Source organism: Juglans microcarpa x Juglans regia, chromosome 7S (assembly GCF_004785595.1).
Source record: "Juglans microcarpa x Juglans regia isolate MS1-56 chromosome 7S, Jm3101_v1.0, whole genome shotgun sequence".
NCBI classification, from domain to species: domain Eukaryota; kingdom Viridiplantae; phylum Streptophyta; class Magnoliopsida; order Fagales; family Juglandaceae; genus Juglans; species Juglans microcarpa x Juglans regia.
Genome location: NC_054607.1, coordinates 2,331,701 through 2,403,789, shown reverse-complemented (window position 1 = coordinate 2,403,789; position 72,089 = coordinate 2,331,701). Strand labels below are relative to the sequence as shown.

The following is a 72,089-nucleotide window of genomic DNA, read 5'->3' as shown; positions in this document are numbered from 1 at the left end:
CAAACAATAAAATTAGGCTTTGAACCTTCTAATTCCAAATCTATGACCCAATCCAATACCAAATCCAAGAATCCGTCCAATTACACGTGGTAAAATGGGTGGGTACAAATTTGAGAAATTTATATCTAAATAATAAAATTATACGCTAGATTTTTCTTCACCAAAAATAACTGAAAAACCCATGTTGAAATATGGATTTCTAAGATCATTAGTCGGCTAATATGTTAAAGCACAGAAATAAGACTTCGGCCTTTTACGGCCCATCATCGGACTGTGATCGACAATTAAATTGAAAAAATTCTATACGTCACACTACCATCTCACTTTCATTCTACTAGGTAAGATGTGACATATTTATCACAATTAAATGATCATTTATTAGATGCATCTTTATCATTTAATAGTGATAAATGTGTCATATCTTACTTAATAGGATAAAAATGAGATAATAATGTGATGTATAGCATTACTCGATAATCTATCCTCAAATCGATAAACTCTTACTTTTCAAATAAATAAATAAATAAAATATAGTTATATTATTTACAAAGCTATGTATCACACCAGCGGCGGCCCAATAAGATAAAATTTAAAATTTAGCTTTTTATATTTATAATAAAATAAAATAGAATATGGCTTTACTTAAAGTTTTATATTCGATATAATAGTTTAAAATGAGCCATCATTGTAAATTTTTTCTTAATTTTCAATTTAGGACAATTATTTTTAAATATAAATATTCATTAATTTAGATATAAAATTTTATATCTGGCCTTGCACACATTAAAAATATTGAGAATTGTGCTTTATTTAAAATTTAGTTTAATATAATGGCTTTTATATTTTGTTTTCTCAAAAACATAAAATACAAATAAAAGCTCAGTTTTATTTAAGGGCTTTCCATATAAGGTGGGGCGTTAGACAATGATCTAAGTGGCTTTACCTTTAAACCGACTCTGTCACACTAATTAATATACAATCTAATTTAATTTGCTCTCTAACAAAAAATAAGGGTTCTAGATCTAATTTAGGAGGTCACAGCTTCCTCCTCCTCCCTCCTCTCATTCTCTTCCATTCACTCATATTGTCTATTAATGTTTCTTTTACTTAGTTTTATTTTATTTTTTTCAATGTCGAAAAAGACATATTTACAATTTTCCGATTACTCCCGAGAGACACGTGCTACACAAGTAGATTCACAAGTCGAAAACCGTTTAGAGGAAAGTGGTGGTTTTGCAAAAATTACCAAGCGTGGTCCTCACTGTCTCACAGCTCTTCTAGACATACGTACTAGATCATCGGACTCCCCGACATCAGACCTTTCAGATCTGACCTTTGTGGCTGAAAATAATCAAGTGTGTTGCCTTCACGAGCCGTCACAAATTTCGAAGTCTATTGGAGTCGGTCCAGACTGTAATCCGTCCTTTTTACATCTATCTTATTTTTTTTTTTTTTAGTTTCCTTATTGTTAATTAAAATAAAAATAAAAAAGTTCGTCTCTTAGACATTTGTCTCTAGAGGTTAGTCTTCTCTTTCTATTAAGGGTGAGGTTGGGTTTCTGTTTAGACAGATAATATTGTCTATTGGACGTTTGTTTGTAGAAAGTATCGGTAAAAGTGAAGATCAGACCAATCACAAAAGGAAATAGTGGACCAATGGAGCTCCAAATGCATTATTTTGGTTTATAATGTTATGTTTGATATGAGGACATTCTAGAATATATCCAATCATGAATGTAAGTTTATCTGATGAATGAATGATGACAGTTTTCCTTAAAAAATATATATAAAAAATCTATTATATTAATAAAAAAAATTAAATATCAATACTTTTATATAAAGATGGGTGTAATTAATTCGACTTTGTTTGCCTTTAGACATAATAGGGTGATACTCACATGGTGCGGGGCAGGATAGACCCTTCCCCGCACCATGCGATCCCGCCCCGTACCATGTGGGGGGGCAGAGTGGACTAGAGATGGTAATATGTGATACGACCCGTTAATCCAACACGAACACGACACGATAAAAGCGGGTTAGGCTTTAGCCTTAACGGATTCGGGTCAAAACGGGTTGACCCGTTAAGACACGTTTGCTTAACGGGTCAACCCGTTATGACCCGTTAAGAAAGTTAAAGTTACAATTATACCCTTATACCTAAAAATAAAATTTTTGAAATTTTAATTTTAATATTTAGATTGTAATTTTGGACTTGTAGTTAGTTTTATATATTTTTTTTATAGATATTGAGATTTTAAAATTTATATAAAATTATGTTAAACTTAACTAGATCAAATAAATTAATTTCGGGTCTGTTCAACCGATTTACATAAACGGATTAAACGGGTTGACACGACACAACCTGTTATGTTAATAGATCGTGTTAGGGTTTGAGATTTTAACACGATAAACTTAACGGATCGGATTAGGATTGACCTATATAATATAATATATATATTTTGACACGATACGAATACGATCTGTTAACACGATTTGACATTCCTAATGTGGACGGAAGCAAGGTAGTGGGGTGCAGCCTCCCGCTACCCACCACTAAGACATACTGTTGAATAAAACCCGATCTAAGTCAATTTTAAAAATCGAACCGACCGGTTCATTGTGGGGACAGTTTAAACATAAAAAGGAAAAAAGTATAAACACATGTCAATGTCTGGTGTCTATCGTTCTTATCTTTATAGTTGCATCAAAGGCCTCTTTCAGGCCCAATACCTAAAAAGCGTTGAATGACAATAGCTACTTGATAATTGCTATACTGGATCCGTACATATATTCTATCTTGAAAAATGCACTTATCATCTCTAATACTATACTAACATATGATTTATTATTTACTTTTTATTTAAATACATATATTGATATGTAAATATATATATTTAATTAGAACGATAAAAATAATAAATTATATATTAATATGTGATCATGTGGAAATAATAAGTAATATTTCTCTTCTTTGTTAATTTATCACGTATATTTAAAATAAAAATAAAAATAAAAATAAAAGACGCCACCTAGACGGGCAGGCATGTTCCTCCTTAATGGTATAGAGCTAGGTCGGGAAAAGAAAATACCAAATTGAGGAAAGGCAACCTTGAAAGATTCTTCGTATATCTTTCTAATTCCACTTTTTTCTGAGCGACTTACTACTCACTATTACTATAAAAGAGGACTGCTACGTTCATAAATGAAACAATCTCATAAATTGATATAATTTTATTTATTTTATTAGATTTATTTTATAATAAAAATAAATTTATTATTTGACGAACCACATCAAACCACATCAATTATGAGATTGTTTTTATATAATATTTTTGCGACTAAAGTATTTTCCAAGTTAAAATTAGCCGCTCTTTTAGTTAAATACATTTCCTGTTTAATTTTCTTTTAAGTAAAAATGGAAAGAGGAGAAACAAAGAAGTTAGTACTCTTTAAGGGTATGCTTGAGAATTAAATTATTGTCAGACTATTTTACTATTATTTATAAATAGTTTATTATTATTTATAAATTATTTACTATTATTTTCTTATTATTTAAGAATAATCTGATATATTATTGGTATCAAACACAACAACAAAAGAAAGGACAAGATTAATTTCTTGCGAAGAGAGGCAAAAAGCGTAGATTTTTTACATACAATAAGCATGTGGTGATCCTAAGAAGTAACGACAAGCAAGTGGGTACGTAGCCATCACGTCCTTAATTCACACTTCGCTACCAAGCCACGTTGATGGATGGATGGCTCGATCGTTACAGCTAGTTGTGTCCCATTAAAAATAAATAAATATAGGAAAATATAATTTAATTATTTTTTAAAAAAATCATTGAAATTTTATTTTAGATCCAACGTGCATGTCATTGAAGTGAATTCTATAATAAAAAAACTTTTTTATTATAAGTAATGCGTTGACACATTAAATTTGTATAAATCTTTTTTATTGCATTAATTGACAACTTAAGATCATGTTAGACTATTTGATATGAAAAACGCTATTCTCATTATATAAAGCACACTTAATAAAGTATTTAAATAATATAATTTGATTTGAAAGATAAATTTTAAATTTTAAATTTTACAAATTAAATTTTACTATTTAAGTAATGTGGATAATGTACTCAATATATCGCTCGAATTAATAATAGAATAACTTATTTGATATTCCTAAAATTATCTAATCCGCGTACTGCTGCAAAAGGACACTGAATTATCCATCACCCTCGTGTGTGGATGCTTCATGCTAAAACACAAAACTAGATGCTGATACCACACAGAAAAGATACCTTACAGGCTGGCAATAAAAGAAAAAGTTTAAAGAGAAATGGGTGAACCAAAGAAGCAGTCATCTAGATTGCAATCTAGATACAAGTTGTAGTATTGGGAAAACTTGCATACCATGGCTATAAAGAGGAGAACTTAATTATAATCCTCTCCTTAATTTGCAATTTCTTTATGATTTTCTGGTAAATTTGTTCTTGTATGTTTGTTATACACTCAGCAGTTCTTCTACTCGACTGTCTTACACCACAGTACACATGTTGAGAAAAAATAAAATAAAATTAAGTATAGTGTGTAAGATTACTGAGTGGAATTTTTCTACACTTAGATCTCAATATTAAACTACATTAAATATGAATTTTAAAAAAAATAAAGTCCGCCCACCCGACTACAACTGAGAGACCTCTATCCAAAGAAAATGAAGTAGAGTTCTCTAGAGCAAGCTCTCCACAACAATCTCATGCAATAGCATATGGCCTTCTTATTATGGTAGGCGATGATATGTGATTTGGAGCTCAATAATTAGGAACTTCTGCTTCCAATTTTCTCACCAATTTGTTATGAAATCATAGAGATCATAAATTTTTCATTTAACTATATATGAAATATGTTAGCCAAAATATTATAATGACGATGGACTTGTGAAAGGGAAAAGGGTCGAGGAGAAAAGGCTAAAATAATATTATTGGCTAGCTTTTGTCATGATTATTTGTACTGTACAAGGCTAAAAGTCATTCATTGAGCAGTAGTATGATGGCAATATGGTTGAAAAATCAGCATCCAATCATTTATAAGCAAACATTGCATGTTTGAAGTCTTCTTAATTAGTATGCACAATGCACATCACAAGTCTTTGGTACGGGCCAGATCAGACTTGATTATATATATATATATATATATATATAAAAGAAGTGTTATAGTTATACAGATTTTACAAAATTAAATAGATTGACTTGGTTTCATGTGATTTGTTAGATCTACTTTACAACAAAACTAATTTTATAATCCAACGTGGCATATCAAACTAAATCATTTTGTGAGTTTATTTGTACTTATTATTTATATATGTGTGTGTATTTCATTTCCCTGGTACTATTAATTATTCATGATCTCCAATACCTTTTATAATAGAGAAATATTGATATTTTCAATTTTAATGTGTACAACTCTCACGCACTCTTTTTGAAAAATGGATAAATCTAAAATCCATATGAAAAAATAATTTTTCTAATGGTAGACCCAACCTTTTTTTTAAAAAAAAAATGTATGAAACGTGTACATCCTAATACTAGTATATATCTAGTATTACTCTTTATATATAATAGTTCAAATTTTTTTTATAGAGAATGCAAATTAATTTGTTGAAAATCAAAAGAGAATATTGTACAGCAAATGCACCAAATATTCACAAATTACGAAAAACAAAAGCCACCAATTAATTAGAGCTAAAAAACACACAAATTAATACTCGATCGCATCGATCATATAAAAACATATATGACCACCTCGCATGAATATTGCTCTTGCAGCAGACCCAAAACCAGATGAACCACACATTTCGGGTTTTGCTTACTAGAAATTAAGCTTAATTAGCCCTTAGAACTAGAAGGTGGAGGTTGCTGCTGCTGATACATGGCAGCCAGCTTGCTGTAAGCCTCCATCGTAATTCCCTGCAATTAATTAATTTAATTATTAAATATGATTACCAGATAGTAAAATTTTTAAACAAATATTTAAAAATGTTGAAAGTTTCATTACTGTCAGAATTTACAAAAAAATTAATAAATTTTACCTGTGCATGATTATATAAATGTAAACCCTAACTTTTTCATGCATGCCAGAATACAAATGAATTGACCAATGCTGCATGTAATTATGAGCTGGTGGCAATATTGCGTATGCAAGTACTGACAGGGTCCTTGTAATCCAACAAAATAAATCAGGGTCCTTTCAATCATTTTCAATGAGTAATGATTGAGAAGAACCTATCTTGTTTTGTTCAAAAAAATGATTAAAAAGACACGCACTGGTTTGTTTGGTTGGACTACAACATGACAAGAAAAGCGAAAAACAAAAAACTGTCCATAATTACATGAAGCATTGCCACTAAAAACCAGGAAAATTTTATAACCTGTGATTGGCATGAAAGGAATGAGGATAAGGGGTCTGGAATTACAGCCGCATGAGAAGTGGCTTGAAACCGGTCGCTGGAGGCATCTGGCCGCCAGGAAGCAATAGGCATGAAAGCAGCATGAGTAGCTGGGTGAAGAACACTGGGAGAAATGCCTCCTGTACTGATGTTGGAACGATGGTTGATGGCGGTGTTGTTCATGTTCATGTCCATGCCATGCATGGTTCCCATTCCGAATCCGGCCATGCCCATGCCCATCCCCATTTGAGCCATCATGGGCATCGGAAGCTGTTGCATGGTCATTGGTAACATCATTGCTGCAGGTTGCATATTCATTCTGCTCATCATTTGGACTTGAGCTTGCAATTGCTTCAGATATTCAATCACTTCGTCAAGCATCGAAGCCTTGTCAGTCTGAGTAAATAATGCAACAAAGTACGTAAGCACGTACGTACGTATGTATATATATATATATATATATATATATATTATATACATGTTAATTTGTTTATGCATGATTAGTTGGGATGAATTTAAATCTGAAAATATGCAGTAGATCTGTTGCACTCTGAGAAGATTGAACAGTAGACCGCGCGTTAAGTTTATGAAGAGATTTTATTAAAAATAAGGGTCTGACTTAATGTAACACGTTGTAAATTTCTTTATATTATAAAATAAATTTAAAAGTGAGTCGGCGTCTCCATATATACCAATTAATAACTTTCTGTCAAATTATCCACCATATCAATTACATGTGTGGACTAGGATCATCGGACTTGCTAGTTCCAAAATACCCACACTATTTGTATCATGCAAATATATAGGTTAGGACCACATGCATCTATTGCACCTGGCCAATTGCTGCCATCTATCAATCTCTGTCGACTTTGAGGCTTTTTTTTTTTTTATTATTATCAACTCCACAACATTTGTTTGAGATATATATATATATATATATATATACACACACAATGACAAGGTATATATAATTAGAAAATATAATATTATTTTATTAGTTTCCCATAAGATGTCGGACATTTCCTAGCTGCATGCGATCGATGATATTATCACATTAATGTTTTCTTTTTCCTTTTTTTTGAGATTTCCCGTCAGTGGTTGATTTATTGATTTTTCCCGAAAGGAGGAAAAACGAGTTAAGACTGTGTGTTTGGAATTAATACAATTGTTTTCAAATTTCAAATTATTTCATTACTATTTATAAATTATTTACTATTATTTTATTATTATTTACAGATAATATGAGATACTTTTAACATCTAAACGTAGCCTAAGTATCTTCGACAAGCAATCGAAGATAATTATATATCTCTATTCATGTGAAGTTAGCCCTAGCTCATATATATATCAAATAATATTCATTATTTTTAAAAAGAATGGAGAGAGAGAGAGAGAGAATTCATCTATCCTATTGTTCAAATAGACAAAATCTATAGTCACCAGAATCAAAATTATTCATCATTATTAATCATTAGCTTATCATATTTATAAGGGTAATGTACGTTAGACACAGTCTTAAGGTGGATATATAACTTGTGCGTATTTCTATTAAAAAAGTGTGAAATCTACTATTAAAAAATAAAATGTGCAAGACTTACCCATAGTAGAACTATACAAATCATTTACCCTAAATTTTGGAGAAATTGCTGAAAACATTCCAATTGAGAAAAAAAAAAAAAAAAAAAAGAATTATAGAAGTGCTGGAAAAAGAAAATTACCATAAAGGTGACAGAGAAAAGACCAGAAAAGGAACAGCATATATACCTTACTTGAATTGGGGACCAGCTTCTGCAGTGTGCTAATCCTTTGGTTTATTTTATCTCTCCTTTTCTGAAACAGACACAATTAATATATCTCAAAATTGGAATACAATCTCCCCATGTTTTCTATACATATCAATTCATGATACATAGTTCTGATCTACCCATTTGGGACTGGTACGTACGTACGTACGTAGTTTGATCGAGGCTTTAATATATATCCATCAGTTAATCATTTTATTTACTTTTCTTATAATGAATCCCAGATTCCCAATCATATCACTGTCTCAAACTCAAAAGTATCTACCTTTTCTGTAAAAGTTTAAAGCATAATTAATACCTTATCCGTATGTGCGTTTGTGTGTGTGAGAGTGAGAGAGATCTAGAGAGAGCTTACACGTTCAGATTGGTTATGAATTGCAGCAGCTCTACTTCTTTTAGTTGAAACAGTACTGCTGAATTTCCCGGTTCCCTTCTTTTTGGTATGATCGCCTGCCTCCCTCTTCACAAATTTGTACTCCATTAACAGCAAAAGGCAAGTAAATAAATACGGAAATGAATAACCAAAAAAAAAAAAAAAAGCAACAACAACGACGAATTAGATATAAAAACTTTAGGGGAATCTTCCATCGACTGAAGACATGAATCAGAAGGAATTATTGATGTTAGCTAGTAAAAAGAAGACTGCTTTTGAATCTTTAAAGTACAAGAGTAAAAGAATTTATTAGCGCCCGCTAACCGGCGGTGAACTGTGGCAAACGGAATCATGGTCATCGGCGGCGGCGGCGGCGGTGGTCTTTGTGGAAGTTTTGCTGGGAGAGCAGGCTTGTTCCGGTGACCCAACTCGCAGGTCCTTCTCACACGTATTGAGATCAGTTGGGTGATGACTGTTCATCCCACAGGTGGCGCTGCCAGTGAAGCTTTCGTCTCTGCTGCTCCACTCGGCGGTGACACGCTCCTCCCCGGCCCCTTTTCCCCCAACGAAAACGTCCTTGTCCTTGTCGTTGTCCTTGTCCTGTACTGTGGTGGCTGCAGTACCGCTGCAGGACCCGACGCAAGTGCCGAGTCCGTCCACCACCTGCCCGCCCTGTGTCTGCGTGGCCTGGTCGACCTCGGAGGTCAGATTGGAGCATGGCACCAAAGCGTCCATGGTCATGGTGGCCGAGGGGGTGGCAGCAATAGCTTCGCGGTGGACCGAGTGTTCGCTGCAGCCATGTAAAGGGGAGGATTCTTTGGGCTCGGGTGGCGAGCCGGTGGCTTGGTTGACAATGGACTCCAAGGTACCACTAGCGCATGGCTTTTCCCAGGTGGGGTACTTGGAATTGGAAGTGGGGTTTACGTTAGTGTTGGCGATGGTAGGGGTTATGCGTTTGACAGGCACGCGTGCCTGACCTATGCCGTGCATGGCTAGCTGGCCATTCTCCCATGTCAGCTCTGCTACTTCAAACCTGCATATATATAAGCGATTGCCACTGAACACATTAATCAAACAACCTCGAAGACGAGAATATATACATCTTTAAGAGAGAGAGAGAGAGAGAGAGTACATGGGGCCATCAGGAGTACTAGAATTGGAGTGATAGCGAAGTGAGAGGCTTGCAGGGTTAGGATTATCATCGAAATCCCAGCTAGGAACACACCGGCTCATTTTCAGGGGAGAGAATGAGAGGAGGAGTAGTGGTTGCGGGCCGTAATAATGGATGTGTTGTGGTGCAGGAAGAGGAAAGAGAATTTCTTGCTTTTGCTTTTAAATTAACCGATCGAGTTTCATGCGTTTGAAACAGAGAGAGATTTTAGTCCACAGATACAGAATATATATCATGACAGAGTTTCATTATTTATGGGCAGAGAGAAAGGGAGAGAGAGAGAGCTGGTGAAGTTTGACCGTCCCCAATGAATATTGCTTTACCACTTTTTCTCTTCTAATTACGATTTTTTTTTTTTACATCTATTATTTTGTTCTAATAACAACAATATAAGAAAGAAAGAGGGTATATATATATATACACGCACTAGGTAACGGCTCCGGGTGTATTAGCTTCGGGATGTATTTGACATAATAATTTAAATAAAAAAAAAAAAAGTCAATAGCTTCTTAGTCTAGGAAAAGAAAATATAAGGTTAAAAAAAAATAAAAAAACCAAGATTAAAAAAAATCTAAACTTCAGTAAAATAATAAACAAATCAAATATTATACATACAACATATAAATATTGACAATATATACATGATATATAGTTCTTTTATTATTATTTTTTGCTTCATAATTCAAGCATTATTAATTAAGTATATAATATATATATATATATATAAGATCATCAGTCATAAACAAATCAAATAATGTACGTACAACGTATAAATATTGACAATATATACATGATATATAGTTCTTTTATTATTTTTTTTTCTTCATAATTTGATCATTATTAATTAAGTATATAGAGCTGTTGATGTTTATGCAGATCAGTATTAAAAATTGATTTTAAGGACTTGTTGGTCATATAATAATAATAATAATAGATTGTGAGTAATATTTACATGACTACGTACTGATCCCTAAAACCTCAATTAATGCACGAGGCCGGGTATCAAAACAAAACAAGCTTGTTGTCATCATTAATATAATATTATTGGCTGTAGGCATTTTTAGTAGGAAGAACAGCGTTAACTTTTAACGGAAAAAAAATATAAACTGTTAAAACAAGAGTTTCTGTTTGATAGCCGCTTTATATATATAAAGAGATATTTATATATATATATATATATATATATATATATATATATATAGATACACACACTAGTGCGGAATAACCTGCAAGGCATGTTTGCCTAGTTTAGTGAAATGATTATTTTAAAGAAATAATGTGATTCTTATAAGAAAAAAAATATAGATTTCAATCAATAATTTAATGCATAGAAAAAAATGTAATTCCTAACAAATATTTTTGTGTAATAATTGTTAAGAGTATTGGATAATAATTACATGTCTGCATAGATTATAAGATTAAAACATTAGTTAAAGCAGTAACACAGTCCCATAAATAGTTATGATATCAATAGTTTTAGCAAAGTTGTTTGTGATAAGTTTAATACAACTTCAACAAAAACATTAGTTTAAAATTTGATTTTCTTGATAATTCTATTGTGATCCATCATTAGTGTCATCTTGTACGGTATCAATAGAAATGACATTGAAATTCCTATACTTCTATTGCTTGATTCGATCAGGATCTACAAAAAGTTGAATCCTCTACTCTTTCTCTGAAGCTTTTTTTGTAAGATTTTCTATATATAATAAATGTTCCTACAAAATAAATTTTGATTAGCTTTGCATGATTAATAAAAACCTAAACAACTAAAATATTGAAAATTGAAGTATTGTAAATTAACACAAATCTTAAAATGAAATGTTTTTAATTAAATTATTATGGATGTTATAAATAAAACTAAAACTGCCACAACACACAAATATATAAAAATCAATTAAAATGATTTTTTATTATAATTGATTTTAATATTTTTTTAATATAAACGTCAATATACTTATAGACAATGTAATAAATATCTCAAAATTACAAAATAGTTTTTTTAATTCCAAACTCAATTTACTAACAATAAATAAATAAATAAAGATACCTCGCCAGTATGATTTATGGGCTCTTTAATTTCAATTTATTATTATTATTATTATGGTTTTTATTATTTTATTTTAATATTGCAAAAGTTGATGTGTATTTTTTTAAGGTGCTCTTTTTATTTTATTTTACCTTTTCGGATTGGGCACTTTGTGTTAGTGGGTTGTGTGTAGTGTTTGGGTGAGTTTTATTATTGTTGAGCCAAGAGTATGTGTGTGTATGTGAAGGGCCGAGCCCGTGTGCCACAGGGGAGCTCAATCACTCTCCTCGAAGCGCTGTCGTTTTGATATTAGGGTGGGTGGGGGTAAGAACCCTATTTCTTTCTTTTCCCCCCAAGCGCCGGACACCACTCCTTTCTCCCATTGCCTCACTCCCTCCATCTGTCGACACCCTATTTCTCCTTAATCTAAACCTAAACCACCCATTTCTTCTACACTCTCTCGATCTCTCCATCTCCTTCCCTCCCCGTGACCTGCGTCTTCACCCCATTTTTGTATTTTACCTCTCTAATGGTTGTCTCTCACAATCGGTCCCTCTCTCCACCTCTCTGTTTCCACCATTTCGATGAGCCGGCAACCATATTATACGATTACTTCTTCCACAAGCCGCTATTTGGCCCGCATACAAAGTCGCCTTCCAAAGGATATGGGAGGGCCGACTCAAAAAATTACGGTGCCTAAATAAATATGTACTCATTGTTTGATTTTGTCAAATCTATATGTGTTCTTTCACGTTTCTTATTTTTTGGTCAGTTTGTTGATTACCTGTTGCGGGATTTTTTGATTTCCTTAGATCGGTATATGTGTTTCCTTCGTACACTCATAATTTTGGGAATAGTTTGTTCAGATTTGTCATTACAAAGAGCTCGAAAATGTCACCTAATCAATGTTTGATTTTATAAGTTCTATTGTTTCTCGTGTATACCATGGAACGTTTCTCAGAACCAATCTAAGAAACGATAGTTACGAAATATACATTTATCTGTTGTTTTATCTGTTGCAAGTAAAAGTTAGATCTTTGTATTATCTATCTTTCCTTTGTATGATAATCATGTTATCTACATAAAAAATGATTTTTGTTATATTTTAAAAAACCCTATTTTCTTAGTTTCTCTAAGATCTTTCAATTTCTTGATATTCAATGTTTCATTATTTGAATTTTTGTTGAATTTTTTGTTTAATTTTACACTAACATATTTATCTGTCGTAAATAAAGATATTACATATCCTTTTTGTAGATAGGGTTTTCATATGTGTTTTCCTAATACACTTACAATTTATGTTAGGTTGTATATATTATACGTTTTTCTTGGTTTGTGACAAAAATTATTTCTGCCAAAATTCTCAAGAACACAGATTTAAAAACACAAATTCATTTTAGATATTTTCATATATTGTTGATTCTGTTCGAACACAATACTGTCCTTATACATAGCACCAATAAAGCCACAAACATCGTATCAAACAAAAAAATAATAACTCAAAAAGAGAAAATTCCACAAAACATTTGATTTTTAGATGTTTTTTCTTTGTCCCTACCTAACTACCGAATATCTTTTAGTTACTTACAAAACGTGTTTTCTTTTTAGGTTTTTTATTTTTTTATAATACACTCACGATTTATGTTAGGTTGTATATATTGTATGTTTTGCTTGGTTTGTAACAAAAATCATTTCTGCCAAACTTCTCCAAAACACAATTTATGACAAAAACTTCTCCAAAACACACGAACAATTCCATAAAATAGGGAAATATTTTATAGAACACAATATTGTCCTTATACACAGCACCAACGAAGCCACAGGCCCACAAACACAGTATCAAATAGAAAAATAATAACTCAAAAAAAAGAAAATTCCATAAAACATTTGATTTTTAGATGTCTTTTCTCTGTCTCTACCTAACTGCCGAATTTCTTTTAATTACTTACAAAACATGTTTTCTTTATAGGTATTTTTTTTAATAATACACTCACAATTTATGTTAGGTTGTATATATTGTATGTTTTGCTTGGTTTGTGACAAAAATCATTTCTGCCAAACTTCTCCAAAACACAGTTTGTGACAAAAACTTATCCAAAACACACACAATTCCATAAAATAGGGAAGGAATTATATAACAAATGACATTACAAAATAAATAATACTATACACTTATAAAGAATAAAACCAGAAATGTACAGACTCCTCAACCAAAAGACCTGAAGACAAACGACCCAAAAAAACTCACAGAAGTTAATAACCATTAACCAAAATAAAAAAAAAAAAAAAAAAAAAAAGAAAGAAAAGAAAGAGAGGAAGCCATAAAAGACTGCACCAAACAATTGAAATTTTTTACTTTTGAAATATGTTATAAAATGTGTTGTGTGAATATAATTGTTAGGATTACCTATGATTGAAATAAATAATAATAAATAAATAAATAATCCAGAAAATAATTTATATAGAAAATACATTTCAAAATCAATATCACCATACACTTGCAAAGATGAACCAGAAATGTCCAGTTCTGAAAGTCCTCAACCAACAAGATCTAAAAATAAACCATCAAAAATAACCCACATAAAATATTAAGCATTGCAATAATCGAAAAAAAAAAAAAAAAAAGGGGGAAGGCAGAAAATACTATACTTAAATCTATATACACGCAGGATGATCAAACGAATAAATGAGAAAGAAGAGATAACAAATATAATTGAGAAACAAAATTTTTTTTTCCCAAAAAATCACCTGTAACGAGGAACAATATGCATAAGTAAAAGAAGAATACAAGATCAAATCAATTTTGGAAAGAGGCTCGTAATAGACTAACCCACCAGAGCCTTTTAATGTGCAGCGTCCTCCGTTCTCCAAACGACGTCCCATCAATATAATTCTTGAGATTACCTATCGTCGGACTCACATAATGACGATTGATGGACCGATGCAGTATGAATTGATGTATTTACTTCTCATTATCTAGACAGATGTAGCGGCTCGATAGTCATTTATTATAATAGAGTATATATATATTTATCTGTTTGACCGTCCTCTATTAATATATTACGATATTTTTATTTTTATTTTCAATTACAAGGTCACTTATTTAATATTACTCACGAAAACGACAATATAGGGTATCTTTATATTTATTTCTTTTAATATGTTTTAACTTTTATTTTTAAATTTTTAATGTTTAACATATTTTTAAAATTTAAAGTGTCTTGAGTATTTGTCAATATTTTTTTATTTTTTGGCATATAATGTGTCATTTGAAATGTAACGTTTGTATACTTGAAGGAATGCCACACAATTCGAATGTGGCATAAAACTAGCATCTATAAGTCTTATATATTTTTTAAGTTTTGCTATAATCACAAAGAGATACACAAAAACAATAATATAAACTTACGTAGATTTATATGATTTATTATACCTATTTTACAATAAAAGTGATTATATTTTTTAAGTTTTGCTATAACCACAAAGAGATATACAAAAACAATAATATAAACTTACGTAGATTTATATGATTTATTATACCTATTTTATAATAAAAGTAATTTTATAATCTGACGAATTACATAAAGTCACTTCAATTTATAGAATTACTTTTGTGTAATCTATTTGTAATTAGAATATTTCTCATATTGTTTAGAAAAATGCATCACATGATTATTTAAAAATAAAAAATTTGTAAAAACAAATAAGCTGACCACCTTGAGGTGGCAACATGCTACCTGCATCAATGTGAATATGGCAATCCTTACGTGGCTTGAGGGTAGGTGTGGCAATTTGTGTTCGTATCGTTTTAAGTAATGGACACTCAGCTATATGGATCAATCCGAACACGATCCATTAAGTTAAATGGATTAGAAATTGAAACCCTAACACGATCAATTTAAATAACAGGTGACACAACACAACTCATTTCAACCTATTTTATGTATATGAATTAAACTGACCCGCATAACCTATTTTACATTATTAACATAATATAAAAAATTAATAAGACTACCTACTAATAAAAAATATCAATATTTTTCAGATTTTAACTTTTAATAAAATCAATATTACAAACCTAATAATAAAAAATATGAATATAGGTCCAAAATTACAATTCCAACAATAAAAATATAAGTATATTGAGAAATACAAATATTACAACTCAATAATAATAAAATTATAATTTTGAAATAAAATTTAAAGGGTTATTGCGGATTGATTTCAGGTTAAGCGGGTTGACTCATTATTGACTCATTTGTTAATTGTATTTTAACAGGTCAACCTGTTTTGACCCGAACCCGTTTATATCAAACCAAAACTCATTAATTTCGTGTTGTGTTCGTATTGGATTTACAAATTATGTTATATATTGCCACCCTTATCTAAAGGTGGTCGGTCACCCAAAAATAAGGTACCCAAAAACAGTTATGCTGGGTACAAGTGGGGCGTGCAAGTGACATGCAATTGGCATCCAACGTGGAATAAAAAAATAAAATAAAAAGCCAAAAAGAACTGTTGTTATAGACTACAAATCAATAATATTATATTGAACGGTGTCTAGCTCCGCCCACCTCTTCTTCTCTCTCTCTCTCTCTCTCTCTCTCTCTCTCTCTTTTTTTTTTTGCTTCTTTCTCCTCTGCCCATAACCCCTCATTTCTTCATTTTTTTCTCTTTTGCGTCCGCCGCCAAGCATTAGGTTTCCCTCTGCGTCCGTCGAGTTTCCCTCTCACCCAGCACCGACTTCACCCACCACACTGAAGCTCTGTCCACCACCACTAGGCAGCCCACCCTTCCAGCGACACAAGCATTGGCTTTACCGTCCCTCTCGCCCAGCACTGGACCCACCGCACGAGCACCGGCCCACGAAGCTCTGTCGTCCACCACCAGGTGGCCCATCCATCCAGTAGCACGAGCATCGATCATAGTCCAGACCAGCGTGCGTGCTCCCTGGACCACTGCTCATCGAGGGTCAAAGAGAGCATCAGTCATAGGGATCCACGGGGAGAAACTAAAGAGGGATTGTTTCCTTAATCTAGTCTTTTAGTTATTTTGTGCTCAAATGCAAACAAAGAAATACCGGAAAAGAAGAAAGAAAAATAGTAATTGAAGTTTGTTTAGAATGGTGGCTATCTGCTTATACGGAGAGGGAGAGAGAAAGGGAGAGATCGGTTGGAGCAGAAAAGAGATGGATCGGTCGGTCGATTGGAGGCGAGGAGAGGGAGGGATTACAACTGAAATTTTCTAAAGAGAGATAGAACAAAATCAAGAGAGAAGGAAAAATGAAAACACTGGCGTGGCTATGCCAATTGCAAGTCGTTTACACTATGCGCTTGCAAGTAGCATTTTTCATTTTGATAACAACACTGCACATAAACCCCTGGGTTTTCAGTATCCAAGTCAAAGAGATGCTCTGCAACATATTCACCCAGTTCAACACGCCATGAATAGAACAATCTTCAAGAAAAGAACCTCAAATGGTCCCATTTCCATATTGTTATGGCCTCTACTTCACCAAACATCCCAGTCTGGCCAAGAAGATCTAATTGTTCCAGTTTAATTTGGTGAAATATTAAAATGATGGATCATTAAACTAAGATATTGGCGTAGAAGTTCTAGCAACCGGGCTTGGGTACAAACAAATAATAAACCCACAAATGTGATATCAACTGTTGATTACTAACAAAAAAAATCTTAATCAGGAGGAAGAAACATTAACTTAGCTGATAATCTTTAGTAAAGCTGATAATATTGAAAGAATATTAGTAATTGTTCCCTACCATAGAATGAGACACTGGAAACATACCAATGGAGCTGAAATCTTCCAATTAATCTCCAAAGAAAATTAAGGAAGTAACAGATCCAATGGCAAAGGGAAATGCCTCATGGATAATACGGCTCAGGTGGAAAAAGTGGACTCAAATGGAAAATCCTAGAGAGAACCGTACGTGATGATTTCGCGCAACTATGACTCGACACGCTTCCATGATTGTTTCACTGAGGAAGGCGATCTTAAGGGCCGCGCTAATATATAGTTTAACCAAAAACAAAAATAAAACAAAAAAAAATTAAATTTAAATTATCAGTGCAAGAAACCCATCGATTACTAGAGTCCTTGATCACATTCTTCTAGGGTTAACGACGACCACAAAGGAGGGAGGGAGGCGCTTCGAGGGAGGCGTTTCAAGGGAGGGAAATGGAAATACAGAGAGAGGGAAGGTGGCGACTTCAGCTTCGAGAGAGGAAAGAAAACGCAGAAAGGAAGGGAAATGAAAATTGTTTAAAACGGTGCGTTTCTTTATTCTGCCACATCAATCGTGCTTACATGGCACTTACAACAGCCGACTGATCCTAGAGATTTTCTTTTAAATTTAAATGGGGGCTAATATCATGTGAGTATATTTTTATATGTTTTTACACAAAAATTGATGCGCTAGTTTTTTTCAATAATTTTATATATTATATATTTATTTTCCGTTCATTTCACTTTATAAATATAATAATTTTCAATCTTTTTTTATTTATTTTTAAGTAAATCAAAAGTAGTCAATGGGAGGATAATAACATAATATATAAAATTTTCGATTCTGACGACGTGATTTACACGGGAACAAGTTTTTTTTTTTTTTTTTTCACATTATTCATTTGTATCATATAAATCGTCCCGGAATAAACATTCGGAGCATCGTTAATTCCGAAGTACTCAAGAACAGAAGAAAGGTAAGTTTGGGGATCTTGAAAGGCATACCAGCTCAGAGACACCGGGTCGACTCAGGCGAGTTTTCCTGCCCCGTATCCCATGATTCCCATCCTTCTTCCTCCCTAGTAGTTAGGTTCTATTAGATTTCATGCGCCTGCAATTCGTCCGTCCCCGACTATATAACTATTCTGTCCCAACGGTTCTAGATCTAGTGCATGCATTCTTGAATTTTTAGGATTTTTTTTTTTTTTTTTGGTTTTGTTTGCGTTGCTTTTCTCCTCAGATCCGATCCTTCTGGTGCGATTTCGAGATTTAGGGTTTCGGATTTAGGAACGTATGAATATTTATGTTGAATATCTGCGATTTTTTTTAAAACGGATTATATTTTTTAGAAGTAAAAAAGGAAATTTTTTGTTGATGGATTCTGTTGCAATTTGCTTTGAATAATTGTTTTTTTCCTCTTTAACATTCATGACAAGATTGGCAAAGCCAACTTGATAAGAAATTAAGGTTGATTGTCATCCAATTGCAAGGCTGATTGTATGTTTGTGGGTGTTTTGAGTTTCATTTATGTCAGTCGGCTATTCCGTATGATGTATTTTGGTATTCCGCATTGTCCCTTCTTGTTGGTATTATGTTCTTAATTTCGCATCAAGCATGCTTTAATTTTTTTTTTTTGGAAGATTCGCTTTGATCGGTTACTGGGAAATAATGGAATTTTTTTTTATAAGTAAAATGAAAATAATGGAATTTAGAAAATGCTTTTGTTATGAAATCTGTTCTGCATGCTTGATTGGGGTAGAGCTTTTGACAGTTTATTCCAATATGTTCATTTGTTGCTGCCTGTTTGAAATTTGAAGCATTTTGGAGGTTGAATATGCATTAACTGGACAAATAATATGCTTGTACTTCTAGGAATTAATTGTAATCACAAAGAGGATGGCAAATAACTCTGAAAATGAATTGGTAGTACATAGTTTGAGTAGCTGAAGCTCTGCGTCTACTTTCAAGATTCTATCATGAAATACGGAAAGAAATACTAAACTTCTCTAAATTATGTACTTGCTTGACTGAGCAGTTCCGCGGTAAAATATGGGGTCTTTTGATCTAAGTACTTTGTGTGGCTCTGTTGGTGATATTGAAATTCTCTCTAAATATTACCGAATTCTGTTCAGAAATGGCTTTAGGCGGACCAACTCCACCAAGAGGAAGTGCAGCAGCTACTGCAAGCATGCGCCGGAGGAGGACAACTAGTAGTGGGGCCTCCGGAGGTGCAGCCGGGACTATGCTCCAGTTTTACACGGATGATGCCCCAGGACTCAAGATCTCTCCAAATGTTGTTCTTGTCATGAGCATTGGCTTCATAGCCTTTGTTGCAATCCTTCATGTCATGGGTAAGCTGTACTTTGTGCGTAAAGAGGCTTAGAAGGGCATGATGATAGGTTCCTAAACTCAATGTGGTGAATTATGGGTTTTCCATTGACTTAGTAATGTTTAAGGGACAAAATGTAGTTGTAGTTTGTCAACTTTAAGATTTTGCTTCTTCATCAGAATGAGAATATAGTCATTGAAAAGCATTGTTAGCTTGGTTATACTAGTATGATTAATATTATTTGTTTGAATGAGAGAGATTTGTAGTGGTTGTATGCAAACGTATTCACAGAGTTTAGGCCATGGTTATTCATACCCCTTATGATCCCAATGTTTGCCTCCCCTGACCATGGTCATGGATATCAATGAAGCATTTTACCAGGAACCTTTGATTGATTGCCCAAAATGGTAGCAATACCCACACTAGAGGATGGAGTGTAATGTTTTCCTGCTAATGCTAAAATGAGATGCAAAATACTAGTGCTATTGACTTTGGATTTGGAGAACTCTGCTTCCTTAACCGGAGTTCCTTTGCGAATGCCGGCACTATGTCGAATGCCCCAAATGGGGGGGCTGCAAGCAGTAACCTTGGCTGCGCAATTGTGCTGGAACTGTAAGAATGAAGCTATTTCATGCAGTTGTGCGCTCAATCAAAATATTTTCAATCGCATTCTCTGCCTTAATTGCTGTTTTTGTTTCTGTATTCCTGATTTATCCATTAGATCAACCGGGTTGGTTATTTGAGCCTCTTGATTAACGTTACTTTTGTTATTTGTAAATGTAATAATGGTTGCGAAGGTAATTAAACACTGATTTATATTAGGAAACATTGCGGAATGATATTTTTTCTAAACATGGTAATACTCTTCATTTCAAATTTTTGTCATTTCTAATCACTCTTCATCCGCAATCCCTTAAAATGTATTAAATTAATAGTGTGATTGATAATGATAAATCTAAAATTAAAAAAATAACATATATTTTCTCCAAAGCATAAATAAAGGCTGTCCAAGGAGATGACCCACAAAATAGCAAGGAATCTCCCATAGGAAAAAAAACCAATAAAAACAAAATATTAGAATTTATTCAGAAAATAACATACAAAACTAATAGCTTTTGCCTCGTTGAGTTAAAACAATTTTTATTTTGCATATTTGGGATTGTGGTGGATAATATAACTTTTAGCTTTAGGGCTTTTAGTTGTAGAGTTTAATCATATGTTTAAAATATTTTCAAACATGTTACATTTATCTGGAAATAATATAAAAAAGTGTTTTTTGAGGTAAAAATAACATAAAAAGTCATTTGATTTTTCAAAGATTATGATTATATCAATCAAATCTTATAATCAAATAACAATAAAAATAATCTAATAGGATTTTCATTAAGTATGCTAAAATAAATCCCTTCAACGATACATAAGTGAAATAACAATATAATTATGCTCAATACCATAAAGAATAACAGGTTGAAATGAAATTGGGAGAGAACAACTTGTATTTCTATGTTAAACTGTGCAAATGGAAGGCCTTATTTATAAATGAATGAGGCCTGAGAAAAGAAGATTACAATAAATCAAATATACTGATTGATTTACACAATAAACTAGATACGGTAGAGAATAAGTTATATTATCATACATATACTAGAATATTATGAATATATTCTATCATAAGTAGGATAATATTCTAACAATATGTAATTACCAAACAACTTAATTTTATCATTAAAAAGCTTTTGAGATTATTTAAAGACTTTTTACGACCCGAACCCCAAACAAACCCTTAGTTCCAAAGCTTCGGCAAAGTTCAACTGTCAACTGCTAAGAAAGAATCAAACAGTTGGCTCTCTCTCTCTCTCTCTCTCTCTCTCTCTCTCTCTCTCTCTGCACCGACTTAAATTAACAAAGATTGGATATCAGAGCAATCAAGATATATTCAGATCAAGCAAGAACTGAAAGTCTGAAACAACAGCAATGCGCTTTCAAGAACCCGGAGAAAATCCCAAGAAGATGGCACTGGAAAGAGCTACGACACCGAAAATGTCATCCCCCTGCAACAGCACCACCAACTCCATGGCCATCTCTGTGTACAAACGCAGTAAGTCGCATTCGTCCCGTTCTTCATTCAGAACCTTAACGCATTCGAAAGGAATAATTGCCCCGTGGTGCGATTCCTCTGGAGGCTGTCCGGTGTCGAACATGAGGTCACTTGCGGCCGTTTTGCCCAAATCTCCATCACCCATTTGCAGCGATTGCTCCAGCCCTCGAGACTCAACAACTTGCTCTACCCTATCGCAAACACCCAATTCTCAAGTTCCCACTTTGTGCCCCGCAAGAAACCTGGTATTTTCTAGAAAATGGTTGTTTGATCTTGATGGATTTGGACCTGATTTCTTTGTTTCTTGTTTTGAAAATGATCTAATATGCATGCCCTGCTTTGATGGATCGTTTCGAATCTCGCCAGCTTGATTTCTATCTGATTTTTGTTTTTCTTGAATTTTGATCGATGCTTTATGACTTTTTGCTTTTCAAGGAATTATAGATACTAAATGCGTGCCATTCTTTGATCTCTCTCTCTCTCTCCCTCCTTCCCTATTAGGAATTATGATGAGAATAAGTGTCGACGTATCTTAATCTGTTTTGATTCTCAGAGCTCCTGCATTGTGTCCTTTGATAGTCCCACTACTTCTTGTAAGGACATAGATGGATGGATGGAGAATGCCAAAAGTTGTTGCTGGGTTCGTCAGCCCTATATGCTGAACAACCATTTTAAAGGTAATCTTTCTGCTTGCTCTTATTACTTCTTCTAACTTCTTTTTCCTTGCATTGAAATTCCTTCTTTGCATCAAAGATGTAATTTGGCTTAAAATGGCAGTCCAAAGTAGTGCTTGAGCATAGTGTTAATGCATGTAATTGTGTTTACAGCTCTTGATCAGGAACTTTCCAGCCTGACTTTACCTTCAACTGAAGAGCTGAGCTATCAAGCATACGCTGATAGCATGCATGGAGCCTTCGGAGCCCCAAGCCAGAACGATGGACAGCATAAATTGCTGAGTCACCTGAAACCTCACCATGCATTATTGGATGTAGTCAAGAGGCGGGAGCTCGAAGCTGATATAGATGCATGGAAGAAAGCTAAATTTCTGGAACTCGTGGACGAGTGAGAAAACAACCACCTCTCTCTCTCTCTCTCTCTCTCTCTCTCTGTCTGTCTGTCTGTGACGTTATGGAGATTTAAATTAAAGATGTTTTGGCAGACTGGAAAGGAAAGAAGCTGCTATAAGTATTTGGGAGTTTGAGAAGGCCAAGAAGGCCATGGAGGAGATGGAGAAACTTGAGGTATAGAGATGTTTATTTTCAATGTTCTTATCGTCGTTCTTAGATCACTATGCTGATGAAAATAATCAGAAAATGCAAAACATAAGCTTATGTCGTGTGTGAGTCCCACTTTTTCCAATGACTTGCACGAAAACTTACAGGTTCGAATTAGCATTACTCAGAATCAAGCTTCAAAATCACCCGAATGTCTCCTTTTTCATTGTTTTTTTTTTTTTTTTTTTTTTTTTTTAAGTTTTTCTTGCTTTGATCCTTCCTTCCGGCAGAGCAAGCTGGAGAGAAAACGTTTGCGGGAAATTGAGAAGACACAGAAAAAAATAGGCAGAGTCAATAAAGAGGCAAACAAGAAGAAATCAAAGGCGAGACGATCTACAATTGAGGAGATATCAGCAGTTTCAGCATTTACAGAGAAGATCCGGGCCACCAAAAGTTCTCTACTGCTCACGCTTAGGAAATTCGTTAGTTCACATTCAAATACATAGCGACTCCCAACCGCAATCACATCAACTTACCAACACCCCCCTTCCAAGTGTTTGTTCCAGTGTCATTACTGTTTCTTTCCTATGTGAGAGAAGCGGGTTTCTAAAAAACAGACAACTTAAACATAGAGTTCATTTGGCTATATTTTTTGTCACCCAATTGTTGGGAGTTTTGGGAATGGTGCTTCTGCTTCAATAAAACCAAGCACTTACCTTGGGTTATATTATTATCAGTTTCAATGCAGCATAGTTCTTCTATGCAACACTAACACGTCCGAGTATTTCAGGCAAATAAGAAAGAAAAAGACAGATTAAAAAAAAGACAGAAAAAACTAAAATTAAATACAATCGTAAGAACTTTGAACTCTACAAATAATGGATGGATTTAGTAGAGTCTTCAACGGGTTAAAGTTAAATGCAGTCTTGTCTTGATAATCAAATCCTAAATGAGAGTTTAAAAGGTGAAGGGAATGCTGGAAAGAAATTATCAGTGGGCGTTTTCAGATACCCAACCAGAAACCATACTCTCATCCACTGATTTTGGTCCCCCACAGGATCTCGACACTGATTCGAATAGCTTTTCAATCTCGGGAGCACACCTTATGAAGGCTCGATTCCAAAAGTTGTATCTTGGATTCTGAAAATTTTGAAACCACAAACTCAGAAGAAAATTTTTGAATTCAAGTTAAAAGTGAAATCGAGAGAATTTGAAGTGAAAAACATGAAAACCAAAAGTAATCACCACCTTAATTAATTCGATGAAAGTAATCAGAAGGCCCCACGGATGAGGTCGATTAACAATCAACCGCTCTAACAGCACTCTTGTTATTTGCTCCTGTATTGTTTCCTGCCCACGACAAAAGGGTATTAGCAATTCGTCAAGCAGCTGAATATTCTTTACATGTCATCGTTACAACAATGACTTCAAATCATCATATGCAAACCCCTTAATGGACTATTTACAGCAGAAATCTTGGAACTGACTTCAGATAATTTTACTACTACTATCTATTTTTTAACCTTTTTAAGCTCAGGATCTAAGGATGGAATAGCCTACCAAAAAAAATCTAAATAATAATAAATAAAAACTGAAGATAAAATTTTGTAACAATATAGCACAAGCAAAATCAGAAAGAATTCATATTTGATCATGATATATATTCTCTTCTTTAGGCCCAAATAGAGTGTACGAGGTGTTGAAACTTAAAAGGTCCATTACCCCACCCATTTCGTAGGGAGTATAGACATGAAGTAGTTTTACATGTCACGGATCTGGTAATAGTTGAAGCAATGATACGACAGAAACAACTTGTTCATATTGCCTATGGAACAAGCAGTAAGAATGGCTCCGTTATGTCTATTGTTGGTGTCTTTGGAGGAGAGACGAACGTCATGAGCAGTCAATAAAAAATCTTAGAACTTTCTTTTTTAATACTTTACTCCAGTGATTTCAACAGCATAAACTTTCATAAATTTCTTGTATTACTAGATTATCATGCATAGGTGATGCTCTTGTATATGTCCCCCGTACTATTAGGCTCTTGTCTTTTCTTATTTTCAATAAAAATTTTGTTTATTGATAAAAATAAAAAATAAAAATGGACCACCATATTCAACATCAGTTCTGAAATTCAAAACAGTCCAAATAATATGAAATACAGTTGAAAATATAGCATTTCCTACCTGGTTTGATTCGGCAAACAAGTAAAGAAGGATGAAGGAGAAATAATGAGTATGGGTATTTGGATAGCGCAATTGATTAGCAACTGCATTGAGAAAGAGATAGCGTCCTTCGGTGTCTAGGTCCACTACTAGAGCCTGGAAGATGTCCAAGGCAGCACCAACCAAGAACACAGCCAATGGGACAGTGTTGGCAGTGGACTGAGCATGAGGAGTTTTCGGCTGCAACTGCTGGATGGCCTGTAGAAGAATAAGATGATAAGCATCAGAGATTTAGAACAGAGGGGAGTAACACACATAAATTCGTGACATCCGTTTGAAAGACTTTGCCAAGTTCATAGTTGTCAATTAGACAAGAAACTAGGGACAAAAAGAACCAATAATATTTCTTAATACATTGGTGGCATCAACATTAACAGGTTCGGAAGACGAAAGTAAGAACCCTGGGCAAAACATTAAAAACGTAAAGAAACTGGCCAAGTCGGTCTAGTAATAATCAATGGTGGTCCTTGAGAGGCTTGTAAAAATACATCAATAGGACAACAATCACAGTACCTGCATTCCAACATAAAGCACAAGGGAGTTGATCAAGGGAACATTGTGATGGGTACCAGCAGCGGCAGCATCACTTGGTGAGAGGAGGAGTTTCTGCTTCAGATCAGTCAGAAAGGACCCAGGTTGCCTAGTCTGTAGAATTTACCCCAAAAAAATTGAAAAAGAATTTAATATTTGAAAGAATTAACTACAAATTAATAATTAAAGATGGGAAGAGGTACTAGAATCTAAGGACGGAAATGTCCCAAAAATACCGCAAGGGATATACAGATGATATATTCAAGGAAAGAAACACAAAAGCACAAAAGAAAAAAGGAAAAAAGAAAAAAGAAAAATAAAAGCAAATGTCTGTATTGAGTGAAACTCCGTTTCTCCCTGTATTTTCTAGTATTGTAGGCTAAAGAAACCAAATACCTTGAGATACTCGTCTACATCAGCCTTCATCTGCTTTGCTTTAAGAGCTGCATCAACCTCAGAAAGAATGCGTGGGGACTGACTGATTTCCGCAAGTAAATCAATCTGCATATGAAAGAAAATCAGTGCCATCTAGAATTTCTCTTAACAAATAATTTACAAGTGATCATACATGATCGATCAGGTACCTTTAAATTGGGAGTAGATGGATCCGGCAGCCTCATATTACGGGGAAATGCACTAAGGATAATATTTCGCATTTGTATGCAGCTCGGAGGAATTACATCACAGAAGGTGAAATGGTAATCACACAGGAACTCAGGAAAATCATGAAGCAACACTAACAGTACCCTAAGTGTGCCTTTATACAGAAAATGAACCTGTTGATATTAAAGAAAGAATAAAGAATAGTTATCTTAATTAACTTTAAAGTGGCTGTGAACAGAGAAACTCGTAATAAAGAGACTAACCGGCACTCCAAGCTCAGCATTTCTCAAAAATGGCTCCATGAATTGGAACAAGTCTACCAGCATGCGCTGGATGTAAGGCCAACCCTTCTGACCATTTACAGTGAGCATTTTTGGCATGAAACTCCTGTGACTCACCAACTCAAGCCATGCAAAGCTGAAGAAGCATTCCAACCGAGTTAGAAGTGATATAAATATTCATTTACACATGAAACTTTCCATATTTAACACCTGAATGCCAAAACAATGATGTAAAGAACTATAACCCTGTTCCAAAAAAACCGTTTCAAAGTATCCCACCCACAACCATAATTAATGCGTACTTGATGATTAGCAAAAACATGCCAACGGCTTCTTCAACCACCCCTTGGAAACCTTCACAGCCAATTATCCACAGATCTAAAACTACTCGTAATGTATTCACTCCATTCTAAAATCTTCTAGGGGTGGTACAAACAGCTCCATCCAATTAGTTTCTCATCTATTGGCAGATCCCACGAAGAATCTGACTATAACATTTTGAACCTAATAGCCACTCGACAGAAATCTTAAGCAAAGACAAAATTGGCCATGGTCAAGTTGGCAAAAATTGATTGAATTAAATGAACCTACATTACAAAAGTTTCGGTCATTTTCCTAGTATCTAGATGGCAAGATTATTACTGTTCATCTTCCCTGCAAAATTCCAAATTTAACAGCATCAAAAAACTATATAAGGTGGTCTGATATGACAGCTAGAAGTTATTGTTTATGATAAATTTTACATGAGTCAAATATCTGGTAACATGGTAAATGAGTGGTCTGATATGTGAGTAACATGGCAATTTATTGCTCGAGTCCTGCACCCGATTTTGCTTGAAAATGAAATCAACTAATCACCAACCCAACTTTTCAAAGATTCTTAAATGCGGCCATATTTTTAATACTCTGACAGAGGCCCATGGGTATCTTCTGGGCTATGAACTCTTTGCTTCAGGAACAAAGAGTCAGAGACAAAAGCAGATTTGTGCCTTCAACTGATACTTCAATTTAATTAAAACCTTCAAATTTAGTTACAGATCATTTCCAATTTAATGCATCTCTTGAGCCATCCTAGTGAAAACTGATCTCCATTTGTCCAACAAGTGAGCTTAGTAAAGCAAAGAGATCATCTGACTAGCAGGTTTGCAAATTAATATCCTAAAGTGGATGCTTAATCCAACAAAAATCTTATGATTCAACAGTTCTTCCTCACAAATTAGCTGACATCTATAAAAATCAACCAGGAAGTCAGCACACCAACAAAAAGTGCTTGAAAACCCTTCAAATTGATATTTTATCTCAGAATCGAAGCCCACAAGTAAAATCCTACCATCTGACTGCTAATAAACAAATGCAATGAGCTAACCTGAATGCAGGAACTTTAAGGGGCTGCAAAGCATGAAATGCATTTGCAAACACTGCCAAAATCTGTAACATACAGCACCATATTAGAAAATCATTGAGACAACGGTAAAAGGCAAATGACAACTATCCACACCTGAAAGTTTGCACCATCAATAATAGGATCCAGGGAACTCAGATCCAGCAGCCAGTTAATGAACAATCTAAAATAGGGTCTTGGATTAAAAGATTCTTTCTTCTCGTCTGCATTTTTCTGGATGAATCTAACAGTCACTGCCAGAATCTGTCACATAACATTCATAGAGCACAAAACATTATCCAAGAATAAAGGGGAGGGGAAAAAATACATTTTTTTTTTTTACAAGTAAACAAATTTTATTGATAATGAATAGGCAAAGCCATGTACAGAATTCTAATAGAAAAAAACAAAGGCATGCCCTAAGCTAAGTAGGCGCATTAGAGACAAGAAAAGGAAAAAAATACATTTTTAGTTTGGACTTTGGACTAACCTTAGACAAAAGAAAGAATTTGCTTGATCCCTGCTCCAAAAACAATCAAATTAATATTTATATTTGAAAAGAAAAAGATACAAAAGAAGGAAGCTATATATGATGTATTTGCATTTAGATTGCATAAATATACCTTCAGGATTGAAAATACAAGTTTTGCATAGATATCAACTGCAAGGAAGGAAAGATTCTGCACTTGTTGGGGCGATTGCAACGTGGCTGAATTTATTACCTCAGAAGAAAGACAATGTGCAACAGAAATTTCCTGATATGAGAATTAGGGGTTAAATACGCATCTCAGAGCTGTTTTTTTCCTTTTAGAGTAATCGAACATTTAAAACCCATAAGAGGGGCTAGCCCAAGAACACAGGTAGAATGCAACAGGAACACTTGATACAAGAAACGATGGAAACTCAACAATTACAATCTATAGAAGCTACACAAAGGGTATCGTGCATCTCAGAAAATTAGTTCAACAATATAATAGCTGTAAAGAGAAACCTCACCGTCAGGAGGTGGAAAAAGCGATCTGTCACATCATCCCCCTTCAGTAGTCCATTCTGATGCAACTGTAAGATGAAATGGGTAGAGGCTGCATCATTTGCCCCAGGCAGCTCACATATCCGGTACCATTCCGCAAACAGAAAAGAAACCTACACCATATTAACACACCTCAACAAATGTTTCGATCACAAATATTTTACATGTACATTACTGTTACGTTTTTGTTTTTATTTTATTTAATCACACCTCTATTTAAACACTCCATAATGAGCATAAATGTCCAATCATAATAAACTTAAAACCCAAAGGCCACAGAATAGAATCACATCCCTGATTTTTTTTACTTGTTTGAGATGGGAATGGGGAAAGTGTTAACACTTCCTGTCCTAAGAAGCACTACTCCACAAACTACGCACAATTCTCCCAGACATGTAGTTCATCTTTATTTCAGGAAGGCAAATGATTTTGTCTTCCACACTCTAATCAATTTCCGAATCCACAGGCACTTGCCCTCTTGGTTCAACACCCTCATATTCCACGACAATAGTTTTAAGCTTCATAAAGAAACTTGATAGCTCTCTCCTTACCTCTTCATCAACTTGCGCTACCAATTTTTTAGCCATAATTTATGGAGCATGTCAGCTTTTCTAATTCTCTGATGCTTATTAGACTGGATATCAAGTCAACAAAACTTATATTAGCTTCAACAGTCACAAAAAGGGCCATGAGTTCCTCTCCAAGTCCTTCGCACAGAATTCTGACAAAATGATGAAAGTCTCAACTTTCTACAAGACCCAATCAGAGGTTTCAGATTTCAGACTCCAATGGCCGAAAGACAGATAAAGGCTCAAGACAGAGGAGTTCTGCTTGGTGACACAGATTTGGCTGAAAGACCAGTGATATGGGCCCTACTGAGTAGCATCCCCAACTAGTGCCAACTGCCTCCATTCCCCTCCATATGCCGAGAGAAGGGAATCAGAGTGGCGGATTCATTTTATTGATATATTGGAGTGGTATGTGCAAGAAAAGCAGGGAAACAACAAATCATCTTTTGTTGCACTACAAAGTAGAAAGAATAATGAGGACTAGTGATGCCCCTACGAGGTAGTAGAGTTATTTGGCTTCCTGAAGAAGTTAAGATGTAGGCCATTGTTGCTTGGAAGTTTAGATGATGGCTCCTTTTTGCATAATATGGTGTAGAAGGAACTTGATGCGCAAACTTTGAACATTGTGAGACAACAATGAATGAGCTTTGTTCCATGGTGCTAAAAATTCTATATGCTTGGAAGTCGACTTATAATTGCTCAACCCATTTTTCTTCAAATTTGGATTTTCTATCCTTCTGTTTTCCTTCACCTACCTAGTTAGGTGCTCCTCTTGTATACACCACATGTACTTGAATAGCACCCAAAAAAAAAAAAAAAAAAAAAAAAAAAAAAAGAAAAAAAGGAAACTCTAGTCATCCTCCTTAACATATATATATATATATATATATATTGTAAAGTAATACAGCTTCATTAAAAGGCACAATCCAAGTGCATATGAAAGTATACAAGAAATATACCTTCCACCTTAACATTTTCATTTCGCTATGTTCCTTTTGCTTCTTAACAGCCTAATAGTTTGTACTCGGAGTATAATTAGCCTTATGGCAGTTGTATTAAGTTTTGCCTTTAACTTAATAAAACTAAGCCGGGGACAACAAGCTGATGACTCCTAAAAGCTCCTAATGACAGAATCAATTCACCACCTCAATGTCGGCTCCTCACGTCCTAGGGTTGAAAAAGTTCCCAAGTGTTCAGTTGTTCACTGATTCCAACAGTAAGGTCTCCATAGTGTCTCTATCTTCATGAATTATAGATTTAAGATGCTGATCATCAATCCAAAGTGTCTCTTGCCATTAAGTTTTACCCACTTCCCATTCTACTTGTGTGTGTGTGTGTGTGTGTGTGTGTGTGTTTTTTTTTTTCTGAAGAGTAAACTTTTGTTAAACTTGAACTCCATGCACATGGTTTTAGTCCAACTAAACCTAATACCCCTAGGTTCCATAGTATACCTCGAAGCATCCAACTTGGATTTAACAGTCGCATTAGACTCTTCAATTTACATGATATCCAAATGAGACTGTCAAACTAAAACAATAAGTGACTAAAATGCAAAAATTTGCGGATCACTTTGTAACGCCCCAAACCACATGGCCTATACTCCAAAAGGACTAGTCAATGATACAATTGGAGCCCCATTGGAACCTTATAAAGAGCAAGAACTTCTCCTTCCCAAGCAATGTGGGATCTCATACACCACTACCCTTATCCTTATTATATGGGGTATCACACACTTTGACATGGAGTTACCATCTTTCAGGCTCAAATCCTTCCTTTAGTGAACCCAAATGAAAGGAATCAACACATTGATACAAAAAAAATGAAAATGAAAAAAAAATGCATATTTTAAAAATATAATGTATCAGGGTCGTCAAATCACTTACCAAAAATTAATTACTTATAAAAAAAATGTCAGATACACCAATATAACCTTTTTTCATTTATGTGCCCACTTCATTATGCTAAATCAGGCATTTTTAGTCAAGCCCGTTAGCTGTACATCCTTCAACCGCGTTTCTTGAGCCTAAAAATATATAGAATTTAACATCAAGTACCTGCTCACCAAAACCAGCAGGATCTGGTTCTACAGTTTCTGCATTATTATAGTCTTCCCTGCTGGCAGTAGAGTACCCAGAAGCCTGTCTCAGCAGAAAGAAAATATTTTAGAATCAGGAGAAATTATTATCAAACTTCATGTAGCAGTGTACCGAGAGATATCCAGTGACCTTTTTTTCCTTTAATTGCCTGGCTTTATCCTCCTTTCCCACGTTAACACCAGATATAGCAACCACACCAGCAGCAGGATTCTTCACAAGCTCAACCAGCTGTTGTAATGACTCAGGAGGCCCAGGCTTTGCAGCAACCTGCAAATTAGACTTGGTAAGAAAATGTATTTACACATCCCCATAGACCGAACTTACACAAATTAAACCAAGATAAACCTTTGCCAAAGCATCAACAAGATTGTGTAGTTCAGAAATAACTTTAGATTCTTCGATGACTAAAGTTTGCAGAAGGGAAATTGCAAAATCGGTTGCAGCCTCTGCAGATTCATACATTTAGTCAGTCACATCAATTTGTAGTACTCGGCATAAATTATGTAAAGTGAAGGTCCGTTTACATACTATTCCTGCCCCCATCAATTAGTTTTGCCATGTGAACATTGTACTCGGCAAGGTTTAGCAATTCACTGTGAATAAGGCCAACAGTTATATCTTTGTTGAACTTCCGTTCCTCATCTGAGTAAATAACCTGGATGAATAATATGTAAACTTGTGTTATGATGGAGAGATGGAACACATACACCATGACAAGAAACAGGAGTATCAACAGCAGGGACATTATAGTATATCTAGAACAGGTCTCCCTCTAACAACAACCTAATAAAACTTCAGTTTGCGGAAGCATAGAAGCAAAGATCATTAATACCCTATGAGATAGGAAAATAATAAGAAGATTCTCTGAGGTTCCCCAAACAACAAGGAAAGCTCAATTCATAAACCATGGGATAACATGTGACAGAGATCAGCAAAGACAAGTCCATTGGAAATAAATAAGGCTTGTCCAAAATTAATACATAACTTAAAGTAGAACATGTGTGGTAAAAAAATGAAGGAACCAGCCCTAAGCTGAGGAGAACATGACTTCTCAAAGTATATTATGCATCTTAAGAAATCGGAAAAAGGTGCAATATAACATACCCAGCTAGTGAGCTCCTTAAAAACAAGCTTGCAAACATCACGAATAGCAGTCAGAATTGCAAGATGAGCACCAACATGAATCTTATTTGACCCATTCTCGTATAAACCTCTGAAGACCTGTATAAAAATACATAATATAAACCAAATCATAGAAAAATATACATTAAAAGATCTCCAAAGGTAGATGGTCCCTTGCACAGCTATTTAAGGCAGTAGATTGAACACCAAAATAAGATTGTAAAGCAACCAAAACAGCTCAAGCTATACTGCATTTAAAAAATGCATAAACCAAGATGTTCTGTTATGAAAGGAAGAATACCTTTTGTGCAACAGCCAAGGCAGCTTCATCTCGACTTATGCATTGGATTATGATTTCAGGAACTTCAGCAATGACTCCCTGAACATCAGTATACCCCAAAAGATGCAATTTCAAATGTAAATAAACTTACCAAGAGAAAATACCTAAGACTTAGGAAAAACAAGTAGGAGAAATGGAACAAGGCACAATCGATACCCCAGTAATGTAACACTGATAATGAATGGTATGGCGGTAGTACATACCAAGAGGACAGAGAGAACCAATACCTGAATTTCAGTATCTTTTCCACCGTTATTTAGCAAAGCTTCCAACTGAAACCATAAAAACAGGGAGTGTTTCTTAAGTAGAAGTAACAAAACTGAAAGAAACCCTCAAGAAAAAATAATAAATGGAACCGCTAGCTCCATTTTGTTCAAAAGTGAAAGTGTTGCCGTACAAACAGGGAGCCAGCAGAATATTTTCAAGTGTTTCTTAAGCAAAAGTAACAAAACTGAAAGAAACCCGCAGGAAAAAATAATACATGGAACCACAAGCTCCATTTTGTTCAAAACTAAAAGTATACTCTTGTGAAGTAAATTGTAGAGAAGGCAAAAAAGAAGCGGAAGGGAAAAGAAAAAAAAAAAAAAGCAGAAGAGTTCTTTTGCAACCTTCTGTGCAACAATCTGGTACTTATCCAATGCATCCCTAGTAGCGAGTGTGGGTTCTGATATGCTACTTCCAAGGCGCTCAGTGGTGACTGGTGAAGGTAATGACTGTGAAGCATCTCCAGATTCCTTGCAAAAAATGAGAAGCATACATCAACAACAGACATTAAGACCTCAATAACAGAAAACCTCATCAAGAGATTAAATCTCTAACTTTTGCAATATCAGAGGACTCCAATGAATGCAACTCAGAGGCTGAAGCAGTTGGATGAAATGAAGCAGTGGCAGGATCATTTTCAGAACTAATCTGGGTAACAGCATCCGCAACTCCAATGTGAATTGAGGAACCACTGCATAATTACAAGGAAATCCAAGCATATTAGCAATAGAACTTTAGAAAATATAAGAAATCAACATACATCATGTAGATAAAACACCTAAGATGCAAAGCTGAACTAGATTCCATTGACTCATCCTGTGCCCTTGAGGTTGCTTCAAATCCTGTGCCTCCCGTGCCAGATGAGTAGCCAAGATTTAGTTGTCCAGATGCTGGGCCATATGCACCAGTCAGACCAGTACTGGAGGATGAAGCAGGACCTGAAGACATAGCATGTGAACTCTGGCTAGATTGGTTTTGCCAGGGAAGCCGAACAAAGTCCTAGCACAGAGAGGGAATGCCAAAAAAAAAAACAGAACATACTTTAAACACCATGTTTCTCAGCACCATATTATATTTCATGCAAAAACCCAGTAGGTACCTACCTCATAAACTCGCTGTTGAGAAAGGGACAGATGACCAGATTTAAGGCGGAGGGCCTCTGGTACAACACCCATTGAACCTTGTGTATACATGTTTGCATCAAAAAATGTGGAACCAACACCCTCTCTATGCTTCCTTCTCAAAGCAAGTTGTTGAGCTATTTCCCCATCAATGGTTTGTATTGCCTACAATAAGCAAGGGTCCATAAATAAACCCATTAATTGAAACAAATAAGAAAAATTCGCAATCACTCCATCTTTTCCCAATAATCACAAGTGAATCGCTAAAAAAGAGCAGGGTAATAGAGAAAGAAAGTTATGGAGCTGTTCCTTTCTTTTTTTATAGGCGCCATGCATCTAGGAACAAAGTCCTGACTAATTCTGGGATGCATAGGCCCAAGAGGAAATTCCTCCAGTCCAATGGCCCCAAGAGTGTGAATGCGAAGTTTCGAACCCAGGACATAGGGTATAGCATTTGGCCCAAGATCACTACACCACCCCTTTAGGTCAGTTATAGTGTTGTTTGATGAAACAAAAGGTTATGCCCTAGAATATATACAAAGTTGAATTGACAATGTTTTTTTATAGGTTAAAAAAGCACAGAAAATTTGGTTGTAGGGTGACATCTTGACCTTTGAGATACCACGACCGCAGGGACTCCTTTTTGGGCATCATTTAAGGCAAGATAAATTAAAATCACATTATCCAATCTGCCAACTTACCATTTGTCACTTTTCCCTATATCCATCGGTGTGGCTAATTGCATTGAGAAGCTTCAGAAGTATTTCATGTAGGGCAGAGTTGGTGATGATGAGCTCAAATTCCATCTAGTTACAGGTTTAAGTTTGCACCTTAATATCTTTAGGTGGGTTGCGAGTCAAAAACAACCTAACGTTGTTCAAACGAGCACTTTCTAAAAATAAAATACAGGGCTATACCATGAAAATGAATCTTCTGCAGAGATCATTTAACATCAAAATGACAAAGGGTCAACTTTTACATTGCCCCCATTTTCCAACCTTGGTGGGCATAAATGTTTTAAGGATCTTACGTTGTTCAAATTAATTTCCCTTTTCAATTGTTTTTTGTAGGTAATCGAAGGTTTCATTTTCATATATATAGGCGTACTCAAACGTTTTCGTGGGAATGACATCAAATTATTGTCTTCAAACAGAACAGCTATTGGAACTGTTTAACAGTTCTAGGTCATCATACGAACTGCTTTTTTCTTCAAAGCGAATAGCCTTCTATTCTCAAAATTTTTTAAATATTCTAGTTGAAACACTATAAAATTAGATGCTTCTTATCTTGCCTCCAATAGTTGAACACCTTGAGTAGACAGTGCCAGAAGAAATCTTTACCAGATTTGAACGGTTCTATCCACCCCAAGGTAAAGTAGACACCCAAAAAAAAATAAAATACATAATCATCAGAGCTAACCTTATCAGTGGCAGCCTGTTCAATGACTGCACAGCCAAGATCAAGGTTGTCATTGGTAACAAGTTGTACAGCTTGTTCTAAAAGTTCATTTGCAATATTCAGACCCTGAAGTGAATTCCTCAGTTGACTTGATATTGAACCACGTAAGGGTTCCTAGCAAACCACAAACCAAAGTCAACACCACAAAACAAAAGCAGACATTCCAACAGATATGTATTACAAAATCAACTGTATACTCCTTTTGTACTTGATTGTACCTTTCTGATCATTAATAAAAAGTTATGTCACCAAAAATAACAATGATACTTTTTCCAAAACAAACCAAACGGGAAAGAAATTCTGAAATTTTACGTGAAATATTACCTTGCATGTTACATGAGCTAAACTTCCAGCCAGACTTGCAACCATTAAGTGTGCTGCATTAAATATGCGTGTCTCATCCAATTCCATGGCATAATCCTACATTGTATTTTTTCAAATTTTCAATAAAGTGCCAATAGATATAACATTAGAGCTAGGAAGCTTTGCTGATGTGGGCATCTGAGGATCCCAAACAGGCCAGGGAAGGCTGGGATATTTCTGATGTTCTAAATTGAAAGAAGAAAGATGCTCATGCAAGAGTTCTAAGCTAAAATAAAACATTTTTCCATGCACAAATACAAGGGTCATTATAAGAGCAAGTGCAAGGTTCAGAAGAACTGAAGCAAAAACTGAAATTTGAGCCATAACAGGATTACAGGAACTAGCTAACTCTAGATTCAAGCGGTATTTCACCCTAAACACATATCATCTGCTGACTTTTCAACTTAATAATTTTTTTGAAAATTAATTCTTCAGCTTGGCCATAAATGAACTAATAGGTTGATTCAGCGAGTGGTCTCATGCTTTATTTGTTTTCACTTTCTTTTTTGTTCTTGTGGATAAAGGAATAAAGACGATTTATGGAAACTAAAATTGACCACTACTATGACAAGAATCTATAATAATACATGCAAAAAAAATTGACCGCAGTGGAGACACAGGAATCAGAATACATGGAACAAAAAGATTTTTAAAAAAATATAAATAAGTCAGAAAAGTTAGAGGTGGCAACAACCACTGAGGATGCAAGAAAGTCGTCAAGTTTGCGTATGGAACACCAATCAATGCATTGGTTTTTGGGAGTAAATATTCAAATTGAAGGTGCTTCGAAAAAAAGATGAAGATGGGGGCATGATAGAGAGAAAAGAGACAAGGTTTTTGAGCTGAGTAGACAAACCTTTAAAACAAGCTCCTTTGTTGTTTGAGTTGCTATAGATACACTGCGCTGAACAATACCAGATACTATCTCTTTAATAGCTCTATCCATCGCAATTGGAACTGCCCTGTAATATATAACAGAGTTGAGCTTGTCATGAGTACTGATCAAAGTACTGAACCGGCAGTAAAAGAGAATTTTCAGCTTCAAACCTCTGGAAATGCAGGTGTAAGCCCAAAGCACTGAGCTTCTGGTTGATAATAACATGGGTTCCAATGTTTGGTATTGGCGCAGGAAGCTACAACAACAAACGAAACACCTAATTAGTAAAAAAGATGTGCTACTTTGTCAAAATAAATCAAAATCAATTCTAATCAAAACCCGTGGAAGAAAATGAAACCACACCTGACTAATAGAGAAAGGTGACTGGGATGGAGTGGCTTGTAATAGTCCTTGAGCAGAGGGGAGCTGATCAGCCAGTCCTAAAGCTGATAGCTTTTCATCCTCAATCAACGTACCAGAAGGGAGATGAAGGGAAGCAGCATACTGAACCCACAGAATTAATTGGGAGTTTAGGATGCACAGAACACACAAACACAGAGGCCCGGGGGGGGGGGGGGGGGGGGGGGGTGTGGGGAACTAATATTCAAAATCTCAAAACCAACAAACCTGAGATAATAAATGTGTGTGGCCACCAGAATTAGATGTACCACCAACATCAAGCGGTAGCTCAATTTGATTCATTGGAGATACCATTCCGGATTTCATTTCAGCAACTAACTGTGGTTGGGATGCTCCAACATCTTTGTTAGAAAAATCAGGATTCCCTTCAATTTCCCTTTTTCGATCCTTGAGAAGAGAGGTTGGTGTAACATCCTTCATATCAACACCTAGGTTCTTGAATAGGACCTAAAATGGGAAAAGGATAAGGTAGATATAAGTAGTAAGCGAGAACCATTATAGCAGGAAGGCTCAGGTGTATGCCAACCTCAATGTCAAACTTAAGGTTCATTTTCAAGTTCAGCATTGAATATATCTCTGAAAGTAGCCCAAGAATGCCCATGGTCCAAGGATTGGGAGGTTGATATGCTAGGCTGCTTTGGCACGGTTCCAGAATCTGCAGCAGGAAGTTGATAGTTTTTTTTACAAGTGATAATTCTTTACTAACAAGCACAAAAAGCGCAACTCAAGTACAAAAGGGGCATACAAGAGAGACACCTATCTAGAAGTTGACAGTTAAGATCAAGAGACCAAAGTTTAGGGCAAAAGCTACAATTGTCAGCACATCCATACCTTAGAAGTAAATGGTATTACTGCAATCATCAATCCTTTCTCATATGCCTGTCCCCACCGACCCATGAGAGAGAAAGAAGACAAAAATCAAATAACAAAATATGTAATATATGATCTCAAGGGGCACCCTTTTTTTTTTTTTCCTGATAAGTTGATCTCAAGGGGCACTTGAAAGATGAAAAACAAAAATCTAATGTTGCATAACCAAATTCAAGTAGACAGCATAGGCCAAATTATCACCTCTATAATCAATGATTTAGGATCTATTTCACGAGCCCTTAAAACTTGATTTCTCCCAATTGTTAACTTCCCAAGCCAACTACCTAAGTTTTTAAGCAATGAACGCTCTTCAGAACTTGACTTTATAAGCTCAGACCCTAAAAGAACCTGGAAAAAAATACCAAACATTATCCCACTGTGTTATTCAAATGCATTAGAAAAATAGTTACATGACATTAACCTTGCAGTTCTCATAACTGGCTTGAACAATCTCTTTATTCAAAGTCTTTGAATTAACCTTGTCCAGAAATTTCATATACAAGTCATGAAAATTTGGCTCAATGCTTGCTCTGTCATAAAATTAGGCAGAATGTAATGAGCGATAGGAAATCTTATGGAGATGGTAAAAACGCAGCAGCAAGGTATATATGTGTGTGAATGTGTGTACGAGTGTACACATATGTGTGTGCATTGACAAGTCATGAAAACCCAATTAAAAGTCCTCCCGTTAAAAATTTGGTAGATATTCATAGAGGACTGGACAGTGATAAACACAATTACCAATGGTGTAAGCTAAGGGTAACTGTTATACAAGGATTCCCAAAAGTAAAAGCATCAGATATGATTAGCATATACAAAATTAAGAGATCGTGAATGCACGTTTCTAATATGTGCTTTTCCATGAATGCTAACATAAAAAAGGAGTAAATCACAAAGTTTCTAACCTTTTCATAACCATATATTGTGCAAACCAGGGATAGTACTGTTCTTTAAAAATTTCAGTGAATTCTTTTGCTTTAGCTTCAATATTAGCAACTGAGATATTATTGATGATAAAAGATATTTTATCTTGAATCTCAGATGCTGGAGCCTGTATACAGAACATTGACAAATAAAATAAGTAAAAATAAGACATATGGGCAAATAGCATGACAAACAAAACAACATTAAAACAAGCGTAACATTTCCAAGATGCAGTGTTCCCTTTTCCATAATTATAGTCCCGGGGCACTCAATCAACAAATCCTCTGAACAGAGGAGTATGTGGTGTGGTGAGAAATACTGTGGGAAACCAATACCGAGATGGCTTTGCTTGCTCACTCCAATGTCATGCATCAGGCAGAAAAAGGTGAACACAAAACAATATAAAGATAGAGGCACGAATTACTGATTTAAACATCATTTAGGCAACAGTATAACAGGAACTCTTAAAAATATAAAGAGGAAAAAACACCATGAATACTTAGAACGGCACCAACTATAGGAACACATAATCATCATGAAGAATAGTTTGTAACAATTAATTTAATGAAGAACATTGAACAGGGTCAATAAATATTAAATATCACATTACCTTCACCCAGGTGGCCCAGTTTCTAAGACACTGAAAGGTGACACTAAAAGAAGAACCACTATAATGACTTAAGTGACAATAGTGAGCATTTATGATCCTTAGAAAACAGACTGAGAGCATCCAACCATTTGAACAAGTAATACTCTTTCTCAAGGTGAAGACTCTGATTACAAGCATTCCTCCCCCCAGAACAAAAGGGCTATAAATAGTTTTTTTTTTATAAGTAAACGGTAGTATAAATAAGAATAGGCCAAGCCCAGGTATACAAGGTGGAATACAAGAGATAGGACCTATCTAGTTGCTAAAAAAGAAAGAAGAAAATCATGTACAGTTAGGCCATTAAAATCTACAGCACTAGCCCATAGAAGTAAGGTGCGGTAAAAGAAAATTCTAAGATCCTCTAATGTCAGCTCCTTATCCTCAAATGTCTGCTCATTACGCTCCTGCCATATGCACCACATAATACAAATAGGAACCATCTTCCACATAGCTTTGATTTGTGGAGCACCACCCGGCATTGCCCAACAAGCCAATAACTCTACCACTGTAGCAGGCATGACCCAAATCAACCCTATACGTATGAACTCATCGCTACACAATGCTCTAGCTATCTCACAATGTAGCATAAGATGATCCAATATCTCGCCAGCTTTCTTGCACATACAACACCATTCTAGAATAATAACCTGGCGCTTCCACAGATTATCAGTGGTCAAAATCTTACCCAGAGCTGCTGTCCAAGTGAAAAATAGTGCTTTTGGAGGTGCCTTATTCCTCCACACACCTTTCCAAGGAAAATGCGTGTTTCGAAGCTTAGTAAGGGACTTATAGAAGGAGCGAACCGAAAAAATACCCTTACATGCCGAATTCCACCACAGGTTATCTTCTCTCAAACCAGACATCCTCGTAGAATACACTCGACTGAAAAAGGCCTCAACACTGTTAAGTTCCCAGTCATGTATTTGCTCTACTAAAGATGACATTCCAATGGAGTTGATCCCCTGAACGAACCATGAGATCCGCCACAGAAGCCTCTTGATCACATGCCACACGAAAAACAGAAGGGAATGCAACTGCTAGAGCCTCCTCCCCACACCAAATGTCTCTCCAAAATTTTATACGAGTGCCCTCCCCCACCAAAAATTTAGTATGACGAGAAAACACCCCCCAATCACGTCGTATATGCTTCCAAACCCCCACCCCATAGGACCCATTCCCCTCTCTAGTACGCCACTCCCTCCCATCTTACCATGTTTGCAATCAACCACTAATTTCCATAGAGCTTCTGGTTCCACATTGTATCTCCAAAGCTATTTCCCAAGCAATGCCCGATTAAAAGTTTTCAAATTCTTTATCCCCAATCCACCTGAAGGAATTGGTCTGCATACCTTATCCCAACTGACTAGATGAAACTTGAATTCATCTCCCATCCCACTCCATAAGAAATCCAGATAAAGTTTTTCGATTTGCGCCGCCACACTAGCTGGAATTGGAAATAAAGATAGAAAGTAAGTTGGTAGGTTAGAGAGAGTACTCTTGATAAGCGTCACCCGGCCTCCTTTCGATAAATACAGTATCTTCCACCCAGCCAATCTTCGTTCTATTTTCTCAATAACTGTGTTCCAAATAGACAAAGCCCGTGAAGCAGCACCCAATGGTAACCCCAAATACGTCATAGGAAGAGAAGCGACCTTGCACCCAAGAGTGTTAGCCAACTGTCGAGAAATGTTGACGTTTCCAACAGGCACTAATTCTGATTTATCGAAGTTAACTCTTAAACCTGACGCTACTTCGAAACAAAAAAGAAGCGCCTTCAGTGCCCTAAGTTGATCTTGCTCTGCATCACAGAAAATTAAAGTGTCATCTACGAATAATAAATGGGAGACCGAGATAAGGCCCCTTTGTGGATCACCCACAGAAAAACCAGCCATAAAACCATGACTAACCACAGCCGATAACATCCTACTCAAAGCCTCCATGACGATAACGAAAAGCAGAGGGACAAAGGATCACCCTGTCTTAAGCCTCGAGAGCTATTGAAAAAACCCTCTGAGTTACCATTGATCAAGACTGAAAATCTTGCCGTAGAAATGCACCATCTGATCCACATACACCATCTCTCCCCAAAGCCACATCTCTTCAGTAAGTACAAGAGGAATTCCCAGTTAACATGATCATATGCCTTTTCCATATCTAGTTTACAAATAATGCCTGGAGTGCTGGACTTTAATCTACTATCCAGACATTCATTTGCAATTAAGACCGAGTCCAGAATCTGACAACCCCTTACAAAAGCATTTTGTGGCTTTGAGATTACTTTATCAATTGCCACCCCTAACCTGTTAGCAAGCACCTTTGCAATGATTTGTATATCCCATTAATGAGGCTAATGGGCCTAAAATCCTTCAACTCCACCGCTCCAGATTTCTTCGGAATCAAAGCAATAAAAGTAGCATTCAGACTTTTCTTGAATTTCCCTGCCCAGAAAAGCTCATGAAACACACCCATAATGTCATCTTTCACGACCTCCCAACATGTTTGAAAAAACCCCATCGTAAAACCATCGAGACCTGGTGCTTTATCATTTACCATCTTACGAACCACATCCAAAACCTCCACCTCCTCAAAAGATCTTTCCAACCAGGATGTTGTCTGTGGTTCTATGGACTCAAAACCAAGTCCATCTAGTTTGGTCCTCCAACCCTCATTTTCTGTAAATAGACGATCATAGAAATTCACCACATGTTCTCGGATCGCAAGGGCCTTTGTGCAATCACTACCGTTGATTTTCAGCATCTCAATAGAGTTAGCTCTCCGATGAGAGTTAGCCACTTTATGGAAAAATTTTGTGCTTCGATCCCCTTCCTTTAACCAAAGAGCTCTTGACTTTTGTCGCCAAGAGATCTCATCTAAAGTTAAAACCCTTTCCAACTTTGATGCCAGCGCTGTCTTGCTTGAAGCTTCCTCTGGGGTAAGAGCCCTATCCTCAATAATCCTTTCAAGATTCTGTAACTCCTCCAATAAAGTTTTCTTTTGCTCCCCTATATTTCCAAACGATTGGGAATTTCAAAGCTTTAAATCTTCCTTCAACGCTTTCAGTTTGCCTGCAAGAATATAAGAGGGGGTACCATAAAACTGATAAGAAGACCACCAAAGCCTTACCATCTCCACGAAGCCATCGCTTTTAAGCCACATGTTTTCGAACTTGAAATAACGAAGACCTCCTTGAATACCACCTCCATCTAATAATATTGGAAAATGATCCAAGCATAGACGCGGAAGTTGCTTCTGACATACCTCCGGATAATGGCTTTCTCAGTCCGGGGATATTAAAAATCTATCCAGCCGGGACCAAGTTTGACTGTTAGACCATGTGAAGAGACCGCCAACTAGAGGGAGTTCAACCAAATTCAGGTAAAAAATACACTCTGAAAATTCAGCCATGGCTGGATGTAATCGGGTGCTTCCAGATCTTTCACTAGGGAACCTTACTACATTAAAATCTCCTCCAATGCAACAAGGAAGTCCCCACCCACTATAGATAGCAGCCATTTCATCCCACAACCGGCTTCTAATATTGTCAATGTTCGGTCCATAAACAGCTGCAAAAGCCCACAAGAAATTATCCTCTACCATCTTAAAAGAGCAAGCCACTGTAAATTCCCCTACAAACTCCTCCATCTTCTCCACAACCCTTTTATCCCACATCACCAAAATACTGCCCGATGCCCCCTCAGAAGCTAGATAGGCCCAATCTACATACGGGCAACCCCACACATTTCTCACGAGCTTTCTGTTTACCAATTTCAGTTTGGTTTATTGTAAACATACAATATCCGCCTTCCAATCCCAAAGTAGATTTCTTATGCGTAGCCGTTTATTAGCCTAGTTCAACCCACGAACGTTCCAAGACAATTTTTGGTTTCATAAAGACACAGTCAACCCCTTCCCTTTGGACCTAATGCGGCTTGAGCTACCCTCATTCAACGACCAATTAAGCCTATTAAGCTCCCTTTTCTTCTTAGAATCAGCTTTCGTGGACTGAATATGACTCGCCTCAATGGACGTGAGGAGGGCCATAAACTGTTCTTCATATCCCACACATTTCATACCCACAACCTGTTGTATGTCCTTTACCGTTTGGAATACCCACTCAGAGAATTCAAAGTCATTCGGTAATGAACAATATAATGGGAAAAGCTCCCTTACTACTTCGTCTCCCTCCCCCCCGAACAGATTATTTCCTTTCCATTCTACTACAGTGCCCATGTTGTCCACTGCAAGAGAATCCGAGAAGTCCATATTAACCTCCAAGCGTCCCTGCGATAACCCCCCAGCTTTATCTTCCAAGAAAACCCCCTCCTTATTTCTCCTTCTTCTAGTAGTACCTCCAGATGTTCGTCGTAGGTAGAACAAAGACCCAACTTAAGAGATGAGGGCTCTACGGTATGGATCGACATTTTCTGGGTGTCAAGTTCTTGAAAACTACTGAACGGAGACAGAATCTGCGATTTCTCCTCCTCGCGCGACGGTAGAACTTGATCCACCACCCTCGCCGGCGTAACCTGAGTCGAGGCCGAGTCGTCGACCACCGTCAAACAAGTCTGTGAATGTCCCGCAGCCAAAGGAGGAAGAGTTCCCTCGATTTGGCTTCGAACCAGACCCTCACGCTCTGGAAAAGGACCCTCCGACGGCGTAGATGCCTTCGCCGATGGAGCAACGGCCTGCGGCGAGACCATCGGCACTATCACCTGCGGCGAGCCCACCTGAAGCCTCATCGTCGATGTTGATATGGGCCCATGGACCAATGGGTCAGCAGCGGCCTTTGGAGTCCCGACAAACTCTGCTAGGTCGAGAGTAACCTTGGGCTGAGGCCCATCTACTGCTCCCAAAGCCTGTCCCTTTCCTAAGCCCCCGTAAGGTTCCAACTCCTGCCCCAAAACGTTGCGTTTCAGCCAACCAACTATATCATTTAGTTCTCCCAAGCGTGTTTCGATGATAGCTAAGGCCTCTACCAATGTTTCCTTATTCGGACCAACATCCCCCCTGCCATTAACGTCGCTGAACTGACCCCTCTCCAAAGCTGGAACACCACCAAGCTTGAGCAATCCTGACGTCTCTGACCCCTTTGCAACCCAAGGCCAATCTTGTCGACCAACTAATGCCTCCCTAAATGACGACGGAAGAGCTCCATGCAAGGGTTTCACAGGTGCAACACCATCTTTAACAGCATCCTGCAACACCACCATGAGGTTCCTCCAGCCCACACCACCTCTGCCTTCAGGGATAAAGATGAAGCTTCTTCTTCCACCACCTTCATACTCTGCCAAAACCATATATGTCCCTCTAGCATTGGAACACCTTTGAGCAATATAGCCTCTGTCCCCATCCCTATGAGCAGAGTAGAAACCCCTATCTGTAGCCTGCAGACCACCCTCCAGAGCTCTACAAAACCACCTAGCAGTACCCACCCCTACTCTCATGTTTTTCACCCCTTTCCTTCCTTTCTCACTCAAAAATACGTAACGCCCATCCCTGCTCACCTCAAAAAGCTTAGCCTCAATCACAACATGTTTCACGACTGGCACTATCCAATGTAATAGAACACTAACCAACACCCACAACCACCAACACCTACGCCATTAACAGAAAACTAATGAAGAGAAAACTAACTGTGTGAATATTTCGCATGTGTACGGAGAGAAATTGTTTAGATCAACATAAGCCTACAATGCTTCTTTTTTTTTTTTTTTTAATAACCGAGGGTGTTCGGGCCAGCTTGCACGCACCTCGACTAATCCCATAGAGCCCTAAAGTTAACCACCAAGTAAACCTCTAGTGGCCCTCGAATTGGTAACCATTGGGAGCAAACCCAAGGCCAAACCAGCTAAGCTACCCCTCAGGGTTAACATAAGCCTACAATGCTAAACAAAAACCAGGGATATCCAGTGTACCAGAAATTAGCCCAACCATATAAACTTAGTTGAAGTGAATTACATGAATATTATCAAGATTTTATGATATCGGATGTGAGACTTTTTCATCAGTGATAATGGATGTGAAATTATTAAGTTATGATGGCATATATTTTTTTGAGAAGACTCAACAAACATGCATTTGACTTGCACACGCCAACATATTTCAGTTAAAATGACAGAATGTGGAATTAAGTACCTCTATGGGAGTGTCTCTTTTCTCAGCAGCGGCAACAAGTGTCTCAATGTTCAGAGCAGAGCCAAACCCTGCAAAATTACATTACATGTGCATGAATACAGTAATCCAGCATTTACAAAAACCAATAGCATGTGAACCTCGTGTTCAAAAAGCATTATTTTGTAAGTAAAAGGAATTACTGGTAGAAGTAACTGCACGTGAAGGACGAACAAAGCCAGATGAGGAAGATAGCATTGATGGGGCACTGACAGCATGCTGTGACTGCAATTCAGCAATAAGATTAACAGTACTAGAAAGGGAATAAAAATGATCCATTGGAGTCCCTCCCCCCATGGGGGAGTGGGGAGAGAGAGAGAGAGAGAGAAGTGGGTTACCTTTTGAATAGTGGAAGTATCGCCTAAATTAACAGCTGAAGAGTGCCCTATAGAAGATAAAAGTGGCTTCACATCACTAGATGATGCTGCAGCAGCTTTATGATGATGATCCTCGACACTTTCATGTCTCTGTTGAAGCTGCAGTGGGGACGGAAGCTGCTGCCCAGGCTGTATGATGCTAGAGCCATTTAACTGAAACAGTGTCCCGGCATATATAAACAAGAAGATATTAACTACTCAAAATATATGAATTCACAGGACAACTGGCTTAATTAATTCAAAGGACCCCTCAGTTTTTCATTTTGAAAATACGTTCTAGGGAGAGTGCATTCTAGAGAATGAATTATGAGGAATTGAGCGTGTTTGGATGATTGAAAATGCATCTACAAATAATCCATTCTCCAGATTTTAAAACTCGTAAAAGCAGTTTTGCAAATTGTGACTTCAGGCTCTATTTTCTGTAACTTTGCAAGAAATATTTTACTATGCTGCCAGTACTCCGTCAATGCATTCTGTAAGTCGACACTTAAATTTGTTTTCTGTCTCATCAGACACTTGGCACGGTTCAAGAGGCAAACTTCACTATTTACCTCCAAATTTCCCAAGGAAGCCTGATTAGAGCCATGGTGATTAATAACAGCATGGCTGCCTCCATCCATGTCTGAATGGCCAGCTGAAATCCTGGCAAGAGCCTGTTCAATGAAAGCAACAAGTTCTGAATGAGTACCACGCAAATGGGATATCTGTAAGATATGATTGCAATACTGAGGCCATTCAATCAGTCGATCCACAAACTGCTCCAAAGCAAGAGTCCCAAACACAAACATCTGCAACAAAATAATCCACCATTGATATCATATACTAAAAAACCAATAACAGAAAAGTCCATTAATGAGAGATGATACGAACTTTTGAATCTGCAGGTTTGCGTAGTGCATCTAAAACAGCACGCAGAGCAATCCCTAGAGTGAGATGAGTCACAAGCTGGTGCTTGATAACAGAGCCTGAAATATGGTTAAGACCCATGGCAATAAAACAAAAGAAAAATCAATATGAAGATATGTAATGGCTCTAACAATATATGAAGTAGCCTTTTTTTTATTGGCACTGGGCATCCGAGAACAGCGTCCCAACTAATCCCGAGGGTGCACATGCCCTTGGCAAAGAGTTTCCCGCAAGTGCACTTAAGATAATTCAAGGAGAAAATCCCACAGTCCAATGGCCCCTAGAGATTGTTTGCACCCAAGAGGATTCGAACCTTAGACCTTGGACCGCATACCACCAAGACCAAAGCCTTTACCACTTGAGTCAACCCCTAGGGGTTTGAAGTTTCCTTAATATAGCAAAAGCTAAATCGTATACAATTTATATCAGGTTAAAATTAGCCTTCTAAAGCAGATTGATGTCATAAATCAGCCAAAGGCATGCAAAGTTTCCTTAATTACAGCGTCCCGACTAATCCCGGGATTCACCAAAGTATTTAGTCAACGTATTTCTCATAATGTATTCAACTCAAATGCTGTAATTAATTTTTTCGCCATTAGGACAAAGAGAGTGTTTTAAGATAATCTTTTACTTCACATATCAAGAAAAAATGATAATCTTCTACTTTCCAGGTTGTTCTTAAAAGCTTTTTGATAAGTAAGATTGTTCTACAAAAAAGTGACAGCTATATGTGGAAAATAAGCTTCAAGTTCTGAACACTCCGGTAGAAGGTTAAATCTGTCACAATACATCCTCAGAAAACTGGGGAGCAGATCATCATAGCAAAATTTGAAAGGCCAAAACACGGGTTTTGTTCCTAAGTTTCAACATTTCTATCCAAAGAAGAAATGATGCCAACATTTGAAATTGTACAAGCAGCATATTGACTCAAGCTGTTTAAATATAATAAGTTGAAAGTATGAACAAAATAAGAGTGTGATACCCCCATACTAACCGATAAGGGTATGTGGTGTATGGGATCTCACATTGCTTGGAAATGAGAAGTTCTTACTCTTCATAATGGTTCCAATATGGACTCAAATTATATTATTGACTAGTCCTTTTGAAGTATAGGCCCAAATGTGGCTTGGGCCTTCCTTGGGGTGTTACAAATGGTATCAAATACTATCCGTGCCACATATGACGGAGTAGTCCGACGAGGACATCAGGAATTTAAGAGGGGAAAATTGTGATACCCCATACTGGATGATAAGGGTAGGTGATGTATAGGATCCCACATTGCTTGGGAATAAGAAGTTATTGCTCTTTATAGTGGCTCTAATAGTATCGTTGACTAGTTCTTTTGGAGTATAGGCCCAGATGTGGCTTGGGCCTCCCTTGGGAAATTACAAAGAGGGTATCAGCCAAAAAGGATACAGTTTTTTCTCCATCTAAAAGGAGGAAAGGTCATTATAGAGAAGAGTCATCAGCATATTTTATAAAGAAACTCACCAAACAGAACTGCAGCAATTTTGAGCTGCCTTTCAGGATACTTGGGGAAAAATCTGTACTCCTCAAACAGATTTGCAACCATGCACTCAAAAATTGATTGTTCCCTGTCAGTTGGTGCAGAAGACCCTTAAATTGTGACAGATCAAAAGATATATAAAAATTCAAATAAAAAACAGGTGGCATCAGCAGACTTGAACTAAAACCTCCTTTCCACAGATTTTAACTATTCTACAAAATAATAAATTGGCACATTTAAACACCAAAGACAAAGCAACCCACTTAGAAGACCATTTTCCATTTAGCTTTCCAAAATGATAAAACATAGAACGACTATTATGCATAGTGTGAAACCTGCCCTCACACTTGAAGACAAATTGCCATCCCCCAATGGGACAGAGGTAGGATGACAGACAGAGTAGGATGACAAGACTTGAAAGGGTTTCAAACAACACAAGAATAGTATACAATACCAAATAGCCAGATGAAAAGGCTTCAATAGGTATTACACCTTGTCACAGAAGATTCCTTGAATTGAGCAAGCATTTGGACCATTGCATCAATGGTCAACTGACCAGAAAACATTTGGTGGAAGTAAGAGTTTGCTTCACTCTCAATATCATCTGCATATCCATCAGACGTTGAAGAATCTGTAGCCCCACCATTCTGCAACCTTGGACTAGAATCCATAAATGTTAAAGACAACTTTTCCATTTCCTCGGCAAGGTGGCTTGAGTTAATCAAGCCAGCATGAGCTTTAAGAACCTGCAGTAAAAAATAAAGATAAATCGTTCCTGACAGTTGAGAGCGAGAGTTCATATGGACAGACAGATTAACAGAGTTTTAGAAGAACCTTAACAAAAGTAGAACTAGTCTCCACATAAAGATTCAAGACAGCACCAGAGTGATGGAACGTTTTGGCAGAAAAATCATGTGATCCGCCAAAAATCTCCTTTAAGAAGTTGAGGCACTCCTGAAAGATTGAACTATGCACGTCAAATCATGTCGTTTACTCATTTCTAGAAAATTTTTAATAATAACAACAACAAATCTCCACCATCCCAAAATCAGTGCCTTTCTTTCTGTTGGGATGTCCCCATATGTGTGTCATTTAAAGAAGCCAAAGTATTTAACTGTCTTCTCATACTACCCCTACACATTCAAAATGCCAGGTAGTTACATGTTAGCCAACCATTACCTAAGGAAACGTGGGTTTATCCTTACTGACTGGTATTGTATGTGTAAAAATAGAGGCGAAACAGTGGATCATACTTCTACATTGTGAGTTTGCCAGGGCCTCATGAAATGATATTTTCAGCAGAGTGGGATTAGAAAGGGTTATGTCTGAGAGGGTGGTTGATATGCTAACTAGTTGGAGATGGCTTAAGGGGGGATCCCCCAGATTGGAGCTGTGTGGAAGATGGCTCCCATTGTTCACTATGGTGCGTTTCAAAGGAAATGAATGACCGAGATTTTGATAATCAGGAGCGCTCACAGGAAGATTATAAGAGTTTTTTCTTGAAGACCTCATTTATGTGGGCCATTGCTATAGATTTTAATGGCATTAGACTTCACGATTTCCTTGTATCCATTTCCTAACTAGCTGTATTCTCTTGTATACTTCCAGTGTACTTGGGCTTTGCCTATTTCAGTATCAATAAAATGTCTTATCAAAAGAAAGTTAGCCAACCCATAATAGAGGGTGAAGGCATTTAAGATTGATTATTGCACTCCTTGGTCATTACAGAAGATTGTTACATTTCAAACTAATATCTCGTGTTGAGATAGAGGGAGCATATAAAATGTACCAAAACTTGGAATTCAAATAGTTATCTTTGCTGCTAAAAGATTGAGAATGCTGGGCTAACCAGAGATTACCTCAAAGAAAATATCTTTATATGTATTTAAATTATAACCGAGCCACTTCTCAAGGTCTACGAATTCTTTTGTGGAGGCAAGCGCTGCCAATCTTATGGCATAAGAAGAAGGAATCGCATCTAACACTGCCGATATAATCTGCAAAATGAATAAGAGAGAAGGGTACAGGAAACAGGAAACAGGGGAAAAAAAATTCTCTAGTAATGCCACAAGCACATCTTGTTCAATGGAAATCGCAAACAGTAAGGGCATTTCAACCATCAGTTCAACAACATTTAGGATGTGTTTGGTAAATGAGATGAGATGAGAAATTCTCAAAATTTTTCACAATTTCCTTCTCAAACACAAAACACTTCTCAATTTCATATCATCAACTTTTTCATCTAGGGAAATGATATTTGCAGTCGTGGAGTAGGCAAGCACCGCGCAATCCCTTTGAGAAAAGTGAGTAAATACGGGACACGTGAAAAAAAAATTAATTTTTTAATAGTGGACCCCACTCTTTTTCAAAAGGATTGTACAGCGCTTGCACATTCCACGATTGTATCTAGCATTACTCTTTCATCTAATTATTATCTAATTATTACAACTTTTACAAACTTCAAAACAAAACACAATTATCAATACAACTTTTCAAATTTTAAACAAAAATAATATTAAAATTTATATCCAAGCAATTTTTTAACTTTAAAAATTTTTCTTCAACTTTTTCTCTCTCATTTCCCAAAACCCAATAAAACATCTATCCACAGACCATTTCACTACTATTCACAGAATTCTAAGATAATCCAAGTGTCCAAACGAGCCCTTACCTTTAGCTCTTGGCAGATGTCCAATATTCTAGTCATGTTGTCTGGATCATAGTTGAGAGAATCTACAAATCCCCGCAATACCAAATTGGGGTTAACATGCCAAAGGTGAAGAATCATTCCACTACCCATGGCATGTTTAACTATAATGGGAAAAATAGTGAAAGACACTTCATATTGGAGGAGGTTATAAGCAGTCTGCAATAACACATGCAAAATTTATTAACAAACATACAGAAAAATAATGGAACCCATCAACGAATGAATTGAAACAATAAAAAAAATAGTAAAGAATACTACATTTATTTGTGCCATCCCAAGAAGTAAGACTTCAGGACAATGTTTAATAGGATATTCAAGCATTGACCGAACTGAAGTGGCGTGACCCCTTTCAGCTAGTTGACATAGTACGTCCAAGAGGTCAAGACACGACCATGAATAATTGGCGTGATCAAATTGTAGCTTATGGCCATGCACACCATCAATATAAGACTGCAACAATGATCGAATATTCACGTCAATGAAAGAGAGATAACCTAACAAAAGAAGTAACAACTGGATAAATATAGCATCATACCAGCTGCCTCACAGAATGGGCAAACGTAAATACATCTGGTGGAGCTGAAATAGCATATTTAAGAAAAGATAGCTGACCCTCAGCATTCTTCCAAACAGACCCACAGATGGCATGGAGAGGGAATGGCTCCTGCACAGCTCAATCAAAAGATTTAGAAATATTATGTTTCTCACGAGAAACTCACATATTCATCTAACAGCATATCTGTTCTGCATAAAACTCTATACATGTAATAAAAATATACCTGGCACACATGCCTATATACCGACATAAAAAAAGAGAATGCCTCCCAATTAGGAAAGTAGAACCCCTCGTGGTCCATATTTTCAATGACATGTATCCAATTGGTTCCAGGAGCCTGTATTCAGCATAAATACTAAGGTAAAGAAGCTACACATACAAAGTAGCAATTATTATAATAGTAACAAGAAAATGGCTTCTAGAAAAAGACCAAAAATTAGCTCACAAGTTGCTTGATTGTATCTATGAGAACATCAATATTCCAGGAGCTCAACAATGGCAGATCAGACAAAGTGCTGCAACCCAGAGCCAAGCTAAAAGTTGAAAATGTGTGCTGATTGTCATCAAGACCAGCTTGGGTTCGAGCAATTGTGCCAAGAACTTTAGACAAAGTAATCTCAGTCAGTGGCAAGAAAAGAGAGAAAATCTCTTTGCACTGTAATGAATTTGCGGTGCACCCATAACCTAGTTCCTTTATAATATCTCCCATGCTCATTTCCTTCTCCATTTCTGCTAAAATAGAATCAAAATCATCTCCTCTAGATTCATGGAACGCATCCACATTCCTGTAGGAGTGACAACCTAAGTTATTATACCTATGATATGTATCAACACAAACAAACAAAAAATTGGGCAGGACAGTTTTTTAATCAACTGCACAACCATTCAAGAGAAATAAAATTAGAGAAAGATTGTCACCTCAGAAAATAATCCTCACGCAATTCATCTGGAAACAATGGACTTAAAACAAATGGGGTGACTTCATTCGACTTCACTAAAGATAACATCTGCATAAAGAAATCTACATGCTTGGAAAGGCCCTCAGAGTGCTGAAGGAACATAACAATATTCTGAATTTGCTCAGAAGAATTCACCATAACAGGATTGGCACAGAATTCCTGAATCTGAGCCATAGAAAAATTTTTGCCTAGAAAGCAGAAAAACATTCAATACCAAAAGGTGCAATACAACAGTAAGAGCAAAGGAAACTAATTAAGCAAGTATACATGGTTATGGTACTTCCACAGTTCCACTTGAAATTTAAACTTACCAGAAATCCTGGTATCAAGATTTTCAGAATCTGACAAAGCAAGGCCAAAGCCAATTTTTTCAGATACAGACAGGTGAAGTGCATTGGAGAAATTCTCAATGGTTCCTTCATTGATATCTGTATCCCTTAGCGACTCAAAAAACACTGTGCTAAAATTTGGTTTGTCCAACAAGTATTTAAAAATTGATGCAACAACTGAATCCAGCCACATGTTCTTTGAGTCTGTGATGTAAAAGCTCAGGTGATCAATGCATGTTTGAAGCAGAATAATGCTGCCCTCAATTCCATATTCAACAAACTGCCATGGAGAAAAAGACTATATAAGTGAATAATCCATTGAAAAAATTCAACGAAAATATGAACCTCAAAACAACTCATTCCAATGAATTTGGATATCATTCATGAACCTCTTATCAACAAACAAAATTTTCAAAAAAAAAAAAAAAAAAAATTGAAGCAAGTGATTGTTTACAAAATTTTCAACTGGGGTTTATACAGGCCATCAAGTTTTGAAACCCTCCTCTAAATAGCCATGAAAAATATAAATTTTAATGATTACCAGCAAAGATATGTCTGAAGACTGCATAATAGGGATCAATCAAACAAAATACACATAAAACTATTATTTTCTTAAGGAATCAAACTAGTGCCAAGATATGCAAGCTTTATCAGTTATTTTGCACCAAAAATCTAAACAAATAAACATCAAATCAATAAGTAAATACAGAGACATACTGGATCAAATTATCACCATCATCTTATGAATTCACAAAATTCCTTGATGACAAAGAACAACAGAAACTGTGCAAATGCAGCGTGTCTTTTACCTGGTTAAAAATGGGACCCGTATAACACGTCCACATCACACAGATTGAGTAAAAGAAACTGAAAACCAAATGGCAGAGAGAAATTGGCTTATTTTTTATTTCATTCTATCTTAGGTTGTAAAAGCCCAATAGCCTCTTTTTTTAACAAGGTCAGCTTGCTCAGGGATCTTTCTGCCAACCACTATATGTCCAATATTTCACCGCGATAACCCTTCTTTAAATAGTGTGAGCCTCTCAATTTGTGGAGTGCCTCTTATGTAGCATGAGTCTAGTACAAACTTAGTTTGATTCTAAGGTCTGCATCAATCAGTAAACCAGTGATTACTTTGACAATTGACAGTTATCCATGCTTAGAGTGACTTTTTAATTTTTTGATAAGTAAATGATTGTATTAAAGAATAGGCATAGCCCAAAGTACACAAGATGGTGTAAAAAGAGAAAACGCCTATCTAGGAAGAAGAAGAGGAAACAAGAAATTCAGCCAAGTTTAAGCCATTAAAGTCTATAGCTATGGACCATACAAATAACATCCTAACAAAAAAAGATCTAAGATCCAAAAGCTCTCTCCTTATCTTCGAACGTCCTGTTATTTCGTTCTTGCCATAAGCACCATAGAATACAAATAGGGACCATTTTCCACACCGCTTTGATTTGTGATAAACCTCCTATAGTGGTCCAGCAAGCCAGGAGTGCCTCCACTGTGGCGGGCATAACCCAAGCTATCTCTATCCTGTTGAACACCTCAACCCATAGCTCTAGCAACATCACAATGCAATAGAAGATGATCTACCGTTTCACCACTCTTCTTACACATGCAGCACCAATCTAATATGATCACCCCACGTCTTCACAGATTATCCGTTGTCAAGATCTTTCCCAATGAAGCTGACCATGCAAAAAAGGTTGCTCTGGGAGGCGCCTTATTTCGCCATATCCTTTTCCATGGAAACTGAATGTTCTGGGCCTGTGTGAGAGACTTATAGAACGAGCGAACTGAAAATATGCCTTTACCAGCCGGTACCCACCACAACTTGTCATTTCCTTGGATGCTCGGATTCACGGAATACAACAATTGAAAGAACTCTTCAATGCTACCAACTTCCCAGTCTTGAACCGCCCTACTCAAAACAATGTTCCACTTTACTAGATCTCCAGTTAACACCATAAAGTCCGCTACTGAAGCTTCTTTCTGACATGCAATCCTGAAAACTGAGGGGAATAAATCTTTTAGTCTATTGTTTCCACACCATACATCACTCCAGAATTTTATTCTAGAACCATCTCCTTGCACTACTCTAGTGTGACGAACAAACACCTCCCATCCCCTACTGATGTACTTCCAAGTCCCCAATCCGTGGGGCCCATTTACCTCTCTACTACACCAACCACACCACATGCTTCCATATTTGTGGTCAACTACTGATTTCCATAGGGCTTCCGGTTCCATGTTATAGCACCACAACCATTTTCCAAGTAATGCCCTATTGAAAATCTTTAAGTTTCTAACACCCAACCCTCCCATGGGAAGTGGGGAACATACCTTACTCCAATTGACAAGGTGGAATTTAAATTCGGTCCCCATGCCACTCCAAAGGAATTCCCTATACAGTTTCTCAATTCGGGTCGCCACGCTTGATGGAATTGGAGAAAGAGATAGAAAATAAATTGGTAGATTAGAGAGAGTACTTTTGATTAAAGTGATCCTACCCCCTTTTGACAAGTAGTCTCTTCCACCCAGCCAATCTGCATTCAATCCTCTCAATCACTGTATCCCATATTGTTGCAGTCCTTGGGCAGCCCCCACTGGCAGGCCCAGGTATTTCAAAGGTAGGGCAGCCACCTTGCATCCTAGAGTGTTGGCCAGCTGTCTGATATTACGGACATTACCAACTGGTACCAATTCTGATTTTTCAAGGTTTACTTTCAGCCCCGATGCCACTTCAAAGCAAAGTAAGAGTGCCCTCAGTGTCCGCAATTGGTTTTGTTCTGCCTCACAAAATATAAGTGTATCATCTGCAAATAACAAGTGAGAGATGTTAATAATACCCCTAGAGGGGTCCCCCACCGAGAAACCAGTCATGAAGCCATTGCTAACCAACGCCGAAATCATTCTGCTCAGGGCCTCCATAACGATGACAAAGAGGAGCGGGGATAGAGGATCTCCTTGTCTCAGACCTCAAGAACTGTGGAAGAAGCCATTTGGGTTACCATTAACTAACACCGAGAATTTTGCTGTCGATATGCACCATCTAATCCACGAGCACCATTTCTTCCCAAACCCACATCTCCCAAGCAAGTAGATTAAGAAATCCCAATTAACATGATCATAAGCCTTCTCCATATCTAACTTACACAGGATTCCAGAATTACCAGATTTTTGTTTGCTATCTATGCACTCATTAGCAATAAGGACTGAATCTAGGATCTGCCTTCCTTGTACAAATGCATTTTGGGGTTTTGTGATGATCTTCCCCAACACCTCCCCTAGTCGATTTGCAAGCACCTTAGAAATAATCTTATACACCCTACTCACAAGACTAATAAGCCGAAAATCTTTGACATCTGATGCACCTATCTTCTTAGGAATTAAAGCTATGAATGTGGTGTTAAGGCTTTTTTCAAATTTTCCAGCTATGAACAATTCCTGAAACTCCTTCATCAAGTCCTCTTTCACCACTTCCCAACAGGTTTGGAAAAATCCCATAAAAAACCAATCCGGCCCAAGTGCTTTATCTTTGGCCATCTTCCTCACCACATCAAGGACCTCCACCTCCCCAAAAGGCCTCTCCAATCTCAAGACATCCTGTGGTTCAATAGAGTCAAAAGCCAGCCCATCGATCTTAGGACGCCATCCCCTTTGTTCTGTAAGCAAGTGTTCAAAAAAACCAACAACATGATCTCTGATTACAGGAGCCTCGGTACATGCTACACCCTCTATGTTCAACATCTCTATAGTATTGTTTCTCTTGTGGGAATTTGCCATCTTATGAAAAAATTTTGTACTTCGATCCCCCTCTTTCATCCATAAAGCTCTAGATTTTTGCCGCCACGAAATCTCTTCCAACAAGATGACCCTCTCTAATTCAGTAGCCACCTCTGACTTTTGGGAAACTTCTTCTAAGGAAAGAGCCCGCCCCTCCTGTGTCCTCTCTAGCTCTTGAAGTTCTACCAAAATAGACTTCTTTCATTCCCCTATATTGCCAAAAGAGTGTGTGTTCCAAAGCTTCAGGTCATTTTTTAAAGCTTTCAATTTACCTGCAAGAATGAAACTAGGAGTTCCTTCAAAATGATAAGAGGACCACCATTGCCCAACCCTATCCACAAAACCTTCCATCTTCAGCCACATATTTTTGAATTTAAAGTACTGTCGCCCACCTTGGATACCTCCACAATCAAGCAAGATTGGAAAATGATCCGAGCCCAAACGAGACAGCCTCCTTTGACATACCTCCGAATAATGAGCTTGGGACTTCTTAAGTAAATAAGATGACCGAATTCATGCAAAAAATCATTTGGCAATCTCTAGGTTTTTTATAAGCAAGGTGCGTTTATTGATGATCAATCAAAGAGAAAGAGTCGTCATCTAAGTACACGGGGGTACACAAACAAAAACACCTAATCAGAGAATGAGAAAAGAACAAGAAAATCATGGCTAAGTGAAGCTACAGGCACATAGGTAACCATAAATCCAATGGTATAGTGCATTGAAGAAGTGAGCCTTGAGATCTTTGGTGATCCTTGAGGTGTCTTCAAAAACTTAGGTTGTTTCTTTCCCTCCATGCAGTCAAACCAACCACGGTCATCTTCCGCAATGTCTCACAGTGCTGATTCTCAAACCACCCTTGCCAACATGCTATAAAATCTACCACCTTTCTAAGCATCACCCAATTTAGCCCATACAAATTGAAAACAGCTTATGATAACATGCTAGCTACAACACAATGTAACAAATGATACACTGATTCCCCACTCCCCTTACACATTCAACACAAATTATACCATCATGACATGTCGCTTTCTTTTTTTTGTTACCGGTAACTAAAATTTTATTGATCATAAGAATAGGCAAAGCCCAAGTACATGGGTCATATACAAGAACAACACCTAGGAGTGATATTCTAGTAATACAAGAAATTCATGAACGGGCATGCCATTAAAATCAATTACAATCAACCATTGGAACAAGGTGTTAAAAAAAAATTCTAATTTCATTCAATGACCGCTCACGATCTTCAAAGTTTCACTCGTTCCTCTCCCTCCAAAGACACCACCATAGACATATCAGAACCATCTTCCAAATTGCAGCATTTTGAGAAGTGTCCTGAAGACCTCTCCATGAAGCTAAGAGGTCAATCACCGTTCTTGGCATCACCCAAGCTACACCCACCCTAGTAAAAAAGTCATTCCACAAAGTCGTGGCAATTTCGCTATGCATTCATAGATGATCGACGGATTCTCCGCTCTTTTTACACATACAACATCAATCAAATACTATGATACAGCGTTTTCTTAGGCTGCCAATAGTGAGGATCTTCCCCAAATAAGCTATCCATAAAAAATATGATGCCTTTAAAGGGGCCTTTGTCTTCCAAATGCTCTTCCACGAAAGTGGACTTGCATTACGCTTAGAGATGGATTGGTAGAAGGAGTGTATTGTGAACTTCCCTTTCGCTGAGGGGCGCCAAAAAAGTGTCTTCACCCCACCCCCCACCCCACCCCACCCCACACCACCCCAAAACTTTAATAGACTAGGGTGTAGAATTAAGAGATTGCATCAACTTCCCAACCATGGACAGCTCTAAGGAATGTGACACTCCACTAGGGGGTGCCGTTAGAATAGTGAAGGAGGTCCACAATCAAGGCTTCTTTCATGCTTGCTATACCAAAGAAGTCTGGATGGGCTTCCTTAAGTGTCCTGTCACCACACCATATGTCATGCTAAAATTTGATACAAGACTCCTGCCTCAAAACGGGTAAAACTAGAAAAGATATTCCATCCACGTCTTATGTGCTTCCAAAGCCCCACCCCATAGGGTCCATTCACCTCATTTGAGCACCAACCTCCCCATGCTCTATCATACTTTGAGGCCCGGTTTAGATACACAGTTCGGATGAGATGAGATGAGATATTTTGAATAGTAGTAAAATTTTTTGAGTTAAGATGAGATAGTTTGTAAAAAAGAGTATGTTTGGATAGTAAGATGAGATGAGATGAGATAGTTTTGACTTTTTGGGATTTGATAAAAGAAAATACTAAAACCACAACTAGGTATTCCCAACTGGGCTTTTTTTTTTTTTTTACTTAATGATTAAGAAAATATTTTTATTGATATTATGAATTTTTTTAAAAAAATATTTTAAAATGATTAAAAAATGTAGAAAAAAAAGCAAAAAAAAAAAAAAAAGGAAACACACTGGGGTGGGTCCCACCAATGATTGAGTAATAGTTATGAATATATTAACAAAAAATAATATTTATGAGTAATTAAAAAATCTATCATAAATAAATTTAAATCCCAAAATATATTGGGAAGTTGTTGGCCAAAATTACTCTATAATTCTAAAAAATAATCTCTTTTTTAAAAGATATTATTCTTAAAGATATTATTATTCTAAAAAATAATTTAAATCTCAAAATATATTAGGAAGTTGTTTGCCGAAATTTATAATTTCTCTTTTTTAAAAGATATTTTTATATATTTATTTTTCTATATATAAGAAAATCGTCATTTTTTATTCTAATTATAAATTATAATAATTTTGATTGTTGTAATAATCAATTCCTTAAAAATGAAAAAAAAGGGGGTGTATGTTGTAGATTTGTTTTAAATAATTTATTAATTTCTAATTTTCTAATAAAACCCCAAAATGCACTTCAATACTCACAAAATTATCAATTTCTTTGTGAAAATATATTATTCTGATAATGACTTATTGATTATTCTATTTTAATCACAAAGGAATTTTTTTTACTGTGTGGGATTATTTTTACTGTTTATGTAAGAAAGTAATGAGATGGGTTTGAAAACTTAGAGATAAAATAGAGATATGAAATTAACCGTTTGGATAGACAAAACTATCTCATCCATACAAACTAGTTTCATCTCATTTGGCAAACCAAACTCGGCCTGAGTCTAAAACTGATCTCCACAAAGCTCAATGTTCTAAGGGATATCACCATAGCCATTTACCCAACAATGCCTCGTTAAAAAGCAGCAAATTTCGGATACCCAAGCCTCCTTGATAAGTTGGGGAACAAATGGTGGCCCATTTTACCAAATGAAATTTAAACTCATCATTCATCCCTCCCCATAGGAAATCCCACTGTATTTTCTCCATGCGGTAAGCAATTTGTGATGGAAGCGGAAATAAAGAGAGGAAATATATCGGTAGGTTGGATAGGGTACTTTTAATGAGTGTGGCTCTACCAGCTTTGGATAAGTACATCCGCTTGCAACTAGCGAGTTTCCACTCCATCTTTTCTAGAACATCATTCCAAATGGATAACGACTTGTAGTGAACACCCAATGGGAGGCCAAGATATTTCATTGGTAAATGAGATATCTTACATCCCAAGATAGAAGTCATACCATCCATATTTTGCACTTGGCCCACCGGAATTACATCTGATTTGCCCAAGTTCTCCTTCAATCTGGAAACGACTTCAAAGCATAGAATGAGGGCCCTCAGTGCACGAATATGATCATGGTTGGCCTCGCAAAATACTAGGGTATCCAAACATTCGTTAGCAACAAGCACCGCATAAAGTATTTGCCTCCCCTTAACAAAGGCATTTTGGGGTTTTGATATTACTTTGTCCACGACCATGTTTAATCTATTCGCCAAGACTTTTGAGATGATTTTGTACATCCCACTCACCAAACTTATGAGGCGATAATCTTTCACCGCTACAAGCACCAAGACGTGTCGCTTTCTTAGGAAGGATCTTCCCAATTGCAGCCATACAATCAAGAAGGCATCTCTCAACAGGGGAATTTTTTAACTCAAAAAACTATCTTGATAAGAAACAATAAATTCTGTCAATGGTGATTTTTCAGCTCACGCATGCATAACTAACATTTCTGACCAACTGTCTACTTCTTTATCAACAGCATCAAGATGTCACTAAATCTCCACTTTTTCTTTTTTTGGTTACATTTTCTCTCATTCCTTTTCCAGGCCTGAGCATGAAACCAATTGTAAGGAAGTAGTAGTGGAATAGGAAGTAGTAGTAATTCCACATTTGATCATTTTCTCAATTCTAAGGTTTCAGATCTAATATCATTAGTAGTCTAGCAATGCTAAGGGCCAAGAAACACATTCCTAGAGATATCTTTTAGCAAACTTGCTAAATTTTTTAAAAGGCTGCTTACTCGTTTCTACCCTTCTTTTCCAGAATAGTATTCAATGTGTATTTAAATAATTTTTTTTTTATTAGTAAGAAGTAAATTTATTCATGCGAATGAACTAGGCATAGCCCGTGTACACAGGAAGTATACAGAAGAAACACCAAGATACATTCTAAATTAAGGAAAGAAAGTCATGAACATTGTTTCCATCAAGTACAATAGAAGAGAACCAAAGCATTAAAGTGTGCATAAAAAAATTCTGAAGCTTCGCCATTGTGCGCTCCCTATCTTCAAAGCACCTCTCATTCCTTTCCGACCATGTACACCACATGATACACAACGGGATCATCTTCCACACTGTCGCCACTTGAGAGCAGCCTTGAAGCTCCTTCCAACAAGCCAATAAATCCACCACCCTCAAGGGCATTACCCAAGCAATATACATTCTTCTAAAGATCTCATCCCATAACCCCTTTGTGACCTCACAATGCAAAAGTAAGTGATCTACAGATTCTCCATGTTTTTTACACAAATAGCACCAATCCATCACAATAAGTCCCTACTTTCTCAAATTGTCCGTAGTCAAGATTTTCCCTAGAGCCGCGGTCCACACAAAGAAAGCTACTTTAGTAGGCACCCGAGACCTCCATATCCTCTTCCATGGGAATGGAGCATTGCCTTGGGCTGATAAAATCTTGTAATATGTCCTGACTGTGCATTTTTTACTATCACTGGCCCTCCACTACACCTTATCCTCGTGTCGTGGTATTTCCCAAGGAATAAAGCAACCTGAAAAAATCAAACACGGCGTGCAATTCCCAATCATGAATATCCCTATTAAAACATTCCACTGGTAAGAACCATGAGAGAATACCCGCATATCTGCCACTAAAGCCTCATTGTTCATTGCAATACGATGGAGTGCTGGAAAAGCACTATGCAAAGCGCACTCTCGACACCAAACATCATGCCAAAACCTGATTCTGAACCCCTCTCCCACCACAACTGTATATGGCTTTCAAAGGACTGCAACCCTGCCTAATAAATTTCCATAAACCCACACCATACCCCCCCTCACTACATTGGAGCACCATCCTCTCCACGCATTCCCGTGTCTAGAAACAATAATCTCCTTCCAAAACGGGTCCCCCTCTAGCTGGTACCTCCATAACCATTTTCCCAACAAAGCTTTATTAAAAGTTCTCAAATTGCATACTCTCAAACCACCATTCGGAATTGGAGAACAAACTTTGTTCCAATTAACCAAGTGGAATTTTGTTTCCTCCCCGCAAGCTCTCTCTCTTCTTTTTCCACCACCCTATCCCATATAGCTCGAGTCTTGAAAGTCGCCCCCAAAGGGAGTCCCAAATATTTCATAGGCAAGGAAGACACCTTACAATCCAACAACCGCGCCAAACTGTTGATATTGGGTACCGCACCCACCACCACCAACTCTAATTGCAACAAAATGTAGAGCATTGCACGATGTCATTCATTGAAATAGGGTCCTTTCATTAGTCTGATGTCTAGTAATCTTGGAACAAGGCCAACTTACTTGACCAAGTCGCGATTGCACTTGATGCACCTTGGTTTACTTCTAAATCTTTAAATGAGAGATAAAAAAATATATGTCAACTAAACGCATATAATGATTAACCTAGTCGTTTGCTTTGGATGTGGTTTGAATTCCTAAATCATCAGTACAATGGATCTAGAATTCACAACACATAAATGTTGCCCTATAGCCACGAAAAGAGGTTTTGGGTTCTGTTGATGGATTTAGGTGAACCTCAAAAATTTTTTTTTGATAGGTAATCAAGAAGTTTTATTCATAGAAATAGGCAAAGTCCAAGTACACATAGAGTATACATGAGAAGCTCCTAGGTAGAGTTTACAATCAAAAGGAGAAAATCATGGACATTTAATCCATTACAAACAATGGCCCTTGCCCATAAGATCAATGATTTAAAAAAGAAACTTTTATATCATCCATTGTTGGGAAGTGATCAAGGAAGATCTTATGTAGGTCTTTCAAGAGTTTTACAATAATGCTAGATTTGAAAAAAGTCCTAATGCTACCTTCCTCGCACTCATTCCCAAAAAAATGGGGTCCACGAACGTTAGAGACTATCACCCCATTAGCCTTGTAAATGGGGTTTATAAGATTCTTTCCAGAGTGCTAGCGAATAGATTGTGCTCACATTGCCAAAAACTTGTTCATTTCATTGCTTCAGATCATGTTTCAAAGCTTTCAACTTTCTTGCCATTATAAAACTTGGAAAGCCTTGGAAATTGTAAGAAGACCACCATTGCCTAACCCCGTCTACAAAACCGTCAAATTTAAGCTACATATTCTCAAATTTAAAATATATTCTACCCCCTTGAATGCCACCACAATCTAAGATGAAGGGGAAGTGATCAGAGCAAAAACAGGGTAGTTTTTTGAACTACATCTGGATAATGTATCTCCCAATCTGGAGTTAACAAAAACTTATCAATCCTCAACCAAGATGGGAGTTCTCGACTGTTGGAGCAAGTAAACGTACCTCCTGTTAATGGAATAACCATAAGCTCCTGTTCTAAAATAAAATCAGAAAACTCCCTCATGGCGGGGGTGATGTGGGGCACACCCGACCTCTTGCTTGGGTAGCGAGTTATGTTAAAATCACCCCTTATGCAACTTGGTAACTCCCACCAACTGAGAAGTCCTACCAATTCTTCCCACAATGGTCTTCTCTCTGAGTCAATATTTGGGCCATAAACACCAGCAAATGCCCATTGGAAACCGTCTTCTAGGTTCATAAATGAACAAGCCACAGTGAAGTCACCCACACATTCCTCTACCCTTTCCACCACTCTTTTATTGAAAGTAACTAGGACTCCCTCGAATGCTCCTTTAGATGGCAAGTACAACCACCCTATATGTTGCCCTCTCCATAAACTTCGGACTAGTTTTCTTCTAATAACTTCCAACTTAGGCCCCATTTGGATAATGAAAGTGTTTCATCTCATCTCATCATTACAACTTTCTCAAATTCTCACACAAAATATAATAAACAATTCAATTTTTTCAAATCTCAAAATAATAATAATATTAAAAAATAATATTAAAACAATAGTTTATTCAATTTTCATCTCAACTCATCTTATCTCTACTCACTATCCAAACAGCACCTTAGTCTCCTGTAAGCAAACAATGTCCCCCTTCCATTCGCGAAGTAAGTTTATAACTTGGAGCTGCTTATTATGTTCATGCAACCCCCTTACATTCCATGATATTATTTTATGCTTCATAAAGCAACCATCTTACCCCTCCGCTTGACACACTCCCAGTTAGCGCTCTTCTCTCCACCATCATCATTCATAGCCCACGTAAGCCTCTTAAGTTCTCTTTCTCTTTTTATCCAAATTAATGTATAGATCAGCTTTGGATTGTTCGTTCCCAGCCTTCTATGGCTATAAGTAATGCCATAAATTCAGCTTCGAAGCCCTCGCATGTAATCCTTACGTAGTGTTTAATTTCCATTGCTTTCTAAATTACCCATTCTGACACAATGGGATGAAAGGAATTTAAAAGAATAGGTTCTTCCTCAAATGACCTGACCTTCCCATTCTCCTCCCTCCCTTCAGCCACCATTGTTGTCAACGATTGCATCTCCCCGCCCAATTAGACTCAAATAAAACCATCGTTCCTTCTACTTCGACCTCCCCCATTTCACCCACTGATTCCGCACTTTCAGTAAGAGCAGATAGTCGGCTGAAAAATATTTTCCGGCTTCAAAACAGTAGACAACAAGGAATTGTGGGCGACTGTTGGGACGGAAGACTCCGACGGTAGTATTTGTGACCTCTCGCAATGCTCTAGGTCTCCCAGCAACTCTGCCACCCCCTCATCAGCACTACGCTGGAATATTTCAGTCTTCGACTCCTGGACCTTCGCCTTTTCCGCTGTGGTGATGAGAAGCAGCCCAGATAGCTTTGGCACTCGAGTATGTGCCACCCCACAAACTGAAAACCCACCCGTCATGTCTCCATTTAGTCCAAAGGGCACCGGCGTGCGAGTTTGCAATGGCTTCGTTGGTACCAATGTAGGTTGTCCGGCATAGGTGCTGCCGGAAACAAGCACAGGTGTTGCCGGCATACAAGTCACGACCATCGGAACCACCTCCGGCAGTGTGGTCTGGTTCTCACCGATCAATGGGCCTGCCTCACAAGCACCCTGTCGCTTTCAAACAAAATCAAGGCCAGCCCTTATTATGTTTTTATTTTGGCCCACGGGTTGAGGCCCATTGCATCGGCCCAGGTCCATCTTGGTCTTTCCTCTATTTTGGCTTTTAGGCTTAAGTCTATTGGAATGGCTCGCACCACGAACCATATTGACTGGTCCATTTGTGCCCAAGCCACCCTTTGTCTTTTCTTTATCCAATCCACTATATAAACAGCCCAAGCCCAAGCCCAAGCCCAAGCCCAAGCCCACCTCCTGATTCTCCTCAATGCACCATATTAAACTCTCCATCCTCTCCTGCAAAGAGTCCAACTGCTTTTTCATTTCCAACAAAGGTTTATACATGCCATCCTCTTTCAAGCCGACATCAAACCTTCCACCACCATTTTGCCTCTGAACATCTATTGTCCCATCGGTACAACCAATCCTCCCTGGACCAACGCCTCCTCTCAGACTAATAGGCATGTCAGACCATCCCCCCTTCCTATTTTGTTCATGTAATGGCAGTGATACCCTTGTCCATTGGAGGACCTCTCTATACAACCGCATGTGCGATTGGTTCACCGCCACCATCTCCACCGACAGCACCTGAAATGCCCCTCCTCAGTTGCGGGCCACGTAACCACCCTCTCTTCCAGACTCCCTTAGTGCATCCACCAACTTCCTCCATCTCTTGTCGTCCCTCTCCTCTGGGATGAAGATGAAGTTCCTTCTACCACCACCTTCATACTCCACTAAATCCATATAACAACCGCGGGAGTTGGAACATCTCTGAGCAATGAGCCCTCTATCTCCCTCTCGATGAGCCGTATAGAACTCTCTTCCTTCACCCTTCAAACAGTCCTCCAAAGCTTTGACAAACCAAAATGCCATGGACATCCCCAGCCTTATTTCCTTCACAACTCTTCAGCTCCTCTCAGTGACATGTAAATATTTTCCATCCCTAATCAACTCAAAAGCTTTTGATTCAATGACTATCTGTTTCGAAAATCCCATTTTCCAGCTCCAGTATGACAGTAACCTCACATCTACATTTTAGTAATTAGCTACGTACAAACATGATTGAAGAAACAACAGAAGGGAAAAAAGCTTGTGATCACAAGGGTGATGCCCAAGAGAATCGAACCTCAAAATTTACATTCTTAGATTTGTTCCAAACCAATGCATTGGGAATTTGGATACTCATATTAATAAATAAAAAAACCAAAACACTTGAAGCACCCCCCACCACTTAAAACGAAGAGAATGACATTTATTACTTTCAACCTTAAATTCTAGCAAAGTGATGTAAAACAATTAACTCAAACCTTAAATTAGCCTTACTAGATTTGTGGCGGGTGATGGGTTCAAGATCTACTTCTGGCATGATCTGTGGTGAGGGAACCAATCCTTGAAAGATGCCTTCTTGGAGTTTTTATGAGTCACACGTTTTTAAGGATGCTTTGTGATAGATCGCTATCAATTCTCACACGACTCTCCAATGGTGTGAAAATTTTGTTAGGAAGGCCAATGATTGGGAGGCGTACCCATAGTTTTAAATTTCGTACCGTACCGGCCGGTACGGCCAAAATTTTTCGTTTCAGCCGTCCGGCCGGTACAGGTATTATATATGTTCCGTATCGGCAAAAATACCGGCCGGTACCGGTCGTTTCGGCCTGAATTTCGGCCTGTACCTGCCTATATTTCGGCCTGTGTTTTTTTTTTCATTTTTTCAAACTATAAATTTATTTTTTAACCCCCAATTCAGACTAGATTATTTATAATTTATATATATATATGTATTTATATATAATTTATTCATATATCGACTATCCCGAAATATTATCCCGAAACGCTATCCCGAAACGGTACCGGTACCGAAATATTTCGTTCCAGTGCCTTGACCGGTACGACGTCCAGTACTGTATTCAAAACATTGGGCGTACCTCTTCTCATCAGTTTTGATTGGTTGTGTTCAAGTCAGGTGGGAAGTAATGGTGATGATAAAATGGTTTGGGGCCCATTTAGGAAAGTGTGACCCTATAAAGTCTTTGTACAATGTCTTATGTATTCCCAATCAAAAAAAAATTTAAACCAATCGAAAAATAATGTATTATGTACTCATGATAGGACCAGTTTGCCTTAGAAGCTTATTTTGAGAAACAAGGCTCCAGTCATCCTTTCTTAATAATCTGTTTCATTGGATTGCAATTCACAATAGTGTAGATTATTCTATTTATACCTTTTTTGAACTCCATAACTTCTTTCTTTTTGTTTGTTTGCTAGTTAGGTGGATCTCTCCTATACAAGTAATAAAATTTTATCCTACAAACAAAAAAATTAAGAAACTTAACCCCTAAGGGTTGGCTCAATTGGTAAAGGCATTGGGCTAGGGGTATGCTCCCTCAGGTCTATAGTTCAAATCTCTTTGGGTGCAAATAATCTCTAGGGGTCATCGGACTGAAGGATTTTTCCCTTGAATTACCCGTGGTACACATGCAGGAAACTCCTTACCGAGGGCCTTTGCACCCCGGGATTAGTTGGGATGCTGTTTCTGGATACCCAGTGCCAATAAAAAAAAATTAAGAAACCTAGAACAAAAGTAACAAACAAGTAAGTGCGTTGGTATCCAAGAGCAAAAACCATAGAAATGGATTATGGATCCACTCATTCATCATGATTACTGTCACATTTAAGCCCCCATTCACTCATTTTGAGTCTTGTTACCCTTTCTTCTTAATAAGCGTGTCTCGCTATTTAACATTGGCACTTTTATTATGAAGCCAGCATCGGAAATGAATGCACCAATCAATATAAAACATTGGCACTTTTAACTTGGCATCCAGGCCAACCAGATGGTTCGGCCGCATTTGTCTTGCTGCCACCCAGATAGAACAGAACGCATCTAGTACCAAATTATCAAGCTGCATTTACCTACTACACGGGACTCCACAAGCAAATCTAACCATTCCCCAGATTCTAAAAAATAAACAAATTTAGTCAAAATCAAATTCCTCGATTCTTCGCCATCAGCAGTCATTGGAGTCAACCCACTCTTAGCAAAATTAATACTTTTTAAAATCGGATTAATTAAAATCAGAACTTCGTGTTTTCCCGTAATTTAAAAGAACCGAACAAAACGAATAAGGCATAATCTAAGCAGAGAAACAGAAAGAGGAAATAGAAATCCAACGACACATCAAAACAAGTGAGACCAGAAGCATTCCGGCTAAATAAATGAGGTGAAAAAAAAACGATCATTACAACCTAAAAAGCAGAGCTTTCATACACAAGAATATAAAAAATCATACATAGACATACATGCGCAGAGTGTGTGTGTGTGAGAGAGAAAGAGAGAGAGAGAATGCCTGAAGCAGCTCGCGAAGAGCAGCGTCCTTGTTGGATTCGTTGAGACTCTGGAGCAGGAACCGAATCTGGTTCGAGGACGTCGACGAAAACTTCAACATGGTGACAAATGATTCAATCCTACCGTTTAGGGTTTGCTCGCGCGCGCGCACAGAGAGAGAGAGAGAGAGATTTGGTTTGGAAATTCGGAGATTTTGCGGGGGTTAGAGACTCGTCGAGAAACGAAAATAAAGGGCGAAGTTTGGGTCTGGGACTCTGGAGACACTGGGAAGCAAAGGCATCTTGTTTTGGAAATACTGTCAAATTAATTTGACTGTTTTATTTTATTTTATATAACTAACTTGTATTAGATAAATTTTAAAATTTTAATTTTATAAATTAAATATTATCAATTTAAACAATTTTAAATATAAAATTCTAAATTTTGAATTTTATAAATTAAATATTATCAATTTAAACGATTTAAAATCTAAAATTTTATGCAAGATAATAGAATAATTATATTAAAAAAATAACAATGCTAGGGTGCATCCCAAATATGCACACTAGGGCAAATAAATTTTTTTGTTTTATTTTTTTAAGTATATTTTTAACCATTGAGAAAAAATAAAATATAAATATAAATTTATTAATAATCACGTTCTTAATCATTAAAAAAATAAAAATAAACACATTTAGTTAGCATATTTAAGAGTCATATTATAATTTTTCTTTAAAATATGAAAAATTTATTCATCATCTATTTTTTCATCATTCTTTCATTATATAACATTATATGTTAAGTTTACAATTGAGACATAATAAATTATTTTTAATCATTTAATGACATATTATGAGATGATAAGAGGATGACGAGAATTAAGATAATAAACGGCATTAATCTAAAAATATATATGTATAGTGTATACTGGTAAGGCTAGATACCTGGATATACAAATATTGGGCCAAGAAGATGATAAGGCTGGAGCCTTGATTCGACCATGGTTGCGGAGTGTGGTATTGGGCCGATGGTGGCAATGGCCTGTTCATGTTTGTAATCGGGCTTCGGGTTTATCTTTCAATCGTGGATGCGTGTGAGAGAATTCAGAGAGATGAGTTAAAACGTTTTAACCGATTTGTCTCCAAATAATTTTTATCTTTTATGAGCATCATTGTATTAAATTAAAAATAGGATGTATTTAATCTTGACAAATGCCAGTTACAACAAATATAATTTATATAATTAATAAAAAAAAATATGAGTAATGGGACCATGATTTGGGTCCATATTTTCCGGACCAATCAAGGAGGAAGCCGCCATAAAGATCTGAAAATCACATCAGTTGATGTAATAATAGACTTTTTTTTATGGATAATACTACTCCCACCGCACCCAGCTACTGCTGGCATTTTTTTTTAATTTTTATTTCATAATTAAGGAAGTAATTTTTTAATAATGTTGTGAATTTTTAAAAAAATATATTTAAAAGTGTTAAAAAAATACATGTAAAAAAAACTAAAAAAACACATACCAAAATTAAGGAAAGTGATACTCTTACCACTAGTTCTTACAGCTCAATGTTACCACTAGAATTTTTTATTTTAATTTTTAATTTTTCTTTTTACTTAGTGATTAAGAAAGTATTTTTTAATAATATTGTGATTTTTTTAAAAAAAATATTTAAAAGTGCAAAAAAATACATGTAAAAAAGACAAAAAAAAAAAGTAAATCAATTATGCCTAACAGTAAAAGCGGTGGACGTATCACCGCCTTTTTTTATTGATAAACAAAACTTTATTGATTATTAGTATAGACAATGTTAGTATTTGTAGTATCGGCTAAATCTCGTTTCAAAATAATAAGTAACATTTCTTATTTAGTTTGGATTAATAGATATGATTTATCTATAAGGATGTTATCCACCCTATATAGGCGGGTAGCCATCTATCCCACACCTAATCCCTCTTGGGCAATGTGACTAAATTGATTTCTGCATTTTGTCCCTGCCCATATCTATGACCGCCCGCATTCACTTGTCAGGCGAGCAAATCAATGCTACCCCCATCTAGCCACCTCATCCAACAATAAGTTTTTCACATAAAATCACAAAAGTAAAAAAAAAAAATCTAAAAAATGGAACAAAACTAATAAGAGATCTCATATATGTACATGTTTGTGCACAAAACACAGATCCACGATCGCAATTGTGGCTCGTAAACCCCACAAACCCACAATCGTGGTTATAGGTCATAAAACTTATAGATCCATGACTGCAGTCATAGGTTATAAAGCTCGTAGATCTATTGTCGCAAACATGAGTCTTGAACTTAGAGATCCACAATGAAGATCTTGGTCTTGGGTCATAGAGACTCATAGTCAAGCCATGGTCACATTATCGTAGACTAGGACTTGGCCGTGACCCATAACAATGGTTGTGGGTGAGGAATAAGAAGTGGGATGAAAGAAGGAAAATAATAAAATAAAAGGATGGTGAACCATGAAAGGAAGGGGAAGAAGATAAGGGAGAGAGGAGAGGACGA

The 72,089-nt window shown here is 36.8% G+C and overlaps 4 protein-coding genes across 10 annotated transcripts; 2 read left to right on the top strand and 2 right to left on the bottom strand.

Annotated features, from left to right (window-relative positions):
* Nucleotides 1–5,651: 5,651 nt before the first annotated feature.
* On the bottom strand, nt 5,652–10,011 carry LOC121241388 (transcription factor UNE10-like). Of its 2 annotated transcripts, none has more exons than XM_041139142.1 (6): nt 9,751–10,011; nt 8,943–9,651; nt 8,601–8,720; nt 8,208–8,273; nt 6,426–6,839; nt 5,652–5,964 (listed from the first exon to the last, which is right to left on the bottom strand). In XM_041139142.1, exons 1-6 carry the CDS (start codon nt 9,849–9,851, stop codon nt 5,884–5,886), a joined length of 1,491 nt encoding a protein of 496 aa, XP_040995076.1. In that variant the 5' UTR covers nt 9,852–10,011; the 3' UTR covers nt 5,652–5,883. The 2 variants fall into 2 exon arrangements, with proteins under 2 accessions (XP_040995076.1, XP_040995077.1); XM_041139143.1 differs by having other exon boundaries at nt 8,601–8,705; nt 9,751–10,010.
* Nucleotides 10,012–18,442: 8,431 nt separating this feature from the next.
* Nucleotides 18,443–20,095, top strand: LOC121241391 (protein transport protein Sec61 subunit beta-like). The gene is made up of 2 exons (XM_041139147.1): nt 18,443–18,593; nt 19,694–20,095. Exon 2 carries the CDS (start codon nt 19,696–19,698, stop codon nt 19,942–19,944), a length of 249 nt encoding a protein of 82 aa, XP_040995081.1. The 5' UTR covers nt 18,443–18,593; nt 19,694–19,695; the 3' UTR covers nt 19,945–20,095.
* Nucleotides 20,096–21,113: 1,018 nt separating this feature from the next.
* LOC121241389 lies at nt 21,114–23,932 on the top strand. 2 transcript variants are annotated; one of them, XM_041139145.1, is made up of 6 exons: nt 21,114–21,994; nt 22,028–22,233; nt 22,542–22,665; nt 22,816–23,050; nt 23,148–23,229; nt 23,462–23,532. In XM_041139145.1, exons 1-6 carry the CDS (start codon nt 21,865–21,867, stop codon nt 23,474–23,476), a joined length of 792 nt encoding a protein of 263 aa, XP_040995079.1. In that variant the 5' UTR covers nt 21,114–21,864; the 3' UTR covers nt 23,477–23,532. The 2 variants fall into 2 exon arrangements, with proteins under 2 accessions (XP_040995079.1, XP_040995078.1); XM_041139144.1 differs by having other exon boundaries at nt 21,121–21,994; nt 23,493–23,932.
* A 103-nt stretch (nt 23,933–24,035) lies between these two features.
* On the bottom strand, nt 24,036–69,859 carry LOC121241386 (CCR4-NOT transcription complex subunit 1-like). Of its 5 annotated transcripts, none has more exons than XM_041139137.1 (51): nt 69,572–69,859; nt 53,824–54,121; nt 53,472–53,700; nt 52,999–53,338; nt 52,777–52,890; nt 52,533–52,661; nt 52,256–52,447; nt 51,959–52,153; nt 51,147–51,284; nt 50,122–50,241; nt 49,780–50,033; nt 49,272–49,375; nt 47,745–47,839; nt 47,426–47,662; nt 46,836–47,027; nt 46,641–46,722; nt 46,462–46,529; nt 39,659–39,804; nt 39,175–39,283; nt 38,955–39,101; nt 38,715–38,762; nt 38,410–38,538; nt 38,091–38,330; nt 37,827–37,967; nt 37,634–37,719; nt 37,443–37,548; nt 36,548–36,643; nt 36,185–36,337; nt 34,748–34,930; nt 34,423–34,643; nt 34,200–34,335; nt 33,989–34,114; nt 33,608–33,652; nt 33,342–33,419; nt 33,023–33,139; nt 32,447–32,573; nt 32,264–32,364; nt 32,048–32,185; nt 31,877–31,960; nt 29,220–29,366; nt 28,847–28,978; nt 28,714–28,743; nt 28,341–28,487; nt 28,209–28,270; nt 26,825–26,978; nt 26,543–26,734; nt 26,355–26,459; nt 25,941–26,072; nt 25,389–25,625; nt 24,451–24,552; nt 24,036–24,342 (listed from the first exon to the last, which is right to left on the bottom strand). In XM_041139137.1, the coding sequence occupies exons 1-51, from the start codon at nt 69,668–69,670 to the stop codon at nt 24,193–24,195; spliced, it is 7,233 nt and encodes a 2,410-aa protein (XP_040995071.1). In that variant the 5' UTR covers nt 69,671–69,859; the 3' UTR covers nt 24,036–24,192. The 5 variants fall into 5 exon arrangements, with proteins under 5 accessions (XP_040995071.1, XP_040995073.1, XP_040995072.1 ...); XM_041139139.1 differs by having other exon boundaries at nt 46,659–46,722; XM_041139138.1 differs by having other exon boundaries at nt 46,641–46,716.
* Between the last annotated feature and the right edge of the window lie 2,230 nt (nt 69,860–72,089).

Bases quoted from the DNA above. Each gene is read 5' to 3' on its own strand.
- LOC121241388 (XM_041139142.1), bottom strand. From the start codon at position 9,851: ATGAGCCGGTGTGTTCCTAGCTGGGATTTCGATGATAATCCTAACCCT. The intron at 8,721-8,942 runs GTTAGCGGGCGC...CTGTTAATGGAG, and splicing joins TTTGCCACAGTTCACCGCCG to TACAAATTTGTGAAGAGGGA. The intron at 8,274-8,600 runs GTAAGCTCTCTC...TGTCTGTTTCAG, and splicing joins TTCATAACCAATCTGAACGT to AAAAGGAGAGATAAAATAAA.
- LOC121241391 (XM_041139147.1), top strand. From the start codon at position 19,696: ATGGCTTTAGGCGGACCAACTCCACCAAGAGGAAGTGCAGCAGCTACT.
- LOC121241389 (XM_041139144.1), top strand. From the start codon at position 21,865: ATGCGCTTTCAAGAACCCGGAGAAAATCCCAAGAAGATGGCACTGGAA. The intron at 22,234-22,541 runs GTATTTTCTAGA...TTTGATTCTCAG, and splicing joins TGTGCCCCGCAAGAAACCTG to AGCTCCTGCATTGTGTCCTT. The intron at 23,230-23,492 runs GTATAGAGATGT...TCCTTCCGGCAG, and splicing joins AGGAGATGGAGAAACTTGAG to AGCAAGCTGGAGAGAAAACG.
- LOC121241386 (XM_041139137.1), bottom strand. From the start codon at position 69,670: ATGTTGAAGTTTTCGTCGACGTCCTCGAACCAGATTCGGTTCCTGCTC. The intron at 37,720-37,826 runs GTGTGGTTTCAT...TTGTTGTTGTAG, and splicing joins CACCTTTCTCTATTAGTCAG to CTTCCTGCGCCAATACCAAA. The intron at 28,488-28,713 runs GTTAGTCCAAAG...GTTATGTGACAG, and splicing joins AATTCTTTCTTTTGTCTAAG to ATTCTGGCAGTGACTGTTAG.